This window comes from Lactuca virosa, chromosome 2, assembly GCF_052849685.1.
Source record: "Lactuca virosa cultivar CGN04683 chromosome 2, Lactuca_virosa_CGN04683_v6, whole genome shotgun sequence".
NCBI lineage: Eukaryota > Viridiplantae > Streptophyta > Magnoliopsida > Asterales > Asteraceae > Lactuca > Lactuca virosa.
In genome coordinates, this window is record NC_136427.1 from 254,452,351 (window position 1) to 254,524,439 (window position 72,089).

At 34.3% G+C, this 72,089-nt stretch overlaps 2 protein-coding genes across 7 annotated transcripts; one reads left to right on the forward strand and one right to left on the reverse strand.

Moving 5' to 3' along the window:
• Positions 1 to 27,021: 27,021 nt before the first annotated feature.
• Positions 27,022 to 29,478, forward strand: LOC145160788 (transcription factor bHLH130-like). Of its 6 annotated transcripts, none has more exons than XM_079080116.1 (7): positions 27,022 to 27,405; positions 27,504 to 28,066; positions 28,144 to 28,469; positions 28,568 to 28,744; positions 28,839 to 28,904; positions 28,979 to 29,047; positions 29,162 to 29,478. In XM_079080116.1, exons 2-7 carry the CDS (start codon positions 27,547 to 27,549, stop codon positions 29,246 to 29,248), a joined length of 1,245 nt encoding a protein of 414 aa, XP_078936242.1. In that variant the 5' UTR covers positions 27,022 to 27,405; positions 27,504 to 27,546; the 3' UTR covers positions 29,249 to 29,478. The 6 variants fall into 6 exon arrangements, with proteins under 6 accessions (XP_078936242.1, XP_078936243.1, XP_078936241.1 ...); XM_079080117.1 differs by having other exon boundaries at positions 27,516 to 28,066; XM_079080115.1 differs by having other exon boundaries at positions 27,022 to 28,066.
• Positions 29,479 to 59,617: 30,139 nt separating this feature from the next.
• Positions 59,618 to 60,321, reverse strand: LOC145160790 (histone H3.2). The gene has a single exon (XM_079080121.1). It carries the CDS (start codon positions 60,225 to 60,227, stop codon positions 59,817 to 59,819), a length of 411 nt encoding a protein of 136 aa, XP_078936247.1. The 5' UTR covers positions 60,228 to 60,321; the 3' UTR covers positions 59,618 to 59,816.
• Positions 60,322 to 72,089: the final 11,768 nt, after the last annotated feature.

Below are 72,089 nucleotides of genomic sequence, written 5' to 3' on the forward strand. Positions count from 1 at the left end.
ATATATATATATATATATATATATATATATATATATATATATATATATATATATATATATGGTTGGGTTCAACATGGAACAATTTTAAACCTTAGAACCAAAAAACCAATCTTTTCTCAATTTTTAAAGGAAATTTTTCATCAAAAAAAAAACAAAAAATATAGATATTCATAACTTTTTATCCTCCATCCATTGATATCAAATTTGATAAAAAAAATAAATTTTTTTTTATTTGTTTAGATTCACCCTGTGAAATCTGTGCAGATTCACACTGTGAATTTGTGCAGATTCATACAGTGAATTCATACAAAATTAATGGTTTATAGTGCATATCCACAATGTAAATCTAAACAGATAAAAAAAGTTAAAAAAAAATAAACGTATTAAATTTGATATCAATGGAAATAAGATAAAAAATTATGAATATATATATATATATATATATATATATATATATATATATATATATATATATATATATATATCAAGGTTGTAAAAATCGCTCGGCAATAGCTCGGCGGTCGACTGGGGTCAAGCGATTAATCGGTTTGGCGGAGATTAATCGGCGACCATAAATTACTAATAAAACTATTTTAAAACTTAATATATCCTAGGAAAAAATAGTATTTGAAAATTTAAAATTTTTAAATTTTTAAATTTTGAAATATTTGGTATAATATTTGAAATTTTGAATATTTAAAAATTTAAAATTATGAAGTTTTGTAAATTTTGGTGTAATATTTGAAATTTTGAAATTTTGAATTTTTTTAAAATCTTCCCGCCAAGGACCGTCGAGGACCGCCTAGCCCGAGTTTGACTGATATTGACCAATTTCCGCCAAGCACCCCTAATCGTAATCAGTTGCAGACCGCCTAGCGCCTAGTCGGCCGCCTAGGCCGCTATTTACAACACTAATATATATATATATATATATATATATATATATATATATATATATATATATATATATAGGGTTAGGTTCATGTGAGACGGCCTAATTTTGTGAGACCGTGAGACGCAATCCTAGCCACATATTTATATTTTCCAAAAAAAATTAAAAAAAAATAAAAAAATACATTTTTTTAACATATTTTACTAGAATGTTAGAATATTTTACATATCTGACAAATCTAGTAGTATATTCTAGTATTCTAAAAATCACATTAAAATATTTACACTGTAATATTCTATTAGAATATTTCACGTATTTTTCAAAAAAAAAAACACGGTAATTTTTTTTATTATTTTTTATTTTTTTAGTTAATTAAAGTGACGAAAATAATAATTAAAAAAAATCAGAATTTTCCTTTTATTTTGTATTTTAAAATTATTTTTAGATTTGGTCTCACGGTCTCATAAAATTAGGATAGTCTCAAATGAACCTGAACCTCTCTCTCTCTCTCTCTCTCTATATATATATATATATATATATATATATATATATATATATATATATATATATATATATATATATATATATATATATATATATATTTATATTATTTTGAAATCCTTAAAACGGTCCAAATGGATCCAATCTGCGTCCACAGAACTAGGCTTGGCCCGAAAATGCCTAACCCAATGCAATTTTGTCACGGGTCTGATCTCTTTTCTAAACAATTTTTTAATTTCTTTTTGTAAAAATTATAAAAACTATAATTTATAAGTTTTTGTTCTAATAAAAAAAGTATTTTACCTTTTTATCATTAAATACAAAAAAAAAGGTTTATGGAATTGAATTTCTTCTAGGAAAAACAATATCGTATTTATGTGGGGGTTAATTAAAAATATGGTGATCATTGATTATTTATGACTTGGATATGTAATATAGTTCGGACTCTTATTTGTAAATTGTTTATGGACAGGTTCCGTCCAAAGATATAGTACGAAGAGAAAAATGGGCCCCTAAAATTGAAAATAGACAAATCCTTATAAAATTTAGTATTAATATTAAAAAGCAAAAATATTGTCACAACATTACAAAAACAACTTATTTAAAAAATATATATATTCTTCCTAGCAGTTTTAGATAAATTGATTTTTTTTCTCTCTATATATATACCATATATTTTAGGAATTTTGAGCCCCTTAGGTGGTGTTTGTTTTTTGTCCGCAGATCTTCCTGTCGGCGCAGACCACGCGCAGACATTAGCATTCGCATACTGTTTGTTTTTTTGAAAGCTGCAGACCTAAAAATGTCTGCACGCCCTCTTCTTGGCACAGATGTGGACTAGAGTCTTCTAACATCTTCTAGTCTAAAAAAACACATATATTTTATTTTATTTTTTAGTTTTTTTGAATTTATATTTATTCCAACTTTATTAGTGATAAACAATTTGAGAAAAAAAATTACAATACTTAAAAAAAAAAGGTCGACGACACAAACATGATATTTTTGACAAATTTATAAATAAAAATAATAGTCGTTGAAGTTGTTTATATATATATATATATATATATATATATATATATATATATATATATATATATTCTTATATTTTTTGTGCCAAATTTTATAAAACATTATTTAATAAAGCATCGTCAATTTCTTAGAAAAAATATTTATGACACGTTTTTAATTGATTTAATTGAATAAATCGAAGTTTATTTCCATTCATTTATATATCAAATTCTTTGATTCCTAATTACAGTGTTTAGCCATAAATTTACGACCAAAATTGCTTGTTTTTTTCAAATATATACGTTAATTTGTACCATTTTTATTTTCATTTTTTATACAATAATACTAAAAGTTGATTTAGATTTGTTAATTATTTATAAAAAAAGTCATAAATATATTAAAATCACTTTGTAGTTTAAAAAATCAGTTTATTTAGATTTTAGTTTATTTTAGTAGTCTGGAGATGTTAAAAAAACAAACAGTCTTCTTTTTTCAAACTGCAGACGTTTGGTTCACCTCTTCTACAGCAGAGGTCTACAGATGTGGTCTACAGACTGCAGACATTTTGCCTCAGAAAAAAACAAACAGCACTTTAGACACATGGTCCCTGGATGACCGTTCGGGTTGCCCACCGTCTGGACCGGGCCTACGTATGGGTCCATTTATGATATACAATAGCTTTGTTTTGAACAAGTGCTTTAAATAGATGTGAGAAGGTTTTAGACTTTTCCACAAAGAAATACTATGGAAGTTTCATAAATACGGGTTTTTTTTTTGTTAATATCCCATTTGTTCTTGTTATGATTTACAAGATATTAGAGGTTATATTTGTAATTTAAACATAGAGGAAGGGTCAGTTCTGTAAATATTGTGTTAGTTAGTTAGTTAGACAGTTGAGGTGTTAGTAGTTCAGTTAGTTTTCCTTCCTCTCTCTTTTGTAGATGTACTGATTCAGATTCAGTTTTCAATTTAACTGATTGATTTCCAATCTTTCAATTTGTAATATGGTATCAGAGCAGAAACGATAGCTTTCGTTTCTCTTTTTGTTCATGTTCGTTCTTTCCTGTTCTTCATTCACAAATTGTTTCTTGTGAATTACTGATTTTCTTTTGGCGATTTCAGATTCACTAATTGTTCTTGTGAATTGTTGCGTTTTTCATTTCCGATCAAATCACAAATTGCTCTTGTGATTATCATTGTATTTTCTTTACAATGGCTGCTAATAATTCGAATTCGAGTTCATCTCCAATCAACGATCGTATGTCTCCATACTACATGCATCATTCAGACAATCCTGGATGTATTCTTGTTTCTCAACCTTTAATTGGTGAGAATTATCCTTCTTGGAGCAGATCTATGTTGATTGCTCTTTCTGTGAAAAACAAAGTTGGATTTGTTGATGGATCGTTACCTGAACCACCGTTGACTGAAGCTATTAATCGTGATTCATGGATGAGGAACAATAAGCTTGTTATCTCATGGATTTTGAACTCTGTTTCTAAAGAGATATCTACTAGTATCATGTTTGCTGATTCTGCAAAGGATATATGGAATTATCTCAAAGATCGATATGAACAAAGTAATGGTCCTCGTATTTTTCAGATTCGTCGTGAAATCATGAATCTCAATCAAAATCAAGATGTTGTTGGAGTTTATTTTACTAAACTGAAATCTCTAACTGAAGAACTCGAGAATTTCAGACCAAGATGTTCTTGTGGAAAATGCGATTGTGGTGGAGTCAAGGAAATTGAAAAATATTTTCAATCTGAACAAATTATGAATTTTCTTATGGGATTGAATGAATCCTTTGCTCAAACAAGAGGTCAAATCTTGTTGATGGATCCATTACCAGCAATAAATCGTGTTTTCTCACTAGTAGTTCAAGAAGAAAAACAGAAGATGCTTTCAAACAATCAAAATTCTTTGGCATTTCTTGCCAAATCTACCCTTGTTAATTCTAACAGGAATGTCAACAACTCTAATGCTGGTCAGAATCAAGCCAAAAAGTATCAAAATAACAGAGACAGACCTTATTGTTCTCACTGTAAGTTTCAAGGACACACGATTGAGAAGTGCTACAAATTACATGGTTACCCTCCAGGTTATAAACCTAAATCAAAAACTAATCATGTTGTTGCTGCTATGATGAATGATGATATGAATTCTCCAATAACTGATGAACTTAGCAACATGTTTCGAGGATTTTCTTCAGCACAATGCCAACAAGTGATGTCAGCCCTGTCAAACCACATGATTTCTGTCAATCCAAATGAGAATACTTCAACAGGTAAGTGTTATTCTCTTACTGTTAAAAACGGATTGGGTTCTCATATGTGGATATTAGATTCAGGGGCATCTCAACATGTGTGTCATGATATTAATTTGTTTATGAACAAGAGAATGGTTTTTAATCATACGATTACTCTTCCAAATAAAGTAACTCTACCTGTTCATATGATTGGAGATATCAAGATTGATTTCTTGTTCATATTAAAGGATGTTCTCTATGTTCCTGAGTTTGATTTGAATTTGATATCAATTAGTGCTCTTACAAGATCTCAGCATCTAATTGTTCAATTCACATGTCACGATGCATATATTCAGGATGTTCATCACAAGAAGATGATTGGCAAAGCTGACAATATTCAAGATTTGTATGTCATCAACAACAACGGACAACAAGTTTGTAATTCAGATTTAGATTCAAGAATCAATACTATTTCTTTAGATTTGTGGCACAAGAGATTAGGACATCCATCTAATAATTGTCTTGTTCCTATTAAGACTTTGTTGGATGTTTCTATTACTCATAGTGATTGTAAACAACATTGTCCAATTTGCCCTTTGGCTAAACAAAAGCAGCTTCCATTTCAGTCTTTTAACAATATATTTGATGAATCTTTTGCCATTATTCATTGTGATATATGGGGTCCTTATCAAGATCAAACCAATAATGGACAAAGATATTTTGCCACAATTGTTGATGATCACAGTCGATATACATGGATATACATGTTGAAACAAAAATCTGATATCAAAAGTATTATTCCAAAGTTTTATGCTTATGTCCAAACTCAGTTCAACAAGAATATCAAATGTTTTAGATCAGATAATGCTAAAGAGTTAGAAAAAAGATTTTTTTGATGAAAAGGGAATTATACATCAAAAATCATGTGTTCAAAAACCACAACAAAACTCAGTTGTGGAAAGGAAACATCAACATTTGTTGAATGTAGCTAGATCATTAATGTTTCAATCACAAATTCCGATTTGCTACTCGGGTGATTCAATTCTAACTGCAGCTTATCTGATCAATCGAATTCCATCAAAAATTCTTGAATTCAAAACACCATATGAATTGTTACATGGTGAAGTTCCAAATTATAAACATATTCGAATCTTTGGATGCTTGGCCTATGCTTCAACTTTGCCAAATCAAAGAACAAAGTTTACTCCCAGAGCTAAAGCTTGCATATTTTTGGGATATCCACCCAATATGAAAGCTTATAAACTTCTTGATCTTGAAACAAATCAAACCTTTTGTTCAAGGGATGTTATATTTCATGAATCCATTTATCCATTTCAAGACAAAAACTTCTTAACAGCACCTTCAGATCCTTTTTCTAACATTGTCTTGCCTATGCCATTTAATGAACACATTCCTCATTCTATTCCTGATCCAATACCAGCACCTGTTCAAGCTACACATTCAGATCTGAATTCTGAACAAACATGAGAATTAAGAAGATCTCAAAGAAATCGTCAACCTCCTTCATATTTACGTAATTATCATTTCAACATAGTGTCTCATTCTTCTACACCATACTCTTTGGATTCTGTTTTATCGTATGATAAAGTCTCTAAGAATCACAAAGCTTTTGCTATGGCTGTTTCTTCAACATTTGAGCCCAAGAGTTATAAAGAAGCATCAATACATAAAGAATGGTGTGAAGCTATGAATGTGGAATTAGATGCAATGGCAGCAAATAATACTTGGACAATTATGCCCCTACCTCCAAATAAGAACACTGTTGGATGTAGATGGGTTTATAAAGTCAAACATGGAAGTAATGGCACTATTGAAAGATATAAGGCAAGGCTTGTGGCAAAGGGATTTAATCAAAAAGAAGGAATTGACTATTTTGAAACTTACTCACCTGTTGCAAAATTAGTCACAGTCAAACTTATTTTAGCTATTGCTGCAATAAAGAAATGGAATATGGTACAATTGGATGTTAACAATGTGTTTCTTAATGGAGATTTGCATGAGGAAGTTTTCATGGATATTCTACCTGGGCTCAACATTCTGGGGGAACCTAATGGTTCACATTCCAAGCTTGTTTGTAAACTCAATAAGTCCATTTATGGTCTTAAACAAGCATCCAGGCAATGGTTTGAAAATTTTTCATATTTTATGCTGAAAATTGGATTTACTCAGTCAAAATCAGACTATTCATTGTTTCATAAAGGCAAAGGTGATGATTATGTTTGTTTACTTGTTTATGTAGACGATATAATCATTACAGGTGCATCTCAACAAGGCATTGCTTATCTCAAATCTCAGTTAAGTCAAGAATTCAAACTAAAAGACTTGGGCAATTTAGGATTTTTTTGGGTTTGGAAATTGCACATTCACAGGAGGGTATTATGGTCTCTCAACGAAATTATACTTTGCAACTTCCAGAAGATGCCGGATTATTAGCTGCAAAACCCAAAAATACCCCTATGGAATCACGATCTGTGTTATCTGCAAAGGATGGAGATTTTTATCAAGATCCTTCTCAATATAGAAGGTTAATTGGAAGATTAATCTACTTAAACATCACAAGACCAGATATTTCCTTTGCAGTACAACAATTATCTCAGTTTATGTCTAATCCAAGAGTTCCTCATTATAATGCTGCATGCCATTTACTCAGATATCTGAAACAGTCTCCAGGCCAAGGACTTCTATTTTCATCAAAATCTTCATTACAACTCAAAGGATTTTGTGATTCAGACTGGGCAAAGTGCAAAGATTCTAAACGATCTGTAACAGGTTTTTGTGTGTTTTTAGGAGACTCATTGGTTTCATGGAAATCTAAAAAGCAATCAACTGTTTCAAGGTCTTCAGCAGAAGCTGAATACAGGGCTATGGCTATCATTACTGCTGAATTGGTTTGGATGCAACAATTATTAAAGGATTTTGATATTCACACAAAAGATCCAACCTTACTCTTTGGAGATAATGAGGCTGCTCTTCAAATTGCTCATAATCCTACATTTCATGAACGCACAAAACACATTGAAGTGGATTGTCATTTTGTAAGAGAGAAAGTTGAAGATAAAACAATTAAACTCTTGCCAATAAGATCTGCTTTGCAATTAGCCGATATGTTTACTAAACCTCTACCAAGCACCAAGTTACAATCTTTCTTATGCAAGATGGGTCTGAAGAATATATATTCTCCATCTCCATCTTGAGGGGGAATATTAGAGGTTATATTTGTAATTTAAACATAGAGGAAGGGTCAGTTTTGTAAATATTGTGTTAGTTAGTTAGTTAGTTAGACAGTTGAGGTGTTAGTAGTTCAGTTAGTTTTCCTTCCTCTCTCTTTTGTATATGTACTGATTCAGATTCAGTTTTCAATTTAACTGATTGATTTCCAATCTTTCAATTTGTAATACAAGACAAATAGATAATAAACATTCGTACATTGAGTTATGGGCATTTGTAACTTTTTATAAAGTTTTTTGTCTATTTAAATAAATAAATAAAAACAAATTTTCAAACAGTTGAAAATAGATAAAGCAATACCTACTGTGATCACCACTAAAAAGTTGATTGTCAATTTCGATTGTATAATTAGAACAAAACAAGTCCATAAAATGCCTATAAACAACTTACGAGTTATGGATCAACGATGGACTAGGTCTAAAAAATCAACTACAAAGTAATTATGGGATCGAAGTCTATAACAAATACGTTGTTAAAAAACATAATTCCACTTGTTTTATTTTTGATATGTAACCTATTGATTACACCAAATTTATTTTATAGTTTATTTATTTTTCAATTACCCGAAAGGCTGAAAATGGCCACCAAAAGTTTGTTTACATGATCTTGACCATAAAATATACATAATTTGATTATTTATCTTTTGGTATTCAATCTGTTTTACTAGAAATGGATTTTTTTCGATGAGACATTTCCAAAAACAATATGGTGTTTGTTTGTACATGATTTAGTCAATTTTGAAATAGCAAAGTGGCTGTGATGGGCTCTTAATTGTGATGTGATGATGGTGTGAATATATATATATATATATATATATATATATATATATATATATATATATATATATATATATATATATATATATATATATATATATATATATATATATATATGCAGGGGCGGAACACGGGCATTAGAGTAGGAGGGGCCGAAGGATATATAACGAAATAAATTAATTTGTATGACAAATTAAAATAAGAATAAAATTTATTAACGATAAGATAATTAAAATGTAGGTTTTTGATGAATATGAGAAAAAACATATTTTATAAATGTTTTTTTGAAAGTCTTTATATTATGATTTTTTATTCTAACAAAACCTTTTAATTTGCTTCTGTTTTTGTTTATCTCCAAACAATTTAATAATCGAAAAGATGAGTACATCAAAATTAAAAAGCATGAATTATTTATTAAATCACATATCATAATCCTAATGAACATGGACGATTACAACCTAAACATAAACAAACGTAATAATCTCATAGTTTATTTATTTCCAAACAAATTTATAATCTAGTTTATAACAGCTAACAAGTAAATAAGTAAATATATTAATCGAATATATATATATGTTTGGGGAAGGTACTAGGCAAATAATCTTAAGTCTTTCTTATGTTCCCAAAGCTTTTTGCCTTCATGAGAGCACATAGAAAGAGAAAAATGGTAGCTTTAAAAGAGAAGCAATGAATATTAATTTCATATAAAAAAAAACACACCTTAAAAGATAGAAATAGAGATATGGCGCGAGTGAGTGAGTATGCAAGAATTAGTCAATAGGAGGACATACATCGATCCAGAAAGCCGACTGGCGAGACGCCGGTGACTCCGACTTCGACTGGTGATGGGAGGGACAATTTCCGTCAAACCATATTGCCGCCGTCGAACGAGTGACAACACGAACCCTAGGCGGTAACTAGAGACGGAGTCCATCTGTTAGGTATTCTGAGTTTACAAATGTTTGAGATTTGGTTTTTAATTTTTTCTAGATTTTATAGAAATTTTGGTAGATTCCAAAATTAGTTAGGATTTTTGTTTTTTTATAAGAATTCAATGTTACAGAAATTCCGATAATACCTCAATCGTTGTTATGATTTGCTAAAACTTTGCTTTTATAGTTCGGTTTGATTTTCATTTTATGATTTGGCTTTGAAATTCTGAAAATTTAGTTTATCTTCCTTATGATATTAAATGTTATGCCAAAAACCTGGGGGGCATGGCCTCCCCTAGCCCCTTAAAGGATCCGCCACTGTATATAGGGAAGCGTTCAATCGAGAACATTTCTTATTATGAGAACGTTGGAGAACAAATTTTGACCATACAAATTTTTTTAATTAAAATCATCATATAATATTAATATAAACCAAGAAATAAGTAAAAAAAAAATTAAAAACTCACTAACAAACATCACTGACCACCCAAACAATATCATCCACCACCACCACCCGTCACCGCCACCAACCTCCACCACCCCCACCGACCACCCACGAAAACCACTACCCAACATCATCACTACCATCCGCCATCGCCAACCACGAGCATCATCCACCACCACCACCCATCACCAACACTAACCCCACCCACCACCACCTACCACCCATCACCACCACTCGCCACCAGTACCCATCACCATCGACCACCATCACCCCCACCCACCACCCACCATCATCATCACCACCCACTACAACCACCACTCACCCACCTCTACCGCCTAGTCACTACCCACAATTATGACCACCACCACCCACCACCCATCACCACTACTCGTCACCACCACCCATCACCATCACCCACCACCACTATCCATCACCACCGACCACCACCATCCATCAACATCACCCGCCACCATCACCCGCCCCCATCACCATCACCACCACCCACCCACCCACTACCCACCATTATGACCACCACCTGTCATTACCACCAACCACCACCCACCACCCATCACCACCACTCGCCACCATCACCCATCACCACCACCCGCCTCCACCACCCACCTCCACCACCCACCACCACCCGCCACCATTACCTCCATCCACCACCCACCAAAACCACCCATCACAACCACCCGCCACCATCACCCACCAAAACCACCATACACCATCACCACCCTCACCACCAACCACCACCCACCCACCCACCCACCACCACCTATCACCCTCACCCGTTTCCACCACCCATCACCACCGCTCGCCATTGTCACATGTCATCCACTATAATCATCACCCCACATGTCACCCCCACCACCCTTCACCACCACCACCACCACCTATCACCAAACATCACTACACACCACCACCACCCATCACCACCACCCGTGATTATGTGTATATAATCATATGTGATTATTTGTATTTAATCACATATGATTTATATGGGCAATATTCTTTTTTGTCCATATAAATCATGTGATTAGATACATATAATCACATGTGATTAGATATATTTAATCAATTGTGATTAGATATATTTAATCACATATGTCATTATTGCGTTCTCAATTCAATAATTATTTTTTGTCAACTTTAATCATATGTGATTAGATACATATAATCACATGTGATTATATATATCCAATCACATATGATTTATATGAACAATATTCATTTTTGAGTTTTCGTTTCAATAATTTTCTCATATATTTAATCACATGTGATTATAAGTATTTAATCACACGTGATTATAAGTATTTAATCACATATGATTAATGTGGACATACATTTGTTTTAATGTTCTTAATTCAATAGTTTTTCTCGCGTATATAATTACATGTGATTATATATATTTCATTACATATGATTTATTGAATCAAGAACGAGAAAACAAATCTTTTTCACATAAATCGCATGTGATTAAATACATGAGACCAACTATTGAATTAAAAACGCAAAAATGAATATTGTCCACATAAATCATATGTGATTAAATACATATAATCACATTTGATTATATGTACCTAATCAGATATGATTTTTGTGGACATGATTCATTATTTCTTTCTCAATTCAATAGTTGTACTCATGTACTTAATCACATGTGATTATATATATCAAATCACAAATGATTTATATTGATAATATTCGTTTTTGTATTTTTGATTCAATATTTTTTTCCTATGTATCTAATCATATTTGATTGTATGTATTTAATCACATATGATTAATGTGGAAAAAGAAAAACTATTGAGTCAAAAACGCGAAAATGAATCTTGTGTACAGAAATCATATGTAACTAAATGTACAAGAACAACTATTGAACGAGAATGCGAAATTGAATATTGTCCATATAAATCATATCTGATTAGATACATATAATCTCATGTAATTAAATAAACAAGAAAAACAACTGAATCGAGAACGCGAAAATGAATATTTTCCACATAAATTCTATGTGATTAGATGCATATAATCACATTTGATTATATGTATTTAATCACATATGATATATGTGGACAATATTTATCTTTGTGTTCTTGACTCAATAGTTGTTCTCGTGTATATAATCATATGTGATTATATGTATCTAATCACATATGATTTATATAGACATCATTATTTTTTGTCCATATAAATCATATATAAATCATATGTGATTATATACATATAATCACATGTGATTATATGTATTTAATCACATATGATTACAGTTGACAAAGAACAATTACTGAATCGAGAATGTGACAATGAATCTTATCCACATAAATCATATATGATTGGATACATATAATCACATGTGATTATATGTATTTAATCGAATATAATTTATGTAGACAATATTTATTTTTGCGGTTTCGATTGAATAATTGCTTTTGTGTATTTAATCACATATGATTTGAGGTGGACAAGATTCATTTTTGCATTCTCGATTCAATAATTGTGCTCATGTACTTAATCACATACGATTATACATATAATCACATGTGATAATACATGAGAACAACTATTTAATCGATAAAGAAAAAATGAATTGTGTCCACATAAAGCATATGTGATTAGATTCATATAATCACATGTGATTAAATGTATTTAATCACATATGATTAATTTGGATAAAGATTTGTTTTCATGTTCTTTGTTCAATATTTGTTATCGTGTATATAATTACATGTGATTGTATGTATCTAATCACATATGATTTATATATACAAGATTCGTTTTTTCCAAATAAAATCATATGTGATTCGAAACATATAATCACATCTGATTAAATGTATTTAATCACATATGATTAAAGTGGAGAAAAAAACAATTATTGAATCAAGAACACGAAAATGAATCTTAGCCACATAAATCATATGTGATTAAATACACATAATCACATGTTATTATATGTATCTAATCGCATATGATTTATGTGGACAATATTCATTTTCGTGTTCTCGATTCAATAGTTGTTCTCGTATATTTAGTCACATGTGATTATACGTATCTAATCACATATGATTTTTGTAAATAAGATTCAAATTCGCGTTCTCAATTCAATAGTTGTTATCATGTATGCAATCATATGTCATTTTATGTATTTAATCACATACGATTAATATGGACAAAGAACAACTATTGAACCGAAAACACAAAAATGAATCTTGTGCATATAAGTCATATGTGATTAGATCATATAATCACATGTGATTTAATACACGAGAACAATTAACGAATCGAGAACGTAGAAATGAATCTTGTTTGCTTGTCTCACTAGAAAATACACTACATTCTGCCTTTTCTTGTTCACTCTACCGGATTAGGGTATCAGTAAACAATAACATAAAACAAGTAATGCCTATATAATAGGAGAGTTGTTGTAACTCACCTCCTTGAACTTAAAAATAGATAGCATGAGCAATATGGATCCTGTCCTTTTCAAGAACCTACACAAGAGTTATAACATTATTTAGCTTGTGCTTTGTTGTATTAGTCTTATAAAAATTATGTATATATTTTCTTATTTTCTCTTTGATTGTAATGCTCTTTTTGGGATCTATTTTCTTACCTTTCAACCCATTCTTAAATTTCGAAAAAATAATATTGGTAAAATTCCCCCTTTTATCTTTTTAGAAATATAAAGATCTAGTTCTAATGATTTTCGGTTGATTTTATATTAAATTTACAAGCTAGTAACTTTAAGTTGTCACTTTCTGGACCACTTAATACTCTTGGAATAAACTGTACCAATCTACTAAGAATTACATCAATCCCTTTATATTTGGGAAACTATACATCCATATCTAACTATAGGATTTGTAATTTTGGAATTTGAAGTTCTAATGAATTTATTATGATTTTTTGAAGACAATGCATGAAATTTGTGACAACATAGACCAACCTGAGAAGATTTCCAATTTTACCCCTCAAGGAGTTGGAATTTCGAAATGTGATTCAAAGTTTGAAGAAACTAGACATACTAAGATTTCTAGAAAACTAAGTCTCATGATTTTTAGGTGTTCTTATTGACTTTCAGGAATTTTAGAAGTTGGAGGACAGATTTAGGAAATTGGTCATAATAGCTTTTAAATCACTTTTGGTGTTCTATTAAGGACTTAATGGTTAAGCCTTAAGTTATCACTTTTTATATGATTGTTGGTTAATTATTAGGCTATTGAGATGTGAAATTAAATTTAACCTAAGTGCCTTAATGCTTGGCTTAATGAGGGTTCAAAGTTAAGGATTTTCACATAAAATGCCACTTTTACACTTATTAGGGTTAAGTTGCCAACTTAACCCATTAAGCTCTTTAAGTCGCCTCTTGGAAGGAAAATCGAGTCCTACACAGAGGCAAATTAAACAAAGACATCAAAATATGTCTGGGGAAACTATGCAAGAATATAAAATCCAGTTTATAATATCAACAACCAAACATTCAAGTTGTTGAATATGTTTAGGAAATAAAGTCCAGTCAAAAAAATAGAGGAAAATTAAACAGAGACATCAAAATGATGCTATTTCAGCAAAAAAACAGTCAACAAGTACCTACAAACTACAACAATAAATACACCACCTTGTTCTTGATGTATTTGTGGAAGCTTTTTCATTGAGGTATTTCATCGAACACTTGGTGTTCATAAAAAAATCTATAAGCTGTCACAATCTTGAATGTCTCAAATGGATAACAATAAATACTTCTAACAAAAGTACATACAATATTTATGCCCAATTAGCGTTCTGCTTATTTATATACTTCATGTCTTCGATAGTTTGCTAAATCGTGTAAACAATATATTGCATCAGAATATGTTGAAATCGATTATCGATTTGGAACAATGGACTTCTTATTTCAGTAAACAATAGTTTTATTGAGCGATAAGCTTAGGGTAAGTACTAGGAGAGCACAGATAGAGGTACCTAGTTTCCACAATGTGTGAAGTTGAGCTCGGATTATATGGTGGGGAAACCGCAAGTAAACCATAAGCCCAATAAAATCGATTGGAGATGACAATTTTGAGTTGAAATCCCTTAACCATCCCTCCAACAATTTGTAATCGAGCAAATTTGAATGTCTCAAATGGATGCCTGACTCAAAATCATCGTTTTGTTGTGGTAGAGACGCTTCATAGTGAGGTTAGGTTAAATAACACATAAGCCCCTCTCTTCATTAAAACTTAAACGACCATTTTTTTTTGTTCTCAAATGTTCTCAAATACCATTTTGTTCTCATTTGAATATATATATATATATATATATATATATATATATATATATATATATATATCGTTCAATCGAGAACATTTGAGAACAAAAATCATTCTTTAATTTACAAGATGGCAATTTCGTAATTAAATCAAAAACTAGATGCAACTAAATATATTGATATAAATAAAAAAAATAATTAAAAAACTCACTAGCCATCCAACCAACACCACCCACGATCACCACCTACCACCCACCACCACCACCACCAACCACTCATCACCACTCACCATCCCCCACCCACCACCACCTCCCCAACAACCCACCACTACCCACACACCACCACCACCTACCCACGACCACCACCCACTACCACCACCACCGCCCCTAGCCACGACCCAAACCCACCCACACCCACCACCTTTCACTACCAACCACCATTATCACCCACCACCACTGACTACTACCACCCACCACCACACACCACCACCACTCATCACCCACCACTATGAATACCCACACCACCACCACTACCACCTACAGACTACCCACCAACCAATACCCACCACCCATTACCACCACTACCACCGCCACACCCACCCACCATTATCACGCACTACCAACCACATTATCACCCACTGCCACCACCACCCATCACCACCACTGACTATTCCACCTACTACCACCACAACCACCTACAAACTACCCACCAACCAATACCCATCACCCACTACCACCACCACCCACTATCCCACCTACCACCACCACCACCTGCCCCACCCCTACCACCACTCACTCCCACCCCCACCTACCACCTTTCACCACGCACACCACCACCACCCGCCCCCAACACCCACTAACACCACCACCCACCATTACCTCCACCACCACCAACCGACTACCCACCACCCACCACCAACTACCACCACCACCCATCACCACCACCAACCATCCCACCCACTACCACCATCACCTACAAACTACTAACCCACTACCACCACCACCTACTATCTCAGCCACCACCACCACCATGCATTGCCCCACCCCCACCACCACAACCACCTGCCTCACCCCCACCACCCATAACCACCACTCACTCTCACCCCCACCTACCACCTTTCACCACCCACCCACACCCACCAACACCACCATCCGTCACCACCACCACCTACCGACTACCTACCAGGCTACCACCCATCATCACCACCAATTACCACCACCACCACTACCCGCAACCACCATCCACCACTACCACCTACAAACTACCCACCAACCATTATCCACCACCTATCACCACCAGCCACCATCCCACATACCACCACCACCCACCACTACCTGCCGACTGCCCACCACACACCACTATCACCCATCATACCATCCACTGCCACCACCCATCCCCACTGGCCACCATCCATCTCCATCACCACCCACCACCATTAGCACCCCGACCTACCACCCACCATCCAAGACCAACCATCTCCACCACCACCCACAACACACAACCACCCACCATCCACCACCACCTACCACAACCCAATATCTACATCTACCAGAACTACATGTGATTGAATACATATAATCACATAAATCATATATGATTATATGTATTTAATCGCGTAAATCATATATGATTAAATACATCTAATCACTTGTGATTATACATACCTAATCACATATTATTTATATAGACAAGATTCGTTTTCAATTTTTTGACTCAATAATTTTTCTTATGTATTTAATCGTATGTGATTATATGTATTTAATCACATATGATTAATGTGGACAAAGAAAAACTTTTGAATCAAGAATACAAAAACAAATATTGCACACAAAAATCATATCTGGTTATATACATATAATCATATGTGATTAAATACATGAAAACAAATATTGAATCGAGTATGAACCAAGATCAACAATAAAGTCACAAGCACTAGAAGACTTTGTGGTTGATTTCAATGATGATCTACAACCTGAAGAAGAGTTAGAAAGCGAGGAACTCCAGAAAGAAGAAAGCATGGGAAGATGGACACTCTTCACTGACAGATCCTCAGCCTTTAGAGGAACGGGCCTAGGGATCATACTAAAATCGTCACAGGGGGACATCATATCCCAGGTAGTCAGTTGTGAATTCGATGCAACCAACAACGAAGCTGAATACGAAGCATTGATCATGGGATTACAGCTCGCCAAGGATCTTCAAATCAAGGATCTCCAGGTATTCGTTGAATCATTTTTATTAACTAATTATTTTAATGGATCTTATGTTAGTGTCCAATATTAAGTCTATTAGGATAATGTTCACCATAGTTGCCTTTCATGATTATGAAATAAGGCAGATGGATGTCAAAACCGCTTTCCTTAACGGGAAGTTGGCTGAAGAAGTTTACATGAGTCATCCATAGGGTTTTGTAGATGAAAAGTTTCCTAATAGAGTGTGCAATCTTGATAAATCCATTTGTGGATTGAAACACACGTCTTGTAGCTGGAATCTTTGCTTCCATGTGAAAGTCAAAGAATTTGGTTTCTCTAGGAGTGAAGATGAGTCTTGTGTGTATGTCAAGGCTAGTGTGAGTATAGTAACCTTTATATTATTGTATGTTGATTCTATACTCCTTATGGAAAACGACATTCCAACTTAGCAAGAAGTAAAGTATTGGCTTGGAAAGTGTTTTGCTATGAAGGATCTAGGAGAGGCAACGTATATTCTTGGGATAAGAATATTAAAGGATAGAAAGAAAAGACTAATTGGTCTTAGTCAAAGTACATACTCAGATAAGGTACTAAAACGTTTTAGTATAGAGAATTCCAAGAAAGGAGAGTTACCTATTCATAGTAATTCCAAGTTTAGTAAGACTCAAATCCCTAGTACAGATGTAGAGATAGCAGAAATGAGATGAGTCCCTTATGCTTCGGGTGTAGGATAGATCATGTACGCCATGACATGTACTCACCCTGATGTGTCTTTTGCATTGAGCATGGTTAGTCGCTTTCATGGAAATCTTGGTAGAGCTCATTGGACAGCAGTAAAGAACATTCTCAAGTATCTGCGAAGGACAAATGATCTTATTCTAGTCCTTTCTGGCAGTGATACATTGAGAGTAAGTGGGTATAGTGATGCCAGCTTTCAAACATATAGAGACAATCTTCGTTCTCAATCTAGTTGGGCATTCTTATTAAATAGTGGAGCAGTTACTTGGAAAAGTTCCAAGCAGGACACGGTGGCTGATTCTACTTGTGAATCATAGTACATAGCAGCAAGTGAAACATCAAAGGAAGCAGCTTGGCTGAAGAACTTTATTGAAGATCTTGGAGTAGTTTCGGCCATTCAGGAGCCAATGGAACTTTTTTGCGAGAATTAAGGAGTGGTTGCTTTGACCAAAGAACCGAGAGATCATGGTAAATCAAGACATATCGACAGATAGTACCATTATATCAGACATAGAGTTGAACAAGGTCATCTCATAGTAAAGAGAGTTTCGTCAGAAGACAATCCTGCAGATCCTCTCACAAAGGCTCAGAGTAGGATTAAGCATAGTCAACATGCTAGGAGCGTTGGTTTGAGAGATGACATTAGTTTTAGTAGTTAGATGATTAGTTTGAAACTTGTAACAGAATAAATGTAATTGATTTTGGTGATTGAATAATAGAGATTATTTATCAGTTTTTTTACTGCCTTTGTCAATTATTTATTCTTATATTTCATCTTGCATGTTTTACTTCCTGAATAATTTGATTATCCGAAGCTCCAAGGTCGCTCATACTTTAGGAAGTAAGGAGTGAATGAAGACTTTCATGAATTGGATTGTAGATTGTCTAAGGAGTTTAGGCATAGCAATTGTGTTGCTACAACGTTCATGAGTACTTAGAAAATGGAGATTTGAGTATTGGATAAACCCACGCTCAGATAATTACTTTATGGATTATATCACGAGTAATTTTGAGACGATAATATCTTATATTCTTAAACTGGAGATATATGAGTTGTAATTTACAATTCGGTTGTACATTGGTATTGTGTAAACGCATCAGTAACTTGATGTTATAAAACGTAGTGTCATGTATGATTTGGTGAGTAAATGATACAAGCATATGACTCAAAGTTTATTCGTTCCTTTTTTCTTGACGGGAAAAGCGATATCTTTGGGTCCCTCGATGATTTGGTGTTGACTTATAGTGTTGGGCCCAGTCAGGACTAAATTGATGTGTTCAATTAGAAGTCTTATGACATCATCACAAATCAGGAAACAAAAATTTAGACAATGAGATTGATTCTAATCTATGTATCATGTACATACGATATCTTGAAGAACAGAGGAATATTTGATCACTTATCTAAAGAAAAAGTATCTGATTGGATCAGAGTTCAGCAGTTGCTTTCGAAAGCACTATTTGATGTTTAATTTAGAAGGTATACCTGTAATTTAGTTTTAGACTTATCCACGTGGGAGACTGTTGGATTAGGTGTCTAAACCAATAGCTAAATTAGTATAATCTTGAATTATTAGCAAAGTCCTTTTGGGTTGCCCTTAAACCTACTAGTTGACTGGAATGCTTTTTGGAAAGAGAGACACTGATTTATTAATTTATTATATGATTAATAAATTAATTATAAATCAAAATAAATAACTTATTAATGTATTATGAAAATAATATATTAATAAGAAATAATATTGTTTAATTAAAAAATTAATCAGAAATTAATTGGAACTAATTTTAGTATTAATTGGATTAATTAAAAGTGGAATGACTAAAGGTGAAAATGTTCAAAAGTTGAACATTGACTAATTCTAGAACCTCCTATAGGAGTGGACATTTTCTAGATGATTATTGGAGATTATATTGGGCATTAAGGAAGCTTAGGAATCCTTAGGGAGCAAGAAAATGGATAAGGGTTATCCAAGGAAACCTGCCTTATCCTAACTCCTCTAGTCACCTATATATACCCTCATAAGGGTTCATATTTTCGGCCATCACAATTCCTAAGAGAATTCTGAAAATTCCCTTCCTCCTCCTCTCTCCTTTTTAGCCTCCAATTTTCTAGGGTTTGGGTGTGAGCCATTAAAGGCATGAGACTTCTGGTGCTTGCTTTCTGAAGACCAACAAGGAAGGATTACTAGTTTATTTGCTATAATAAACTAAGGTATGAATATTCTAATAGCCCTTTATTGATTTCCAAAATAGCAATGTAGTTATAGGGTTCTTGATGTTCTGTAGTTGTTTGCAAATCATAGTGAGAACATAGATCCTTTAGGGTGCATGTAAACTTAGGGTTAATGTTTTTTCCGCCAAAAATAGTTTTTTTGTTACATATAAAACCAATTAGCATCATCCCTCGAGACCTCCAGGAGGCACTCATCCCTACCGCGGCTAGGATATGATCCTCCTAGTCTTCCCCGGTGAAGCAGATATCCCTCAACGTCTGCGCCACGGTTAGGCTAGCACCCCACAGTTGGGGAGACCGATCAGAGTAAACGGTCATCCGGGGATAGCCGTAACCAACCAGGTTGCGATTCACCCAAAGCCACTTATCTTGCCAATTCTTATTGGGTGCTTTAGGTTAACAATGAACGCATGAATTTCTCTCCCAGGGCCGTTCCGAGACAGTTTGAGGCCCGCGGCGAAAAAAAAATGGGGCCCTACATTATAGATATATGTATTTTTTGGTAAAAGAGGGTGGCATCGCCGAATTTTTTTATTAATTAGAACTAAAAATTAATACAGTTGTAGACTGAAGACTTCCCACCTATGAAAACGAAAAAAAGATTTGGGACAAGCCTTAGAAGCCAAAAAACCTAAAACTATTAATACAAAACAACAAAATAAAAAAAGGCTATAACATGCTTTGAACCCTATTACACAACGTAGCAAAGAAAAACTAAAAAAATTACATTTACGAGTTTTTTTAAAAGCAAAGTCACTATAAATAATATCAAAGTCAATTTTGTCCGACGTATCTTTTTCGATGCATAATATAGCCAAACTACTCAATCTTTCTTGTGACATAGATGATCTTAAATAGCTTTTCAATAATTATAAATTTAAAAATTCTATTTCTATTGATGTTATAGTAACATGTATCGTTAATAATGTTCAATATACAATGAAAACATTTAGATAACAATTAGGGCCGATCCAAGCGAATCAACGGCTCAGGGAAATGATAAATAAATGAGCCCTTCAGATTACTATAATTTAATATACACAGTTATAATATATATATATATATATATATATATATATATATATATATATATATATATATATAGGGTTAGGTTCATGTGAGACAGCCTAATTTTGTGAGACCGTAAGACGTAATCCTAGCCACTCATTTAGTAGATAAAAAAAACATTTTTAAAATGCAAAATAATTGAAAATTTTCGAAAAAAAAAATTTCAAATATTATTTTTAGAATTTATATTTTCCAAAAAAATAAAAATAAATACCAAAATAAATAAATAAATAATACATTTTTTACATATTCTAGTAGAATATTAGAATATTCTACATATCTGAAAAATCTAATACAATATTCTAACATTCTAAAAATCACATTAGAATATTTACAGTGTAATATTCTATTAGAATATTTCACGTATTTAAAAAAACGATATTTTTTTTTATTTTTTTTATTTTTTTAGGTAATTAAAGTTCCGAAAATAATAATTAAAAAAAGAATTTTTGGATTTTTCCTTTTATTTTGCATTTTAAAATTATTTTTAGATTTGGTCTCATGGTCTCACAAAATTAGCATGGTCTCAAATGAACCTGAACCTATACATATATATATATATATATATATATATATATATATATATATATATATACACACACACAAACGGGCGTAGCTATTGTATACCAAGGTGGGTCCTAGGACCCACCTAATTATCTTAATTATAACGCAAAAAATTTAGGGGAACTATCTTAAAATTTATGAAAATTTATGAAGGAACTACCTAATAATTTTTTGCAAAAACAAAAATAGCATAATGCCTAAACCAACATAAAATTTATCCAACAAAAATTAGCCCAATCCATTTAAATTTTAAATTAAACAAACATTATAAAAATAAAAAAGCCCACAACTAAATCATCGTCTACACTTTTGGAAATTGCGCTCCATCAAATCAGACGCCCGAGTACATGCCGCACGCTGGTTCAGCAGAACAACCAACTATGGAATTTTATCATGTGAAAATGATGTATTAGAAAGTTTCGGTTAAGATATGATTATCAATATATTTCAAGATATAAGTCATCGTCGGATCCAATTCTAAAAATGTTGATATTTTGACCCGACCAACTACTAGTATATTTTGGTTTGTTATATGTTTCAGTGTTATTTAAATAAGGAACCATGTGGTTTTGTGTTCTAGATTCGCCACTGTATATATATATATATATATATATATATATATATATATATATATATATATATATATATATATATATATATATATATATATATAAACAATTTAATTTGGGTGATTATGATTGTCATTCTTCTTTTACCGGGTGATTCACTAATTTGGGTTCAAACACATAGCAAACATAAAAGATTGACCAATTTATGATTTTTATATATAACTATTTCAGAATCGTTACATGTGAAAAAACAATTGTTTATTCTCATCCTTCTAATATGAAAAAAAAAAACCATTCTTTTTATATATAGAATATAGGCTCATAAAGGGGTTGTAAAAGTTTAATGGGATATATATATATATATATAAGGGTTGTGTGTCACTGTACTTGTAATAAGTGGCAAAAATGGACCGGGAAGAACTCGAACATGGGATGTTTTGGTATGCAAAGGCACGCGGACTAGCCAACTTGGACAACAACAACTTATGTTATATTTCGATGAATATCAAATACATTTACTTAAAAACTTTATATATATTAATTATAACAATTTTGACTTAGGGGCCCCAAGCTTTCGTGAGGCCCGGGGCGGTCGCCCAGCTTGCCCGGGCCCTAGGGCCGGCCCTGGTCTCTCCTTTGAGAAAAGGTATGGACGACAGATTGAGTGGAAAAGTTGAAATAGGATTTGAACACCCAGAATAGAGGCAGCACTCCAAGGGCTCGACAGGCCTGTTCAAAGCCTACGATCCTGTTGACAGCGTTGGGAGTCAGATCATCCATGGAGAAGCCGTATTGACGCATGATCTCGTCAAAAAAGTCAGTTGTCAGCAGCCTTAGGCTTTCCTCGAAGATCAAAATGGGGACTCTGACCTTACCCTCCGGTGGACGAGAGATGATTACCCTATTCCTGGGATACTGCACCCCGTGTTCAAGCAAGAAATCGAATCGGGCTTGCAAGGCCTCGAAATCACTTATGGTTGGCTCGATTCCAGTTAGTTTTGTCGTCATTGTTCTCTGAGAGTAAGAGCAGAAAGGAAGGGATGGTAAACGAAGAAAAGATAGAAGCAGATGAAGAATAGGAAGTGCAAAGAGTAAAACTGTCCCTGATAAGGGAAGTTTTATGCAAAGCGGGAGAATCAAACAGTTACCATGATGAAATCGTCTGCGCAGACCGCTCCATCATATCAGCGGACGTCGGGGTCATCTTCGTCGAACACATGTCTTGATCTAAGTTAGAACAACTCAGTTACGCCAGGCCAACGCTGACGTCTACTACCCTAGGGGACTTGTTAATGTATCCCACTAGGAATACATTAAAGATAACAGAACTGCTATCCTTAGGACGACCTATCTAACAGTCACGAATCCGCTCTAGCGCCAGACCCGAGCCCTTGCCCTTGCGCTAAGACCCTCAAACTTGGAGCTCACGCGCCCAGGTCCAATTCCTGACGACAATCTCCGGTCTATAATGAGACAAAACACAACTGGTTATTTCCCATAGCGACAAGTGTAGTGCCCGGGGCGCCATCCTCTGTTTATTTTGCACTAATAACAGATGACCACTAGTGCGATCTACCAATGAGGCTCCTCCACATCCTGTCGGCCAAGACAGGACAAAGGACACCGTTGGAATCATGCGCAAGGAACATGTATAAAATAATCCTTCTTCTCCAGAAGAAGGGACCACTTTCTCTTTATTAAAAACCCTAATCAACTTATTCTCAAACATACACTAACTAGACCGTTGGAGCTTTGTCCTGGGACCACCTCCCGGACGTCGACTGACGTTATCTCTTCATTGTTGTGATTACAGGACTCAACCCAATCGGAATCATCGAGTGACAATGTCAAGTCCGAAGCACATATCGCAACAATCATAATGTTTGCAATATTAATAGATTCAGTTAAATTTCCTTAAAACAGTATTCATGACCATATATAAGCATTTAAATTGACCATAAGATGTTAGGAGTCATTTTTGGTAGCATAATTTTCAAATAGCTTTATATATATGAGACAAGAGCAATGATATCAATTTAAATATTATTACATGGAGCAAACTTCATTGAAGATGATGTTCTTCTTTATGTTATCGGTCTCAATCTCTGGTACTTTTAGTCTCTAGTAAATTTTACTTTTTATATTTAATATTTTAAACAATAAAATTTTATAAAATGACGATGTGTTTTTTTCCTTGTTATATCTGAAGTTTTTTTTACCAAAGTAATGTATTTTAAAAAAATATCTACCAAAATGGTGTGGTATTAAAAATATTTACCATTTAGGTTAAATTTTATACCAAATCAAAATTAGAAGATAAAATAAAAAAGAAGGGAAATTGAATTATCATGGTAATTACCTTTTCGGTTTGTTCACATTTGGGTAACTTTTTTTTGTACACATCTAGCTAACAAATTTGTTGGAAGTGTTCACATATGACCATTATAACCGGCTGTAACTTGCTACAGTATACAGTCGGTCATAATGGTCATATGTGAACACTTCTAACAAGTTCGTTATCTAGATGTATACAAAAAATAAAAAGTTACCTAGATGTACACAAAACGAAAAAGTAATTACTAAGATAAGTCAATTCCCTATATTTAAAAAAAAAAAAAAAAAAAAAAAAAAAAAAAAAAAGACTACTTACCTACCTAAACTCGCAAATAGGTCTATCACACAAAACGTTTTACTTTTTCTAATACAATACCTCAGGAATTTATTAATTTTCCTGAGGGTTGCATTTTTTTTTTCATGAATTAAGGTTAGATTAATCGGTAAAATGATATGTTTTTATAGTGAAAGGTGTGTGATCAAAACTACCTAAACCATTTTTTATAACACAAATAAAAGGAAAAATTTTGCAAGAAAATTTTAAGGGAAATATTCCAACTCACACTAACCAATATATAAATATATGACATTAAATTTTAGCAGCAATTTTCCAAAAAAAGACTTTTAAATTTATTTTTACTTTCATTTATAAATTAAAAAATGTTTTCAAATGGGATTTGAATCAAGATGTGATGTTTGGGATTGTTTATTTAACACGACCTATGTTGATTTGTAAAAGTGTTTATTAGCTTATCCGATGTTAAAACGGAGTTTTAAAAAATCTAGATTAAATTATTTGGTATTAAAACGAAATAAGTTGAGAAGTTATTTTTAGTATTTTGACAAACTTTTATTTTATATGTATTAATAAAACAACTTATCAAAAACTATTTAAATAAACGAATTTAAATATATTTACTAATTCATGATTTTTTTAATGGTAAATTATTTTTTATTTTTTATGTCATAAAAAATAATTTATGAAAATGATAAGTTTTACTTAGCTATTTAGGTTGTCATCATGTCATGAAATAATAAAGGAGGAGGGGGGAGTGAACCCATTATATATAATTCCAAAAATTGTTTTTTTTTTTTTTTTTTTTTTTTTTTGAATAACTAAGGTTCTTTTAGCGTTCATATTATGAGGAGTGGCGGTGAATTTAGCATCACCTCTTCATTTTTATAACCACCTAAATATGTTCCAAAAAACATGTCCACCTTGAAAAAGTTCCAGAATGATGATGGTGATCTTGACATTTATTTATTTAAAAGTTTGTCAAAATGGTCTCTCCCATTTTCTATCTCTTATCTCCTGTTGCTAGCCGGATGGCGAAAGACAATGTACGTTATGTTTTGGCAACCAAAACTCCCTCTTGACTCGTAAGTTAATTTACTTTTTGTGTTGATTAAATAGTTGGTTAGACGATGAAAACATATAAGATAAAAAAATTATAAACTATTTTAAATAATTTATTGATAAACTAATTATAAATAATTTTTAATAAATTATTTTAGACTAGTTGTAAGACCCATTTATTACATTGGTTAATTTTAAAAGAAAATATAAAAGTTAAAATATTTGAGAGCTTTTAATTTATAAGAAAATAAGAAAAATAATGAATTATTATAATCGAAGTGTTTTCTATCTTTTAAAAAAAATTAAATAAATAAAAGAAACTAATGAACTTTAATTTTGAGAATTTTAAAAATAAAAAGGTAAGCTCATTAATGGACTTGATATTCATTTATTAGTAAAATTATTACATTAAAATATTATGTGTAATTTAATAAAATAGAAAAACTCATAAAATGGAAAAAAAAAATCAATTCAAAATAACCATTAAATAAAATTTGACAAATTAAAAGAGAATATAACAAGTGACAAAAAAATATCTTTATTTATTAGAAAGGATAATAATCTATTGATAAATTAATTTATAAAAAGAGAAAAATAAAAGATAAATATAAAATAAAATAAAATTTTAAAAAAAAAATTAAATAAATAAGTAGATCTTCAGCAGCTCCGAACATTATCCCCAATAATTTTCACATGAAGTGGCGTTAAGGTAAATTAATGGAACAAAGAATGGGAAAGCAGCTTTTGGCCTATTGGCTGCAAGCCTGCAACGCACTCACACCAACAAAACCGGAAAAAGGGAAAATCCACAGATGGCTGCTTCTTTCTTCTTCCTCCAACTTCCACTACCGTCTTCCATTCCTCTGCCTCCCATCACCAACATGGTTTACAGTTTTCACCAATTTCTTCAAATGTTAATTGATTGAATTTCAATTTCAATTCAGCTTTCATCGCCCTCTGAAGCTAATCTTCTCCAATACGTAGATTTTTTTATACAGATTTGTATTGTTATCGATGGCGAAGCTTTGAGTTTACTTCATGGTGAAATCTTGTAAGTTTCTTTTGAAGAGTTGGTGTCAAGTTTGGTTTTCTTGTTGAGAAGCTACTTTAATTTTGAGTGTGTGCATGTTTTATAAGAAATAGTTTTAGTTTCTATCGTAGATTGTAGTTGGAAGCAACCTGTAGGGTTCTAATGGATTCGGATCTTCATAATCAACGGCAACAACAGCAACAGAAGTTGCAGCAGCAGCAGCAGGGGCAACAAACTATGAACACTGGTTTGACGCGATACAGATCAGCACCGAGTTCGTATTTCTCGAATTTGATAAACAGTGGCATGTATGAAGACGAAGAAGTTGACCCATTCTTCAACCCTCGGTCTTCAAGCCCCGAAACGGAACGCATTTTATCGAGATTCATCTCCGGGGATGGTGATAATTCAAGCTCTCATCAGAATATAGGTCAAATTCGGGGAAACGACCCCCCATTTATGGATCCTATGAAGCAGGAACGAGCGAATTTTACATATCAGTCTCAACAGCAACAGATGATGTACCAAAACCACCAGCAAGCCGATCATAATCATAACTCGGTTGTTTCTGGTTCTAGCCCCGCATTGGTTGACCCGTTAGTGGCCATGAATCCTCCAACGAACCTTCTTCGTCAGAGTAGTTCACCAGCTGGATTCTTCGAACACGTTAATATGGGCAATGGTACTTCAATTCCTATAACATTAATTTTCCTAATCTTTTCCCACACTGCAATTATAATTGATCACAATTCTTTTCAGGTTACTCCACGATGAGATCCATGGATAAATTTCGAACTGATGATGGCAGTGTACCAGATTTATCAAAGGGGTTTGAAAATCGAATGGCTTTCTCATCAGTTTCACATTCATCTTCTAGACCACTGTCTCTTATCCCTGAAAACGAAGGCAAAACCATGGGAACGAGTGGTGCAGGTGCACACAACAATGGAGGTTTTGGTCAAACTCATCCAAGAGCTGGTGGTTATGGCTTCCCTGGTGGTTCTTGGGATGAACCAGCAATGTTAACTGATGAATTCATGAAAGAGCTTGGAGAAAGCGATCAAATAAGTTCAACAGAAAATCAGGTAAATTAAAATGGGTGACATCTGACATGACATGACATGTCATCTTGTGAAAATTGGTTTAGAATAACTTTAGCCTGACAGTAAATCACCTTTATCAGCAGAATGATGAAGGGAGAATCCATGCTTCCAGTGGTTTGAGTCATCAACTGAGTTTACCAACGAGTTCCTCTGAGTTATCTGTCATGGAAAAATTACTGCAGTTCCAAGACAATGTGCCTTTAAGGAGCAGAGCTAAAAGGGGTTGTGCCACCCATCCAAGAAGCATAGCTGAAAGGGTAAATAAACATTCTTACCTACTCATCATTTGGAACCTTACTTTTACCTTATGATGAAGATAATAAAAACAACCATTTTTGTACTTATGTGTAGGTAAGGAGAACACGAATAAGTGAAAGAATGAGAAAACTACAAGAGCTTGTTCCTAATATGGATAAGGTAACATCATTTTTCATTCTATCAGTTTATTAATTATGTCCCAAGATTAAGTCCTTTGTATTCAATATTTGCAGCAAACAAACACAGCAGACATGTTGGATTTGGCTGTGGGTTACATCAGAGAACTTCAAAAACAAGTTGAGGTATAAATAATACCCTTTAACTTTAAGTCACAAATTAATCCGTCTTCTTCATAAACCTGTAATTATTATCTCACTTATTTCGTCTTAATTTTTTAACACTTCAGAAGCTTTCAGATCATCATGCAAAGTGCACATGTCCAAATAAGCAGGAAATCTAATGCAACTCTTAAGCATATAGGTAGATCTGGCTTCTGTATATAAACAAAACGAGAAGAAGGTGAAACGTTGTATTTATTTTAGTAATGACATAGAACAGATTAAGAATAAGAAAGCTTCATTTGTTGTGTAACATTAAGCCAATTGTACAGTCATTCAGTCAATCTAAAGTACATGTAACCGAGGTTGTCATCATTATTATTAAGATCAAAATGCAACCAAACCCTACTATAGAATTATATATGCGTAATGTATTGTATCCCTTATTTCTTCTATGCTTCTTGTATGTATGTTAATGTTGTTTCTTAGGGGAAAAAAATAGTAAAGATCCTTCATTTTATTGTTTTGTACTTTTGTTGTTTATAGTGTATTTAACGGTACATGACATAACATAACAGAACAGAACATGTCATGTCCTTATATGTGGAACAAACGTATCAAGAAACTGTATGTGGAACAAAAAAAGCAATTTATTGTCATGTCCTCATAAGATGGAACAAGGCAAGAAAGACTAGACTTTATCATCTGAGGCGCACATACCAAGATATTGTCAGTTTTGGTTAAGTTGAATTGGTAATAGTTGTAATGCAACTAGGTAGTTTTCTTGGTTTGTCGTGTTATGAAAAGTTAGAATTGTTTATGGTTTAGGTTCCCTGTCCTTGAAGTAAAGTTGAAAGAAGACAAAGATGGGAGGGTACAAGTTGAGACTTATTAAGCATAAGCCGTGAGTCGTGACTTCCACTGCACTCGTTTTCAAAGGTGGTCACACATCATGATGGTTGATGGAGATGAGATGAGAACCCCTTTATGTGTAGTGGTTTCTCAGCCACATGTATCGTTGCCAATAAGTCACTAGAACTCATGGTGCTCATTCAGATGAGTGGAAGCATGTAAATGTAACATTATTTTATTACAAATGTAAACAAATTATAGGATAGAATTGGAGGACATCGACATTAGGGAATTGTCTTGTCTTTTAAGGGGGGTGTAAACTGTAAAGAGGTCAAATTGGGATTTGTAGTCTGTTAAAGCAATCTTCACATTCCCAAGCTCAACCATTTTTTTATGGTAGTTTTTTCAAATATATATATATATATATATATATATATATATATATATATATATATATATATATATATATATATATATATATATATATATATATATTTGAATTTGAATTTTTTTTTGAAAAGGCTTTTACAAGTTATTTTTTTAAAGGTTATTTCAAACATTTATTATCCACCAACTTTTTGTTTTTATTTTTTATGTTTTTGTCATATTTGATCTTTTCATAGGCATTTTGAATTAAACAATAAAAATGTCCTTTGAGTATTTTTCTTGTTCTTGCTTTCGTTATGCCTCGGAGGTCTACTTAATTTTATATAACAAGGTCATCACATATTACTTTAATTTAAATAATGACTCACCAACAATATTTATCACTTTTTCTAATCAAGTTTTAACATATTATAACTTGATAAAAAGTTTATAAAAATACCACACCTAGGTATAAAACATTAAATACTTTTAGAATATGTTGTTAAAAATAATATTAGCAAATAGTTGAGTACTTTATAAACTAATTATGGTTAGAAAAATGAAAAATAAAATCCGATTGACTTGCCTAAAAACTACAATTACTTTTAAAGAAACATAAGAGCATTGGGTGTGGACAACAAGATGCAACACCAAGTTGTGCCACCTCACATGCCACATAAGCAAATGGTGTTATAGCATCAAGTGGGAAATGGGCAACAAGATGCAACACCAACTTTTTGAGAATAAATATTCTTTTTTTATTTTTTTTCGAATTTGATTTTTTTATTTTTACTTTTTCGTTTTTTTTTTCCTTTTTCGTTTTTTTTCCTTTTTGTGTTTTTTTTAATCACTAACATGAATATATTTTTATAAAACATAAAATTAAAAAAATAATAATATTTAAAATCTAAAATTACGATTACAATTAAAAAAAACATAATTTTAAACCTAAAATCATAACTAAAATATCATTCAAATTACTCCTAAAATCCTAATTAACCCAAATACTTCTTCCTAATTTGATCATTCATGGCTTGTAGCACCGCTAGATCTTGAGGCGCCAAAGCCTCCTCGCTAGTCCGAAGAATTGACAATTGTTGTGTCATTAGCTCTCTATCTTTTTGCTCCTGCTTCTCATGTGTCTGCCTTTCTAGGAACTCCAAATGACGACGTTTCAAGTCATTTTTTTCTTTTATTAACAAATTGTGCTCATCAAATTTCGCTCTCATTTCCGCCGCCTCTTTTGCTTTCGCCTCAACCTCCACTGCATGCCTTGCAGCGCGCCTCGCTTTGTCGCGTTCGGGCGGTCGTCGTGGTGGGGATATCTCCTTGATATCATCCGGGATCTCATCGGTGTCGGCGTTTAGGCCGATGTGAGTCCGTGCGTCCGACACGTCGACCGAGCTCGAATTGCGAGACCTTTTGGATTGAACCTCCGATGATGTAGGCGTTTTATTTCACCTTGGATTCACTCGCAACAACTCCCGTGATTTTTCAAAGTCGAAAACATGTCTCATTTCGACCCGATATTGTTCCTTAGCAGATTTGAACAAATCGAAGTCATTGGTTCCGCTTTGCTGTTGCGCCTCAAGCCGGTTGTAAATACCGTTGAATTTGCTGCACCGCTTAGTTATTTGACCCCATTTGCTGCTCAACATGTCATTGTTGCGATATGGATTTTTCTTTAAAATAGCGTGAAACTTGTTGAGCACCGCCCCCAATAAGCTCCTTTCTTCATTCCATTTCCATGGAGTTCGTCTTTTGAAGTAGCATATCAAGCCGCCGTCAAAGCATATTCCTCATCCGGTGTCCACCATTGTGGAACGTCTGCATTTTCTGTTTCAATCGCTATCGATTTCCCTTTCGATTTTCCTTTCCCTTTCCCTCTCTTACTACCTCCCGCTTCCACTTGAACCGATGGTTGTGTTGTAGGCGATGGTTGGTTGGTTGTAGGCGATGGTTGGTTGGTTGTTTGTTGCATCAAAGTAAAAGTAGGGAAAAGATTTTGTTGTAAATTTTGGTTTTGACCAAATAAATTTTGGTTGTTCGTTGCATCAATAGAGAACCATTATTAATAAAGGAACCAATGAACCAATCCAAAGCGTCGAAATTTAAAGTGATCAACGGATTATACATTTGTACATTGGACGCACACACACCGGAACCAAGGAACCAAGCGTCGAAATTCAATAGAGAACTATAATTAACAAGGAACCAAGGAACCAATCGTGAGCGTCGGAAATCATAATGATCAACGGCCAATGAAATAAATGTACACTTGTACATTGGACGCACACACACCGGATTATACCAAAAAATCTGAAGGGTTTTGAGCATTCTAACACTCCTATGGTGTACATGCAACCCTAGAAACCTTGGATCTATGTTTTCTCTATTATACATACAAATATGATTTTTCCAAGGTTTTCATCCTAACTTACATACAATGGAGCAACTATACTACAAAAGTCTAGTTAGATGACATACCTTTTGATGGAGCTTGAAGTCTTGAACCTTTAAGAACTTAGTGCCCCAAGTGTTGCACCTCAAATGGTTCACACAACACCAAAAACCCTTGGAATAACTAGAGAAGAAGAATACTTAGGTTCACTCTATGAAAATCGGCCTTGCCCTCTTTTGTGTATGCACTAGTGCCAATTTCATGAACTAGAGACCTCTTTATATAGTGTGGAGGATTAGGGTTACATTCATGTAAACCCTAATACCCATGACCTTTCATTTCCATAGGATCCATGGTTTAAAACTCCATGGACTATCCATGAAAGCTTAGCCCAACCTAAATGAACTTGGCCCATCATATATATAAATAAGAGTCCATATTTAATTAGTTTCTTTTGATCACTAAATTAATTCTTGATCAATACTAATTAAATAATATGATTTCATATTAATATATTAGAACTTATAATATATTAATATAAATCATAAGTATCCTTTTTCTCATTTTGTCTATCCAATTGCTCTGATGACATGCAACCTAAATGGACCATGCTACTCTCGGGTCGAATACATACCAATAATAGTTATGGGCTTAGACATCTAATCCAACAGTCTCCCACTTGGATAAGTCTAAAACTATTGTTACGTATGACTCCAAGATCTCGACTAGCAATCGTAGCTCTTAAAGCTGCTGCCGAACTCTGACCTAGTCAAATGACATGTCCATTAGATAAGGGATCATATATTCCTCCATTCTAGATATCATATGGACTGAGACATGGATTATAATCATTCTCTCTGTCCATCTGTTGTTTCCCGATTTCCGATTTATGACGACCGACTAATTGAACAAATCAAATCAGTCCAGGCTTGGCCAAGCACTTAGGGGTGTCATCACTAAATCATCGAGGGGCCCACAGATATCGCTTTTATCCCTCCAAGGGTAAAAGGAATGGATAAACTTTGACCCAAGTGTTTGCTTGTACTTACTCATCAAATTACACACAGCGATAAGTTTTATAACAACCAAGTTATTGGTTGCGATAAGTTTTATAACAACCAAGTTATTGGTTGCCTTTTGGACATTTATTGCGGAGGAACCCCCTTGGCAGTAGTGTCCATCCCGATGTTGATCCTTAGTCTAGGTCCCTTATGATAGGTGTTTTAGGGACGTAATGTGAGGATAACGGGAACGGGTAATCGGGTTATTGTTGGTTGATGAACTAAATATAATTATTTATTGTTGGTTGAAAACCCTATATGCTCACCAGGCTCCCAAGCCTGACCCACTCAGATTTTCTTTGTATTACAGGTAGTGGCACGATAGCATAAGTTGGATGACATTGTCAAGATATTTTTGGATTATAGACCAGTAGTTATATGTAACTGTTGTAAGGTCTATTTTGTATTGTTTATGCTTTTGGTCTGTATCGGAACATGACATCCCGAGGTTTTTGTTATATAATGAAAATACATTTCTTTATGAAATGCTTTCATAAATTCTTATCATATTTTGTTTTGGGAACAAATTCCGCAACTCTTTTAATCAAAGGATTACTCTGATTTTATTTAAAAGCATAAACAAAATCGGTCTTTTCTGGCCGTGATTTTGGGGATGTCACAGATGTGATTTGTTCAATTAGTCAGTCGTCATAAATCGGAAATCGGGAAACAGCAGATGGACAGAGAGAATGATTATAATCCATGTCTCAGTCCATATGATATCTAGAATGGAGGAATATATGATCCCTTATCTAATGGACGCGTCATTGATTTGTTCAGAGTTCGACAGCGGCTTTTAAGAGCTACGATTGCTAGTCGGGTTTTGGAGTCATACGCAATAATAGTTTTAGACTTATCCAAGTGGGAGACTATTTGGGTTGCATGGCATCGGAACAATTTGGATAGACTTTTGTGAGAAAAAGGATATTTATGATTTGTTAATATATTATAAGTTCTAATATATTAATATGAAATCATATTATTTAATTAGTATTGATCAAGAATTAATTTGGAATTAATTTTGTGATCAAAAGGAGACTAATTAAATATATGGGGATTGATTGTGTAAATCATTCATTCTTATATATGTGGGCTTATGATCCATAATTCTTCATGTTGGGCTAAACCCATGGAATAACCCATGGATACTCCATAGAGGTTTTAACCCATGGAGCATGAAGAATATGGAAAGACATGAGTTACATGGTGTAACCCTAGTAGCCACAATATATAAGGACCATATGGCTCAAGAAATTGGCACTAAGGTGTGTACACATGAGGGCTAGCCGATTTGAGCATAAGAACTTCTCTCTCAAGTTATTCCAAGTTGTTGGTGGTGCTGTGTGAACCATTTGAGGTGTCACACTTGAGGCACTAGGCTCTTAATCTCCGTGAAATCAAGCTACAACATCAAGAGGTATGTCATTCTACTAGATTCTTGTAGTATAGTTGCTTCATATTATGCTAGTTAGGATGAAACCTTGGAATATCAAATATTTGCATGTATAATAGAGAAAACATAGATCCAAGGTTTATAGGGTTGCATGTACACCATAAGAGTGTTAGAATGCTCAAAATCCATCAATATGCATTGATCCTCTTGTAATGACTATGCACAAAGTCACAAAGACTTGGCAACAAACATTACAAAGTATTCCAATGGAGATCAATTCCATGGAAACGGAGTCTCGAATTCAAAATACATTTCTTTGAACATCCTTCTTGCATTAAGTTTTCTAATCTTACACAGATTGAATAAATTCCACCTATGGAGACATTTTCATATTCCCATTTTGACTATCACTTCTGAACAAGAGTTGCCTCTTTTCAGAATATGTCAATATGGTCCTTTCCAAAAAATTTACACCATACTTCCAACTGTCAATGAGCAACCAATCTTTGGTAAAACCTCAGATTGTCCTCAACAATTGCTTAATCATTTTAGTCATATCCAATTCTAGGCCTTTTCCCCTCTTAATTCCCCAGGCATTTGGAAAATTTAGAAAGGATAAATATTATAGCACATGTAATCGATCCTATATTAGAAGCATATGGGACACGATTCATGAGACATGATCCTAGACCAGTCTTTTGCTACAATATTTTTGTTTTTGCCATGTTTTCATAATTCGACTATGAAGAGGGATGCCGTAATCATAATCGAATTTTGAGAACGCAATATATATAGAATTTCTTTATGTTGAACCATTCCAACATAAAATTCATATATATATCCTTGACTAAAGATGATTAAAATCTCAATCTAAGCTTTTAGAATTGAAATGAAGTATAATTTCCTCTCCTTTAATTATTTCAAAACAATTTTTCAAAACTTGCAGAGTCACGAATTGAGACTTTGTTTTTCTATAATTAACATTTTACATAATAATCATGTTCCCACTAACATGATAATTATTAGCATAACACTTATGCTCCCACTAGCTTTGACATGTATCCAGAAATTAGCTGGACTTCTAGAAATCAATACTTTATTGACTTTCTTACCAAATTTCAGATTTCTGATACGAGATGCTTTGATAAAACTTTATCAAAATCATACATCTTTCCTTAGATAGCTCACATGTGTGTTTAAACAATTACGAAGAGGGATGCCGTAATCATAATGTTTAGACCTTTTTTCCATTTCTCAGAAGTCCATGTTAGTGTGCCGGTTAACCACACACGCTCCACTAACGACTTTGAGAATGCAAATATCACAATTGATATCTACTTAAAATCTACTTAGTGAAAGCGTTTCCTCACCATCATTTTCATGAATCGGAGAGAAACCTTATGACACTTAGATTTTATGGTGTATGTGTTCCTATCCATGTGAATTTGTCAAAACCATAATCACAAGACAAGGTTAGTGACAAATCCAAACTCATATGGACCGAACTTGTGCAATCTTAACTTCTTGCCGCTTGGCAGTACAAGGCCTACCATTGCTTCCAGTCGGTTATGCAAACGATTGAGAACTTGTAGAACTCAGATGCATAGTCACCTTTAACTGGAATGGACACAGAAATAAGAATCTGTCAACACGATAGGTTACAAAACTCAAGTCGTGCGCTAGATATAAACTACAGGTTTTATTCTTGATCAGTCCTTGAAACTCTTCCAGGACCTTTTAGACTCCCACTGTCCTCTTGACATATAAGACTCTCTTGCCACGAACCATTTCTTGACAAACAAATATTCAAGAGATAGTGCGGATTCTTATCAAGAGAAACATTTCACATAATTGACCTTAGTTGGTCTTTGTTTTATCCAAAACATCACAACTTACCAATTTCAAATATACAAGAGTAGAAAACATTTTACTCTTACATTTGACAAGCGTTATAAACCTTCTATAAGACGTGTCACTCAAGTTACAATCTTGGAGCATGACTCTGAGAATTGTTTGGGAACGAAGTATGACTCATCTTCTTGATTTAACCACTTCAACAATTCATGACTCCTCTTCTTAGTCATAAGAATGTACTAAGATTTTCTTAGAGGATGAATTGTGATATGGTTGCATAATCATTAAGATGATCATAAAACATGATACTAAAGTACTCTCCCATCTTTTCAGATTCGAGTAACTTTTATCTTTCTGCCTAATTTGATTCTTCTCATCCGTCCTGCCATGCACTGAAACTTTTCCAATGTTTCAGAATTACACTTAAACTTGTAAGTGTAACCATATTTACTACCTTTTAGTAAATCATGACGAATAGCCTTATCGATCCTTGTGGTGGACCTGACCAGCGCACAACCAAGTGTACCTGATCCCTTTGTCCTTCACTTGACCCACATATACATGTGAACAAGGAATTAGTCTTAATTTTCCAAAGATGAAAATTCTCATTCATCATACAATACAACCTGCATGATTCCAAGTTTCGGTTCCAATTGAAACTTGGGTGATGAGAATCTTTCCTTATTTGGTAAATTTAGACACTACCACAAATGACACTTAGATTTTATGGTGTATGTGTTCCTATCCATGTGAATTTGTCAAAACCATAATCACAAGACAAGGTTAGTGACAAATCCAAACTCATATGGACCGAACTTGTGCAATCTTAACTTCTTGTCACTTGGCAGTACAAGGCCTACCATTGCTTCCAGTCGGTTATGCAAACGATTGAGAACTTGTAGAACTCAGATGCATAGTCACCTTTAACTGGAATGGACACAGAAATAAGAATCTGTCAACACGATAGGTTACAAACCTCAAGTCGTGCGCTAGATATAAACTACAGGTTTTATTCTTGATCAGTCCTTGAAACTCTTCCAGGACCTTTTAGACTCCCACTGTCCTCTTGACATATAAGACTCTCTTGCCACGAACCATTTCTTGACAAACAAATATTCAAGAGATAGTGCGGATTCTTATCAAGAGAAACACTTCACATAATTGGCCTTAGTTGGTCTTTGTTTTATCTAAAACATCACAACTTACCAATTTCAAATGTACAAGAGTAGAAAACATTTTACTCTTACATTTGACAAGCGTTATGAGTTTTGGTAGATCATAGGAATTATTTGCAAAATTGTTTGTTAGTTTTTCTTGATCTAAATGTATTTTAACGGAGTCCATAATTTGTCCTCAAGTTATGGATTACCAAAAGTCATTTCTTTTAAAGATCCATTCAAATTCATAGGTTACAAAATTGAAGAGTCTTTTTGTTTTATGAACTCCATAACTTGTCCTCAAGTTATGGATGTTCAAGAGTCTCTTCATTAAAGTTTTTAAAACCTTAATTAAACTCATAAGTTATGAAAATCCAAAAGTTTTTGAATAGTTCAAAACTTGCCCTCAAGTTTTGGAATTTGTAAAGTTTCTCCTCATGAATACTTTAATTCCAAGTAAAACCCTTAGAATTTTAAAAGTTAAAATTCAAACCTTATACTTTATAGTATTATAAGTTAATAATATATATATATATATATATATATATATATATATATATATATATATATATATATATATAAGAACAAAGTCAGTCTTACCGTTAGTAGACCTCATTCACGAAGTCGGTCTATAAGGGGGGTATAAGGTTACTGCCTATAAAATGGCAGTTTAATGGGTGTCCACTCTCACCCACCGCTTCCTTAACTGGTGGAGGGTCGTTAGTCGAACGGGTAGGACAAGGACTATAATTCTCCATTCATTATAAGTATAATGATAAATATAAAGTAACTAAACCTTTTATAAATTCCCAATCTTAGTTACTTTAGGAAAATGTGAATTTGGTGCTAACCCATGAATTTACACTTTGCACTTTGCTTAAATCGTTAGTGGAGCGTGTGTGGTTAACCAACACATCGATTAAGTGATAAATATTAAGGGTACCAAGTATATTTGCATGGTTATTCACGCCTTGTTTTGTGATCCTCGGCATCCCAGTCACAAAACTTGAGAGGGCACAATCGAGATTGAAACATGTCATTGAAAAGTTCAATGAATCTCAAAAGATCTAGGAGTTTCAAAGCCAATTAAAAACCTAATAATTTATTTCGTTTTTCATGGTGGAAATTGGTGAATCGTCATTCACCTACCTTCAAATATTTTATAGCTTGGATTACGGCATCCCTCTTCCAAGTTATAAAAGTATTGTGTTGGGTCCTAGCCTTAATATTTCATATTGGGTGTTATATTAAGGACTTAAATCAACTAACTTGAATATATCCCATTGTAGATGTCTGGTTCAGACAACTATGATCTTCCCAAATCTCATGGAACAAGTTTTCCTAATGAAGATGATGTCTCGTGGTTGGCTCATGGAAATCATACTTCATTTCCTCCACCTCCTTCAATTATTCTCCCTAACCCACAAGTTCTTGAATAGTTCAAGGTCACTCAAGCCCTATTGGCAAGCAAGGTCTATGTGTGCTCACATCTTGGAGATGAAGTCACATATTGACAAGCCGGGAGAGTTGGGTGTCAAAGTCTTGAGAAAGTTGGTTGTTCAATCACTTTCCAAGTCACATAGTAAGTTTCCTTTGGGACTACTATGAAACAGACTATGACATGACCCTTAATGATCTTATCTATTTGCTAGGTACTGCTGAATCAGCAATAATTTGGAGCACTGGTAAAGCAAATTTGATTAGAAGATCAACTTCCCAAACTACCATGGACTTTGACAATGGTAACATTGGAAATCAGAAAAGCTTTCTCTTCCCAATGGAAAGGGATCGGCCATAGTCAACTCAGTTGACCAAATGGTAAAGAGAAAGGCTAAGTCTGAGATAGTCCCATGTACTATTACCAAAGTTGCCAAAGGAAGGGGCATTGGTTGCGAAGCTGCCAAATTTACCTGAAAGATCATAAGGATGGTAAAGTCAAAAAGTTTGACTCTACTTCAGGTAAATCCACTATCTAACTCTGTTAAGTTCCTATTTGGAGATTCTTATTATATGATGTGACTGGGTCACATGTTGAAGTTTTAAGAATCAAAGAAAAGAGAGGAAGCTTAAAGAAGAGTAAGCTGATTCTAATCGCGAAGATGGATTTCGATCGCATGGTTCGGTGATCAGAATTTTGAGCTGCTGCTTAAGACTTGTGATAGATTGCTTAGGAATAAATAACAACATGTTTTTCATATGCATTTGCATTGTAAGGATAAGTTGTTCCGCAAGTTTTAAATAAAAGAAAAGTTTCGTTTTTTTATTTACTTTAAATATCGTTACAGTGGCATTTGTGAAAAATTGTTGTTTATATGATTCCATTGATAGCAACATTGGAAAATGGATTTGATTCTTTCGTTCGTGGTAGTGTCATAATTTACCAAATAAGGAAAGATTCTCATCACCCAAGTTTCAGTTAGATAGAAACTTGGAATCATGCAAGTTGTATTGTATGAAGAATGAGAATTTTCATCTTTGGAAAATTAAGACTAATTCCTTGTTCACATGTATATGTGAGTCAAGTGAAGGACTAAGGGATCGAGTACACATTCTTGTGCACTGGTCAAGTCCACCACAAAAGATCGATAAGACAATTCGTCATAATTTACTAAAGCTTAGTAAATATGGTTATACTTACAAGTTTAAGTATAATTCTGAAACATTGGAAAAGTTTCAATGTAAGGCAGAACGAATAAGAAGAATCAAATTAGGCAGAAAGATAAAAGTTTCTCAAATCTGAAAAGATGGGAGAGTACTTTATTATCATGTTTTGTGATCATCTTAATTATTAAGAAACCATATCACAATTTGTAAGTCCCCAAAATGCTTGTGTATCAATCAGATTCGTTTGATGGTGCGGAATCCCAATCAAACGGATGATGTCAGATCAAATAGAAGAGAAGGAGAAGAAGAATAATATGAATCTTGAATGTATTGATGATATGAATTAAGTTCCTTACACAAGATTCACACACTTACACACACTAAAACTCCTTTCTCTCTCTCTTGGCCGTACACTCCCTTTTCTGTTCATCAATCCATCCTCAACCACCTAACACCTATATATATATACTTGGGGAATATGGGCCATAAATGGGTTTACGGCCGTAAACACCCATTGGGCCGTAAACACCCACCTGGCCGTAAACCTGACCGTAAACTCATAAAATATTACATAAAAATACAATTGCTCAGAAAAGCAAAGTATAAACCATAATTTTGACCCAACAATCTCCCCCTTGGTTTATAGCTTTCTTTTCTTAATTGACCCAACAAGCTCCCCCTAAAAAGTAGCTGGCTTTTCTTATCAATCTTCATCGAAAGCTTGGCTTCAGCATTAATCTTCAAATTCTTCACAACTTCAAGATGAACTTGATGAATCTTCAATGAATGACTTCATCTTGAGCAGTTGGGCTTTTCTTCAGAATTTGACATTGAACGCACATTCGGTGAGGAGGCTTCTTGTACTGATTCTTGAAAGATAGCGCTTTCAGTTTGAGAAACATCAGAGAGAACATCAGAGAGAACAAATCTTCTGGATCACTTCAGCAGGTTCAAGTCAGCAGCAGACTGATTGAGGAGGCTTCAATGCAATCCGTCACATAATCTTCAATTTCAGCTTCACATTGCTTCTGGGGTTGAAAGATTGAATGTCAAAAGAATAATCTTCATTTCTTGCTCCTTCGAATGAGAATTCTTCGATGATCACGGATGAAGCCTTGGCTCAGAAATCTTCGACACAAACTCCATGAGTTTCATCTTCACCTGAATTCACTTTTCAAGACAAAACAAAACTAAAAGAAAATTTTAGCACACAATATTTTTGGGTTTTTCATATTTTCTGAAAAAAAATATAACAGAAACAAAAATATTTTTGGATTTTTAATTTCTGATTTTTGTTTGGTTTTTAAAACTTTTAATTCTCCCCTAATATTTAAATTAGAAGAAAACTATGAACAAATTTAACAAAAATAAAATGATATCTAACTTTAAGAGTGATTTGGGATCAAAGTTTTTAGACAGCCTTTATCCGTTTATCAGTACCTCTCCCTTCATGAATAGATCTGGTCAATCGCCAGCATTGTGGTCCACTTAAACACGAGAGATTGTGACAAAATTAGGACATACTACAAGTGACAAGACAATGTGATCCTATGTTCCTAGATAATATTCCTAAAGGACCATTCAGCTGACGACGACCAAAGATATTGGTGTCCACCTAAATTGAGCAGCGAGATTTACAGACAATCTGTAATTGTTCAATTTTAATTGTACTAGAACATGTTTCCCGCTTCCTGATATGCTCCAGTAATCAAGGACTTCCAGAATACTCCTTACATCGGGTGAGCAGACAATTATTAAGAGAGAATATAGATTTAGAATGCATATGATGTACACCCAGGTCGGATCTCTTCCAATCACGCAGAGGGTGAAACATATGACTAACTGAAGTTTTAGAGGGATTGAGAAGAAGAATGATGCATATACTATGTACCAGGTCGGATGTATTTCAATCACGCAAAGGAGACAGCATATGGCTAACAGACAGGAAGAATTGCATAGATAGAAGATGTAAAGAAATAGAATTGCATATGTTGCAGTCCAGGTCGGATGTATTTCAATCACGCAGAGGAGGCAACATATGACTAACAGAAAGAAAGCAAAAAAAATAATTTCCTACAGACCTACTTTATCGGAATTCCCCAGTCGCCCCATCAATACCGGAATTAAGGACAGAGTCTGTACATCGAGGAAGAGTTAAACCACAGTTCTAGATACGGATTACTTTAATGTGACCGGTGGATTATCATGTATATCTCCCTGCTCAACCTATCTAAGCGTCGTATTGTCAGGCCAAATGGATCTATCTAGGTCAAGATTTTTCAAGTCTCTAGATTCCTTAAGTTCATTAATGCCTAGTCAAGTCCATTTTAATCTCTCGTGCCTACCAGCGCATCGAACACAGAGCCTAGACAATTCAGATTCAGTCCCTTACACAGATTCAGATTGCTTGTTATCACATGATTATATCACTTCCCAAAACATCTCCCTCAAGCACATTTCATTAACACCATATTTTTGGATTTTCTGATTTTCTAATGTTTTTGGATTTTTTTTTTAATTTTCTAATTTTTGTTTTGTTTTTATTTCTCCCCCTAAATTTCTGCATAGGAGAGAAACAAAAGTAAATGCGCAAATTTAAACTATCCTAAAACAAAAATTAGTCTTTAAAGCGAATCAGCTTAAGAAAAACTCAGGAGTATAGAGAGCAAAATGCAAACTGTAATTCACCGATTGAATTTGCATCCAAAAGGTCTGAGAACAGCACGCATAATCTCAGAACAGATCCGAAAATTCTTCATGTCATTAAGCACTAACCCCGTTTGTGATCTCTTCCTTTCCTCTTTTCCCGCAAAAGGACACATACTCTCAAACAAAGGTCTGAATGTTGTATAGTTGAGAGATGTCCCATATCATGTGCCTGGAACAGCCACTACTAACAAACCGAAGTCTGATGATATGCCTCCATAGCTGCTCCGACACAGAGCGGGATCAGTTGGTCTTTGGAACCCAGTCCATTTTGAAACTGGCTCAACCTTTGTCATCAACGCAAGATACTTTCTCCCATGACATGTCCTGTTTATCATGAACAGAAGATGTAGAAATATTTGAGTCATTAGTTGATTTGGGAGATTGAGCCTTTGGAACCCATTTGTGGTTGGGTTTAACCCATTTCTTTTTCGATCCGATGGGTGGCTCAGTACTTGCTTTTGATCTTGATGGGTGGCTCAGTACTTGCCAATTTCATGAACTAGAGACATATTTATATAGTGTGGAGGATTAGGGTTACATTCATGTAAACCCTAATACCCATGACCTTTCATTTCCATAGGATCCATGGGTTAAAACTCCATGGACTATCCATGAAAGCTTAGCCCAACCTAAATGAACTTGGCCCATCATATATATAAATAAGAGTCCATATTTAATTAGTTCCTTTTGATCACTAAATTAATTCTTGATCAATACTAATTAAATAATATGATTTCATATTAATATATTAGAACTTATAATATATTAATATAAATCATAAGTATCCTTTTTCTCATTTTGTCTATCCAATTGTTCTGATGTCATGCAACCCAAATGGATCATGCTACTCTCGGGTCGAATACATATCAATAATAGTTATGGGCTTAGACATCTAATCCAACAAAATCCACCTCCTTACAGAGAAACCCACCACTTTCTTTCGTTTAAATATTTTTTTTCGGCCATATTTGTTATCGAAAAAAAAACCGAATATACTGTTGTTCTCGATTTTTCGTCCTCTTTCCATAGAGATCGATGTTCATATATAAAAAACGAATTTTTTTTTTAGAAAAAAACTCACTTTATTTTGTTAGTTTTTTCAATATTTAAGTTTATTTTTATCAAAAAAAAAACTAATTATACCAAAAATATTAATTTTTTGTACTCTATTAATAAACATCAACACTGACTAAAAAAAACATCGATCAGTGTAGATTTACACTGTGAATATAAACTGTAAATATTTCAATTTTTAACATTCACAATGTGAAAAAGTTCGATCAGTTCAGATTCACATTGTGAATCTGACTTACTATTATGCACACTGTGAATCTGAGAAAGTTCACAATGTGAATCTGAATAGGTCACGATGTGAATCTAAACTGAAATATCGATTTTTTTTAACATCAATATGAATCTATGTTTAAAAAGTATCAAAAAGTATGAATTTTGATATATTTATTAATTTTTTTCTATAAAAAAATAGACCTACATTTCAACAAACAATGAAAATGAAGTGGGTTTTTTGAAAAAAAAAATCATTTTTTATATATTAGTATGGATCTCTATGGAAAAATGACGAAAAATCACGAACAATTGTATATTCGATTTTTTTTTTTTTGATATAAAACATTGTCTAAAAAAAATTAAACTAAAAAAAATTGGTTTTGTTATAATCCGGTGCATGTGCGTTCATTGTAAAAGTCTACAACCATTCATTTTGACGTTGATCACTTTAAATTTCGACGCTTTAGATTGGTTCATTGGTTTCTTTATTAATAATGGTTTTCTATTGAACTTTTCTATGTATATATATATATATATATATATATATATATATATATATATATATATATATATATATATATATATAAACAAGTATTTTGTCATCCTGCCCATTGCAGCGAAAAACTCATATACAAAATAAATCGAAAAAATATAAAATAAAGTTTTGAACCAAACAATTATGTATAGAGTAGACATACAAAATAAAGTTTGAAAGTATATCTTGAACGTATTAATTAACGGTTAAATAAAAAATAATATTAATAAAAATGAAAACTATAAAAATAGTTACATGAGGGATAAAAACATTAATTTAAAATACATTAAGGGGCCAAAATTATAACTTAAAATTACCAATAATTTAAGTTTGAAATTACAAAGGATAAAAACTATTTAATCGAAATTATTTTAGGGAAGAAAACATAAATATAAGAATTTTTTATTATCATAAGCAAATTCGTTATTTTTAGAAAAATATTTATTTGACCATGTATAATATATTCTATACAATTTGTATCTTGATATTAAAGCTGACAAAAATCGATCTAACCAACCAATTCAACCCGAACTTAACTCAAAGTTAGTAGGTTGGGTTGAGATTTTCAACCCATTTAAGATAAATAGGTTAACCCGCCTAATCAATTTAATTAAATATGTTATATTGGGTAAATGTTGTCAACTCATTTTCAATCCACCAACACATTTAACTTTAATAGTTATTCAATTTAATAGTTATTTAAATATTACAATGTATTATCTAAGTATTAATTTGTAAATTACAATGTTTTATTATTATTTATGTTTTAAAAAATGCAATCTTAATTCCTATCTTTTTTTACGCCGACAACACTAGTCACTCTTCAAAATCATTTCGAAATTACATATCTTTAGTGTTATTTGAACAATTTTTTTGTATTTGTGAATTAGGATTGTGCTTTTATTATATTTTCCAAGTTTATTTAATTTTTGAACTAATTTAAGTGGTGTAATCTTTAGCTAATTTATAAACTTTTTTATTTTAAATGAGTTAACCTAGGTTTAACTCATTTATTTAATAGGTTAGGTTGAAAATTACATAAATGGTTCAACCCGATGACAACTCATTTATCTGAAAGGTTAGATTTTGTTGAAAATATATACCCACTTAAATAAAATGGTTGGGTTGTGTCGAAATCTTCAACCCAATTAATAAATAGGTTGGATCTGAACCCAACCCAAATCAGCTCTTCTTGATATAGACTTAGTCTCTTTTGGTCTCATCCTCACAAACCTATTTTACAAACTAATATATATATATATATATATATATATATATATATATATATATATATATATATATATATATATAAAAGGTACAATTTATTTTTATATAAACTGTATTATTATGCTATGCATATGTAATGAATATTATATTTGATCAAATCAATTGTGGTATGAATAGTGTTCCACCAATGTGGTGGGATTCTATTGCAGAACACCTTTGGTGGTTACTATTGCAAAACAACAAAAATGGTATGTGAACGGCGATATGATCGAAGATGTCTTCACACCAAAAACATCATTTTACATTTCACCTAAAGATGTCTTCATATTCATATTTGGTTTGTATGATTCGTCAACATTCAATTTTGTGTAACATTTGGTATTATGTTGGAGAAGTTTTATGAAATAAATGGTTTAAAATTATGTTATGGTGTTTGGTTGGATAATTTTACTTCAACCCAAACATCATTTAGGTGTGAGGAAAATACTATAAAAACAAATTAAGTTCAAAAATTTCAATGTATATTTTGGTTCTTCAAATTTAGAATTTTAGTGTAACTAGAGGGAATTAGATGCGCCGTTAGCGCTGTGTACATTGTTTTGTTTGGTAATCTGAAATTGTTAGTAAGACTATTCTGAGTAGGTGTTCTAGCCATGAGTAGAAATCTAGGCATCATATAACTCTCTCTAAGAACATTATACAAAACCCGAAAACAATCAAACAGTTAGTAAATCTGAAACTAATATATTAGTCTTAAAATTTAAAACCTACACTGGAGTTTTAGTCTTTGAGCCTCATCAATAACAACATAATATCAGTCATACCATCCATATGTCCAAAAAGAGATCAACCTTTTTTTATGAAAAACCTAATACTATCCAGTTGTAAGATTGATAACATTTTTTTCCAAACGTAACGGAATTTAAATAATTAGGCATCCATGTTATCATATTTTAAGTGTATGGGATTGTTAGAGTCCGACTATTGTTTGGGCTAGGCCTACCACTTAAGCAAACCAAATTTTGTGGAACAACAATGTTACGATATTATGATAATAGAAGGAATTCGGTTGCGCCGTTCGTGATGGTTTGAACAATGTTAGAAGATAAAAACCTGGAAAAAAAAATTTAACATAAAATACGAAGAACAGAATGCTCCATTCCATGCCATTTGGCAATGGAATTAATAATTTCATTTCTTCCTTCATTCCATTCTTGTTGGACGGTTAACACTGTAAAAAAAATTCATATCGACTGTGAAGTTGGAAACTGAAATCCAATTGAGAAAGATAGTCAAAGTAGAAATTTTATTTGGCATAGCTAGACTAATAAGATATAGAATCATAAATTTCAAGCTTACCAGACACATTATACATTGTGTTTGTTCATTGAGTCATTTTATCAAGCAGTTAATAATGACATTATTTAAAAATCAATTTAATGGTGGATTGGATTATGAAATTACGAAAGATACATTCACTAGATTTTGTGCTTCTCTTCCTTGTATTGCTTTATAGATGGCCTACAACAATAAAGGAATCAGAATTTGCCATGGAAATAATGAAATCCATCAAACAAAAAAACAGAATAATTTTAAATCTGATATTAGTTTTGAATATATGGGCTTATTAAGAGAAATTAAAAAAAAAATTAAAAAGAGGAGGCATCATAAGGCCTGATGCACCAAAAGGGTCTTGGGAAACATGCCTCCAAAGGGGAAATCCATTGGCCCAAATCCATAACCACCACCCATGTATGGTGGCATGCTGCCACAATATAGCCGATCCCTCGGAGATAAAACATAATAATAATTCAGCATTTCTCTTCTCTTTCTTTTACTTAAGAGTAAATTACATTTTTGGTCCCTGACTATAGCTGGTTTTTGCAATTTTGGTCCTGAAACGTTTTCTCTTGCAATTTTAGTTTCTTATCCGAGGTTCTTGTTACAAGTAAAATAATATTTTTGGTCCTTGAGTATACCCGAATTTTGCAATTTTTGTCCCAAAATATTGTCATTTTACTTGGAGTAGGGAACAAAAACATTACAATAACCCAAAATAAGGACCAAAATTGCAATAAAAAAAGTTTTGGGACCAGAATTGAAAAAATCAAGTATACTCAGGGACCAAAATTGGAATTTATTTATATACACAACACTTAATGGAAAAAATAAATAAATAAATAAAAAGGAGAGGGAAAGAAAACACATACAGCAAACCATACAAACTCCTTAGTTGCAAGAGATTTTGTAATCTCATGCTTTTTTAGTGATTCTTCAACAGTGCCTTGAACCTTCACATGTAAACATAATTTTTTTTATTCAGATCAGCTTATAGAAGTGTGAATTTCAATCAAATATTAAAAAAAAAAGTTGAGAATAGTACCTGATTATGGTATACAGTTGCAGATTCAAGAAAATTGGCATACACTTTCACTGCTTCATTAGTTATCACCATCACCCATTGTTCCTTTGCAGCAGGGATCCACGTCAGTATAATTAAATAATGTATTAAATATTAAATATTTGAAATAATAATCTAAATGTTTTGAATTGAAGTGAATTAGAAGTTGTAAGCATTTGAAAAGGAGGCTTTTTCCCATGAAGTTCTAAGTTTTTTAAAATTTTACTCGTTGGATTCTTGGAGATAAATATTATGTCAAAATCCACCAACTTTAGGTAAAAGGGTAGAATTGTCATTTGACAAAAATGGAGAATTTTTCTTACGGTTTTAATTGTTTCTACATGAGGTTCAGCCCACTTTTCAGCTTGTCCCTTCTTCTCCAAAACCTACCATCGTGAAAAAAAAATGTTTTTTTTTCATGAAGATGAAAAAAATAGGTTAAAAAAATGAATAACAATAACATGATTTGAAGTTAAATATACATAGAATAATGAGACACAAAAAAGGGGATATAATATATATATATATATATATATATATATATATTATATAATAATTACCTTCAGTGAAAGAGTGTCAAGAGCAGGTTTTCCATGCTTATTCCAATTAGCCGCAGCATACAACTGATAATTAATGATTTTAAAAAAAAAATAAAGTGAAAAATATTATTATTTTTTTACATATTTGTGGAAAATTTTAAAAGGAAAGTACCTGACTTGAAGCCAAATGAGCTGCAAGCCAATGTGGTAGCCATGAAGAATGAGCCTGAAAATGAAGCAAAGGTTACTGAGGGCAAAAAGGTAAATATGAATAGAATATGTTCCTTGGAAAGGAAATGTTGTAATGATAACAACATAATTACATTCTTTACTAATAATAGAAATATATATATATAACATTTCTTTATATATAGTTGCAATGTAGTTTGATACCATAATCAAATACATATTGTTAAATTTACAAAAATATGGCAATCTTTGGGTTTTACCTTTGTCAATTCCCTGATTTTCACTGTTGCTTCATTTTTAGTCTTCATTATAAATTTTTTTACGTGAGGCCATTGGAGACCCTAGCTCAATCAATTGTAGCTGAGATAGTGAGGGAAGGTGGCTGGTTAAGACTCTGTGGAAAGCGCAGAGGAAACGACTGCAAATCATGTTATCCTGGAAAATTTTTACAATATCATTAAAACTTAAAATTAAAAAAAAAAAAAAAAGAAGCGAAATGCGTTGAATCATGTTGTAAGGTATTTACCCTTTCGAAAACTGAAGCTTCAAATACCATCACCTTTATAACAATTTATCAAATCAACCAAATCAATAATCGAGAAATTGTTCAGAACAACAGAAAAAGTAACTGTACAATAAGCAGTATGATGTGTACCTTTGGAACCGACCCAGGTTGAATTTTGTTAATGGCGTTGCAAGGAATCAATCCATTTCTCAAGCAAGAAATAACCAAATAGCTTCCACTTCCATGAGTTGTAGTCGACAGTACACCACCACAGACCGGCAACCTTCCAGCGATGTAAAGCCAATGGAAACAGGATAAGAAGAAAAAGGGAGCGATGGAGCAGAAATCAAAACATAGAAAGGAAGTGGGTTTCTTTTATCTTTTTGAGCGTATGATGGTTGTTTATCGATTTCATAGTAGAAAAGAACATACCTTAAGGAAGCAAACAAACAACTACGGATGTGTTGACGTCGGCAGATAAGAGCGATTCGAGATATGGTGTTTCCGGTGATGTAGGGTATTCTGAACCGATGTAATTGAAGGAGACGGAGGTAAATTTGTAGAGGGGTGAAGAACGAACTCCCTGGTGGTGGTGCGCAAACATCTTACCACCGTCGATCAATCTTCTGATTCATGGATTGCAACCCAGGTGAGGAAAGTAGGTGAAGTGAAGTGGTGTGGGTTTGAGGAAGTGAAGGGAATTCAAGAAGGAAATCGTAATAGTCAGTCACCGAGGGAGAGAGACGGTGTGGGAAAGAATTGAGAAAAGAGAAAAGGAAGCGGATAAAGGTACAGAAGATACCTGTAATGGCGGTGAAGGATTATGATTGGAGAAGAAGCCGGCAGGGAGAAGATAAGAACAGTAAAGAAGAATGAAAGAAGGAAATCGTAAGGCGTTAGAATGAAAAGAAGAAAGTTCTGTGGCAAAACAGGAAAGAGAAAAAAGTTTACTGATGCCGAAGGTTTTATGCTTTTATGTTATATATAATTGATAAATTAAATTCTAAATATAATATTTGTTACTTGTAATATTAAAGCATGTCTATTATAGTTTTTTATAAAGTTTTTTTATTATTGGGAAAATGACTTATCAAGGTAATTAACTTTTCGGTATGTTCACATCTGGGTAACTATCTTTTTTTTGTACATATCTAAGTAACAAACTTGTTGGAAGTGTTCACATATGACCATTATGACCTGTTGTAGCAGGTTACATCCTAGATGTGAACACTTTTGACAAGTTCGTTACCTACATGTGTACAAAAAAATAGTTACCCAAATATGAACAAAACGAAAAGTAAGAGTAAATTACACGAATGGTCCTTGTGGTTTGGGGGAATTTGTGTTTTTGGTCCCTAACTTATTTTTTTAACTCAGATGGTCCCTACTGTTTATTTTTGTTGCGCGTTTGGTCCTTTTCTTACCTAAAAAGACTATTGTGCCCTTATTAATTTATTTTTTAATTAATTTTCTTATTTATGTATTTATTTTTTATGTATTAAAAAAAATTAATAGACCCCACATATCTGTATCTCCTCACCGTAAACCTGAAACCACATTTGAGAAACTTAATTTGGGTCTCACCGGTCACCATCCTATCTCTCATCCTCCTCAACTTCTATTTCTTTTCCATCTTTAGTGACATCGACGTATTCACCATGCTTCTTTTTTTGGTCCTTCAACTCTGGCGAACCAACACCATAACCCACTGTCTCTTCATCTTTAGTGGGTTCACTGGGTTGTGGTGTTAACTCAATGGAGTTGAAGGACCGAAAAAAGAAGGGATGGTGAAGACGTCAATATCATTAAATAAACAGTAGGGATCATCTGAGTTAAAAAAATTAATTAATTAAAAAATAAACAGTAGGGATCATCCGAGGAGATACAGATATGTGGGGTCTATTAATTTTTTTAAATATATAAAAAAATAAATACATAAATATGAAAATTAATTAAAAAATAAATTAATAAGGACACAATAGTCTTTTTAGGTAATACAGTGACCAAACGCGCAACAAAAATAAATGGTAGGTACCATCCGAGTTAAAAAAATAAGTTAGGGACCAAAAACACAAATTCCTCCAAACCACAGGGACCATTCGTGTAGTTTACTCTTACTTTTCGTTTTGTTCAGGGTAACTACTTTTTTTGTACACATCTAGGTAACGAACTTGTTGAAAGTGTTCACATCTAGGATGTAACCTGCTACAGCAGGTCATAATGGTCATATGTGAACACTTCCAACAAGTTTGTTACCTAGATGTGTACAAAAAAAAGGTAGTTACCCAGATGTGAAGATACCGAAAAGTTAATTACCTTGATAAGTCATTTTCCCTTTATTATTTTCCGTAAATTTTTGTAGGTATTGTAGGAGAAAAGTTTGTTTTTAAGGTCACTCCAAGTCTCCGACCTAAAGTATACATAATATGAACTTTTACAAATCAAAATATTTAAAATTTTCAAACCAAGTGTTTTTCAAAAGAAATCATCGTTCATTAATATATTTATATCCATCTTTCTAGTCATAAAAAATAAGGGTTATTGACATATAAGTTTTTAAGTTTTTAAGTTTTATCGGTTAGGTCATTGTAACGATTTTTAGTGCGTTAATGCCTGATATTTTGAATTTTTTGTGTATTTTTGCCCTTCAACCAATTTTGACCTTCTACAATAGGTCACATTTGTCTACAGCAGGTCATCTGTAATGTCCCAAAATTTATAACCAAAAATTTTCGTTTTCATACTGATTGAACCATCAACCCAACATGTTTATCAAAACCATTAAAGTATTCAGAGTAAATTAAATAACATCCCAAAAGTATATCAGAGTCAAAAAGCATGAAAAATCATGGTGTGGTGTGCAATGCAATCACCCCGATCTCTTCCCCTTCGAACCGGAAGTACCTGAAACATAAACTGAAAATCGTAAGCACAAAGCTTAGTGAGTTCCCCAAAATACCACATACCATACATATATGTCAGCTCAAGGTTGTGTCGGGTCTATTTCACCCCCGGATATATTTCAACTCATATGTCAGCACAAGGCTGTACCGGGTCTATTTCACCCCGAGTCTATTTCAACTCATATGTCAGCACAAGGTTGTACCGGGTCTATTTTACCCCCACATACATATAGAAAACAGGCACACAGGCATATAACACATACAACAGGAGTCATAAAGACTACAAACACATACAACCCCTAGTGTCTTATAGTATAGTGAGCAAACTAACCTCGCAAAGCAGCTCAAAAGTTGACACTTCCTCGAAATTCCAAAACAAGTGCTAAACACCACCTAGATAATCACACGAGGCAAAACCTTAATCTACCTTTTAGGACATTAATAGTTGAGCAAAAATCCACAAGTCAAAGGTCAACCCTCAAGGTCAACGGTCAAAGTCAACAATTAATGTTGACTTCAGTTGTCTGCCACGTCGTGGCCTTTCTTGGCCACGTCGCGTGTCACACCCCGGCTGTCGGCGGAAACACCGAACAGTGTAACGTCATTTCTTGTATCAGAGTTATCAACTTCCTGAAAACACATGCATTTTAAAAATACGTCAACATAAAGTTGGTGAGTCCACAGGTTTTGACTCCATATATAAAAATAATACATTTTCCAAATTCAAAAGTATAGTTTTGAAAGTATCATTTTGACTCTCCAATGTTTAATATATATATCCTAGGTATAAAAGTTTACTTACCAAATAAGTATATACCTATAAGTCTCATATACTATGAATATAAGTGTTTGTAATTCCATACAAACGAAAGTTGCTACGTATAAATCTTATTTCAATTCTATACGAGTAAAAAAACCGCTACGTATAAATCTATTTCAATTCTATAAGAGTAAAACCGCTACGTATAAATCCATTTCAATTCTATACGAGTATGTGTGTTAGGTATAATTATCTACTTAATATACAAGTAGTATACCTACCAGTTTCTTGTACTTAGAGTATAAGTGTTTGGGAAACTTATACTTAACATTAATACTTGTATAACGACAAAGTATAATGCTTCTAACAATTTGCTACCATGAGTCCGTAACCACGGCTATATGACTAGTTTCAAACCTTTGCTTGATGCTACAAGTTTCGCATCTTAAGATAAGTTCCACACGCTTCATCAACATCGGAACAATAAACAAATAAAAGGACAGTTCGTCACTCGCACACCGTTTTGTTGTAGCTAGCAACCACGAGTGGGGTTGTCAACCTGTATCTTATTCATACACGACTTCCTCGCTCACACGGCATTAGCGGTTACAGGTCAGAGGATTTTCCCTAAGATTTCCAATCTTAGTTGATGAATACAATAACTCATGTAGACTTGTCGAGTTCCGTTAGTTCTAGTAGTAAAATCATATTTGTGTCTAAAACCCTAAGTTATTAGACTATGCTTTAAACATTACTCCTAATATTTATAATACTTAGGCAGTATAATAGCTATAACTTTGAGTTAAAACCAAGTTTTATCTTAACATAAAACCAACAATAACAACATATAACGTTCCTAGTTTTATCTTGACATAAAACCAACAATAACAACGTATAACGTTCCTAGCTTTATCTTAACATAAAACTAACAATAACAACGTACATATCAATTAACATATAGAACTTCCGAGTATAACTCTGGAACTATATCGCACACAAAATATATATAGAATCCTAAGTATAACTCAAGATCTACATTAGTATACTACTATAACAATAACATACTAACAAGTTTACGATAGTTGTATAGATACAAAATAATTATATCCCGATTAACGAGCATACTATCATATAAATATAGTATTAACTTGTATTCAATATTTAGCATGCATTTTCCCCCAAAAATATTAGAAAGTAGGGTCGTGAAACTCACCTTAATATCGTATTTTGACGGAATCTAACTAAAAACGTTCAGCGGTTCGCGATCACCGGGCTCGGGTTGCAAGATGGCTTCAGCAAAGGACAAAGGAGAGAAAAGAAATGGTGTAAGGAGAGAGGAGGCCGGACTTGCTATTTATAGGCTGTCCAAGACAAGTTCACGTCGTGAATTTGAGCTGAGTCATGTAGACTTGCCATTTGCGTCCTAGCTTCGGAAGGTGTCACGATTCTAGTTTCACGTCGTGAATTTGATGTTCACGTCGTGAGGATTGAACACCTCATTCCCATAGACTTCGCACGTGTTTTCTAGCTCCGAAATGTGTCCTGGACTACTTTCACGTCGTGAATCTAAGGTTCACGTCGTGAATCCAGACAGCTAGGGTTTCCTGCCACGTGTCATGCTCTAAGACAGCTGCATCTTCGGAAGGTCATAACTTTTGCATACGAACTCCGTTTTTTGACGTTCTTTATATCCACACGTAGGTAATTCTGAGTACTACAACTCTCTATTAGATTCCAATAGCTAATTCTAAGCCTATTTTAAATTCCTCTTGTTATAGAGATTTATAGTGTTCGGTTTATCATAACTTCTTCACGCAAAGTCAGATTTAGATGTTCTCTATATTTTTTGGAATCGTATGGACGTATACTTTGATTTATACTATAAAGTATGTATGAAAGTTCATATTTATATTAGAATTATCATGAAATACATAGTGAGTTTACTACATTACTTGTTTTGACAAAATCACATTACATGATTGGTATAATCACATGTGATTGTTTTTGACGGATGTTACATCGCGGCCTGCATACAACCAAACAGTCAGGGAAAATCCCATTTGACACGCTGTGGTGACTTGTGCCCACGCCGGTGTAGCTGGGATTCCAAACAGCTTAATGCATTAAGCTGTTTTCTTCGATTCCAAGAGCTCTAAAGCTCAGATCTGGTCCAAAATGTGATTTAAAAGGATAAAGTTTCCAACTTTATCCATTAGGACCACCCACAAGGTCCAAAGCCCAATTCTCTAAGTCCCAAATGGCTTAATAATGCAAGGACTTAACCAATAAGCACTTATTCCATAAAGTCCCAAATCCATCCTTTCCAGAAGTGATTCTAGCACCAAAACTAACCTAAAAGTTGGTGTTTTATAGACATGCATGTCCAATGCATGTCTTGCACCCATATTAGGTCAAAATTAGGGTTTATGACCTAAATCTCATGCATGGCTTGAAAACCTAACCAAACTCCAAATCCAAGGCACAAAGTATACCAAATGTCCCATATATTCATAAAGTTGCAGACTTTATGAGATCTCATCATCCCAATGATGTGTGTGGAATGCACTAGTTTTATTCATACTTTTTAATATAAATTAGACACACAAAAGGCAGTGTACCTATCGATTGGTGGTGTAGTTTAGCAAGCAGGGTATCGAACACAGGGAACGGCAATTAAGCTAATTACTAATATTATCTAAACACAAGCAATAAAATAAAGGGTTTTCTCTAGTTTTGCAAGACTAGAAACTTAAGTACTTAACTAATACTCAAATAAGCAACTAACAGCTAAGCAAACGAAAATAAACTAAATTCAATAATGGAAAAGACTTATGTTTAGGTTTTGAATCATTTATTCATATGGTTGATTTTATGACAAGTGCAATGGATTAATTAGCATTGGCTACCGATTAGTGTGATTAGGTTCACGTTCGTTATTACTAATCCGTAGAAAACAAATCAATTTAAGCAGTGATCAAGTGATTAAACTAATAGATTTTCTAGTTTATTGATTCGGGTTAAGTAAGACTTGTAGTAGCTAATCAAATTGCTAATTCAATTAACCACTTGTTGATGGTTCGTCACACAAGCTCACATATTAATTTACCTATTTTCTAATTAACCCTAGTTTCACGTTCGCTATTCCTAGGCATATAACAATGTTTTCACACAAATCATATGAGGCTAGCAATTAAGAGATGTTCATGCAACTTAATATGCTGGTTAATTAACAGAAAATAGTTGTAATTAACACATAAGGTTCTTTGACAAACTTAACAAAAAAAAATTACCAAATTAAATTAATCCAATCATTAAATCAAACCATATTCATAAAGTCATTTATCCTAAACAGAAGTTATGAGTTTTTAGCTCATAATTAAAGCAGAAAACAACTCAAAAACGAAATCAATTGATGCAAACATAGTTTAAACAAAAGATTAAGTAAAGAGTACACTTGAATTGCCTTGATCTCCCCAAAATCGAATGCTTAGACTTGATCTTCAAGTTCCAAAGCTCCAGCAACAACTTGAATCACAAATTAACCTTCAAGGGTTCCAGAGAGAAGTCCCAAATTCGTGAATTAAAGCCCTTTATATAGTTTCTGAAAACAGGGGCTACTCGTCGAGTCCATAGACCGACTCGGCGAGTCCCCCACTTAAAATCTGTATGCGGCAAGGAATCTTATTTGTTCGCGAATCTTTGAACCTACTCGGCGAGTAGGCACCCAACTCGCCGAGTTCTTCAGGGTTTTTTTTTCTTTCTTTCTTCTTTCTTCAATTCCCGAGCTTCCTATCGCTTTTTCTGCTTCCTTTTGCTTCCGAGCTCATCTTTTAGGCTACAAATACATTTTAAACATATTTAAGTACCTTTTGTTCATAATTTGCAATAAAATAGCCAAAGCGTATTAAGATTTAACACAAAATATATGATTAATTATGCACATATCACCCAACAAGCCAGAACAAGAAGTTTATGGGCCAAAACTCAAGATCTAACAACCTAGCATGATAAAAATCGAGTCTTGGACACTTACAAAGGTCCAGAAGAGTGCTAAGGTGAAAAATAGAGACTTGCTTGCTTGATCTATGCTTCCTTCTTCATGCTTCTTCCTTCTTTAGCTTCAAAGAACACCAAACTAACTCAATAATGGAGGAAAGTGATTAGGGTTTTCTTTAGGGTTTCAGAGGGTTGATAGAGGTTGGGATGAGCAAACCCTAGCCTCCCCATTCCTTTAAATAGGGAGTAAACCCGGAAAAATAGGGTTTCTCATTAAACAGCTACCACGTCGTGGCCACAAGATGTCACGTTGTGGCGGTCATTTAAAACCCACGGTACATCGACCATTACCACGTTGTGGGGTGCCTCCACCACGACGTGGCACCACTCAAAATCCAAAATATGTCAAATTTAAATACATCCAAGGATCCGGATGTTACATCACCACCACTACAATCTGCCATGAAGCAACCACCACCCCTTTGGCCAGTTACCAACATGCGCAACCGCCCTTCGTCGTCGGAGTATAGCAAATCGCCATCATTTTCGGATTTGCACACACCATTCGAATTGTATTCCCTCTGTCATCAAACCCTTCCAAACACCACTGTCTTCCGACCACCGGAGGTGCCTACGCTACCATCCTCCTTCCGTTGGAAAAACAAAACCCCTTATGTAACATCCTTTAATTTTCATAACCAATTAAAAAAATGTACGCTTTTAAAATCACTTATTTATTTTTGCGGAAAATCCCAATACAAAAGATCATTTTGATTTCAAATGTTTGTTTCCAAAATGTTAAAACCCTAAGGATGTTATAATCAATACAAATACATAAGTTATAGCGTAAAGACCTGATGGTCTTGAATACTATTGCAGGTTGTCTCTTAATAACTCAGCATCCTAAGCTAGTAGTCCTAATCAAGTTCTACTAGCTTAAGTCTTGATACCTGTGATGCATATATATTGAGCGGGTAACTGAAGGCTCCAACAACAAACATTTGTACACTATTTGTTACGAACGGTAATTGAGTTGTTTGAATTCGTTTTTTGATCGCAGAGGATTGAAATTTTGTATAAATTGAAGTGTTTGTGTATGAAATATCATATACATAGTTGTATATAGTGTTTATTGAAAATTAATAGAAAAATAAAAATCAAATTTCTAGCCGTTTGCCAAAAGCAAAAAAGAAATGAACTAGAAGTTGTAGTGAAAACATCTTGTAGTATGCTTACAGCGGTTCAAGTTCAACCGAGGAGGTCGGTGTCATGTGCACCGCACAACATCGTGACACATCACATACCGCGGTGTAAGGTATTGTGTGTGTACCGATAGGTCTAAATGCATCACTTCTCCACGGGTTCATCCAAAAATAAGATGTAAAATAAAGGGATTATAAAAGCTCCTACAAGTTATATGCTCAATTTGTTGAGCTTTGGTAATTCCTTTGAAGTCTTTTTGTACATATTCAACCCTCCAACCCAAACGAGCGTAATACCAATTTTTTTGATATATAGATCACAACTCTTCTAAGCTATGAAACTAGCGATTAACACACTATTAAGATTATAGCACGTAGCTAATCATAGGAAAATAAGGCTTTCGAGTGAATAATTAATGTCATGAGAATACTACACAAACTATCTAAACAGATCACTCGATTTATTCTTACTTACAGGATTGCTACGAAATTGTGTGCTTTGATCAATTAGTTTTTGGGTATAAGATTTAAACGTTTGACCCTTCAGTTGGATCTAATTCATTAATCAGACATAAAAACATCAAAATTTTAAACATTACAAGCAAAAATAAGAAGATATTTGATATGCGTATTCATATCAGATTAAACAAACATTAAGATGCAAGATATCAAATTCCATTAGAAATTTAGATTAAAGCGATGACATCTTTTGTTCAACATAAACGAAAACTATCATTTAAGATACCGAATCCTAAAAACAATCCAAATTTACGAAACTAAGGATAAAACACCTACTGGTTATCACAATAAGGTAACCATTCAATGTGTTGATAAAACTGAAACCCTTACACCCTAAGCTCTTTCACCACGAATCCTACGAGCGAGCTGAATATCCTTAGGCATGATAGTGACTCTCTTGGCATGAATCGCACAAAGGTTAGTGTCTTCGAAGAGTCCAACCAAGTAAGCTTCTGCCGCCTCCTGGAGAGCCGCGACGGCGGAGCTCTGGAAACGGAGATCTGTTTTGAAATCCTGAGCGATTTCCCTCACTAGTCTCTGAAATGGAAGCTTCCTGATCAACAATTCAGTACTCTTCTGGTACTTCCTGATTTCCCTGAGAGCGACGGTTCCGGGCCTGAACCTATGGGGCTTCTTCACTCCTCCAGTTGCCGGAGCCGACTTCCTTGCGGCTTTGGTTGCCAGCTGCTTCCTAGGAGCCTTTCCTCCGGTTGATTTCCTTGCAGTTTGCTTAGTACGAGCCATCTGTAGCAAAGTAGAGGGAGGAGGTTTTTTGAGGTATGAATGTTTTTGAGAGATTTCGTTGGTGGTGAATTATGATATGGGACGGCAGTTCGCTAGGTTTTTATTGAAGAAATTTTCAGGTGGCGGGATTCGTTCAATTTTGGGGAGGTTGAGGTGTTTTTGTCGAGATGAGTTGAGCTGTTGGATCAAAGTGGAATCGGACGGCCAAGAAACAAATGACACGGATCGCTATCCGTGTGCGGTTCTTTCATCAATGTTTCGCTTGAGGTTCTTAATTGAATATTTAAATTTAGTATTCACCATGTTAATTGAATATACGAAGGTAAAAGGAACGTAAATACGTATTATGAAAGCTTAAACATTTAAAAATACATTGTTTTTTAGAAGTTAATTCGTTAATCTTGAAACCTATAAGGTTATGATATTTTTGATTTAATAAAAAAAAATAGCGAAAATCTTTATTTCAAAATTAAACATGTAAAACACTCAAAAACAATAGAAACCTCAAGATATATCTTCGTCTCCCTATATTATTAAAATAATAGTTTTGTTTGTCACGAGCATAAATTTATTGATCTATTTATATGGAAGGATATGTTGGTGAGACATCTTGTGAACCTGACTTCCTTGATCATTCATGTTTTAAGGAGCTTTTCGACTTCTTCTTTGATGATCTGACTTTTTTGGAGTGTTCGTTGCGAGTTTCAATTGCCAACAAACACAAGGTTTCTGGTTCGAGCGTTTTCCGTGGTTGCACCTTGGAGATATTCGGGGTGTGATAAATGTCATTTTATGCATCGTTTATACTAGTCTTTATTAGCATTTTGCATCATATTTTATGTTTTTTCATGTGCATTAGTTTAAATAATGTTCAACTCATGTATTTCGTAAGATTTCTAGTACTACTCATGTTTTGTTGTCTATTTCAGGTAATTTGAAGTGGAGTGGTTGTAACATCCGGATTCTCAGGTATTCTATGTTATTCATTTATTTTGAGTTTGAGAGAAGGACTCGACGAGTCGACGCCTAGACTCGTCGAGTAGGATCGCGATTTGCTGACTGGATTAATGAATGGACTCGACGAGTCGGCAGGGTGACTCGACGAGTCCGTGCTGGCGGCAGAAACTCTAAATCTTTGGGTATGTGCCCTATTTAAGGGTCCTTATAGCCCTCATTTGCGGCTACCAGTCCAGAGAGAGAAACCCTAGAGAGCTTGGGCGAGTTGTGTGTGAGAGCAAGCCATTTTAATCCTTTTTGGTGTTGTTTTGCAAAGAAGAAGGTGTTTCCAGCTAGAGGAGGTCAAGAGGATTGCTAATCCGTGGTTTTCAAGCTTGGATCTGCAGTATTGAGGTAGCAAATCGAACTCTCCTTCTGTTTTGGTTAAGATCTATGAATCTAGGGTTTTCTATACCCTTTTTATGGCTTGAATTGATGAGTTTATGGTCCCTTTATGTGTTAGACTTCAGATCTGGACCCATAGAGGTCCAGAGAGCATTATCCATCTTGCTTTATGAAGTGAGTGTTGTCATGGACGCTACTCGCCGAGTTCATAAGTGGACTCGACGAGTCGAGTCGGGGTTGCTCCGCGATTCGTGAGAGGAGTAACCCGTCGAGTGAAGGGATGACTCGACGTGCCAAGTGAGGCTAGAAGGATTCAGAGGACCCGCATGGACTCGCCGAGTCGCCCATGTGCACTCGACGAGTCGGTCAAAGTTTGACCGTTGACTTCAGTTGACCTTAGGGTTTTGGTCAAGCTGGTTCAGGAGAGTTCAGGGAGGGGTAGAATGGCCTTCTTGTTGGATTAATGTCTAAGTCCATAACTATAATTGGTAAGACTTGTCCCGACCCGGCATTGTCCATTTGGGTTGCATGGCATCATGCATTTGGATAGACTATAATGAGAGAAATAACACTTAAGGTTGTTAATATATTATAAGTTTTAATATATTAATAAGATTATTTAATTAGTATTGATCAAGAATTAATCTAGAATTAATTAAGTGATCAAAAGAAGACTAATTAAATATATGGGTTGATTGTGTAAATCACCCATACTTGTATAGTGGGCTAATGCTCCATGGATTGTCAAGTTGGGCTAAAACCCATAAGATACTCCATGGATGCTCAATGGAGTATTTGAACCCATGGATCCAAGGAAATGGAAAGCCATGACAATTAGGGTTTACCCTAATTGTCACTAACTATATAAGCATCTTATTGTTGACAAAATCGACCACTAGAGAATGAACATAAGGGCTAGCCGATTTGATGAAGTGTTCCAATTCTCTCAAGTTATTCCAAGTGTATTTGGTGTTGTGTGAACCATTTGAGGTGTCACACTTGGGGCACTAGGCACTCAAGCTTCATGAAGTCATTCTACATCAAAGAGGTATGTAATTCTAACTTGATATATTCATATGAATCAATGTTATTATGCTAGTTAGGATGAATACCTTGGAAAGTTCATATTTGCATGTATAATAGAGAAAACATAGATCCAAGGTATTTAGGGTTGCATGTACACTTAGGAGTGTTAGAATGCTCAAAACCCAACAGTGGTATCAGAGCCTAGGCTTGTTTTCTTGTTATACTTGTAAAAATGGCTGAAAAATCGAATTTTGTTGTTGTCTGAACAGCAGACTCGCCGAGTTCATAAAGGGATTCGACGAGTCCAAGGCTAAATGCATCCAACTCGCCGATTTGGTTCATGCACTCGACGAGTTGGACCCCCTGACAGCATATATTCGACTGTTTTGGCTGGAATTGGACTAGAAACATTACCCTAAGCTGTTTTTGACCTTATAAACTTGTTTTTGATGTGGTAATGTTCATGCTAATCCAATTTCAAATATAATTGTCAATAGATTCATGTTTTGTATTAGTTTAAGTGTTATGCTAATTACATGAAAAAGTTTGATTCCAATTATCTTGTTCATATGAGTTGCTTAGATTAATAGAAAAAGGTTGATTGATTATGTGTCTTTGATCCATTTTAATCTAAGAGTGGATTCTAAAATGTGTTTGTGTAACTTATCCTCAAGTTACATGAAAAGTCACATTAAAGTTTCTTAGAACTCATAAAAGTTGGCAAAGGTTACAAAATGAAGAGTCTTGTCCTAAATTAAATGGTTTTATGACTCCATAACTTGTCCTCAAGTTATGGAGGTTCAAGAGTCACTTCATTAAATAATTAAAAAATGTGTAACCTTGATTAGTTCCATAAGTTACAAAAGAAGAAAAATTACATTCTTTAATAGTTTAAAGTCTTCCATAACTTGTCCTCAAGTTATGGAACTTGAAGAGTTTTAATTAAAACTACTTTAAACTCATAAGTTATGGAATTAATTAGTTTTGAATAGTTTCAAAACTTGCCCTCAAGTTTTGGAATTTGTAAAGTTTCCCTCAAGAATACTTTAATTACAAGTTAAGCCCTTAGAGTTTTAAAAGTTAAAATTCAACCCTTATACTTTATAATATTATAAGTTAATAATATATATATATATATATATATATATATATATATATATATATATATATATATATATATATATATATATAAGAGCAAGTCAGTCTTACCATTAGTAGGCCTCATTCACGAAGTCGGTCTATAAGGGGGTATAAGGTTGTTGCCTATAAAATGGCAGCTTAATGGGTTTCCACTCTTACCCACCGCTTCCTTGACTGGTGGAGGGTCGTTAGCCGAACAGGTAGGACAAGGACTATAATTATCCCTTCATTAAAAGTATTAATGATAAATACTAAGTAACTAAACACTTATAAATTCCCAATCTTAGTTACTTAGGAAAAATGTGAATAAGGTGCTAATCCATGAAATTACACTTTGCACTTTGTATAAACCGTTAGAGGAGCTCGTGTGGTTAACCGGCACACTAACCTGGATTTAACAAGGTAGGCAAAGGGTAACTTAATATTTATCATAGTATCGGTGGAGCTCGTGTGGTTAACCGGCACATCGATTGAGGGGTAAATATTAAGGGTACCAAGTATATTTGCATGGTTACTTCACACCTTGTTTTGTGATCCTCGGCATCCCAGTCACAAAACCTGAAGGGCACACCCGGGATTGAAACATGTCATTGAACAGTTCAATGAATCTCAAAAGATTTAGGAGTTTCAAATCCAATTAAAACTTAATTATATTTCGTTTTTCATGGTGGAAATTGGTAAATAGTCATTTACCTACCTTCAAATATTTTATAGCTTGGATTACGGCATCCCTCTTCCAAGTTATGAAATAGTTTGTTGGGTCCTAGTCTTAATATTTCATATTGGGTGTTATATTAAGGACTTTGAATCAACTATCTTGAATATCTCCCAAAAGATGTCTAGCTCAGACATCTATGATCTTCCCAAATCTCTTGGAAATTTACTTCCTCCACCTCCTCCAATTATTCTCCCTAACCCACAAGTTCAAGGTCACTCAAGCCCTAATGGCAAGGCAAGGTCTAGGTGTGATCACATCTTAGAGATGAAGTCACGTATTGACAAGCCGGGAGAGTTGGGTGTCAAAGTCTTGAGAAAGTTAGATGTTCAATCACTTTCTAAGTCACATAGTGAGTTCCTTTGGGACTACTATGAAATAGACTATGACATGACCCTTAATTATCTTTTCTATTTGCTTGGTCAGCAATGATTTGAGGACTAGTAAAGCAAATTGATTAGGAGATCAACTTCCCAATGGACATTGCCAATGGTAACATTGGATATCTAGAAAAACCTTCTCATCCCAAAGAAAGGGTTTGACCATAGTCAACTAGGTTGACCAAATGGTAAAGAGAAAGGCTAAGTCTGAGATAGTCCCATTACCAAAGAGTCCATATGTTTATCTTGCCAAAGGAAGGGACATTGATTGCGAAACTGCCTATTTACCTAAAAGATCATAAGGTTGATCAAGTCAAGAAGTTTGACTCTACTTTAGGTAAAGTCCACTATCTAACTCTGTTAAGTTTCTATTCTGAGATTCTCATTACATGATGTGACTATGTCAATTGTTGATGCTTTAAGAATCAAAGAAAAGTGAAGAAACTTAAAAGAAATACATGCTGATTCTGATCACGAATATGGATTTCGATCGCATGGTTTGGTGATCAGAATTTTTGAAGCTGTTACTTAGGAGTTATGATATATTGCTTAGGAATAGATAACAACAAGTTTTTCATATGCATTTGCACTGTAAGGATAAGTTTTTTCCGCAAAGTTTTGAAATAAAATAAAAGGTTTTAATTTTATATTTATTTTAAATATCCTTACAAGTGGCATTTGTGAAAAATGGTTGTTTATATGATTCCATTGATAGCAATATTTGGAAAAAAAATGGACTTGATTCTTTCGTTTGTGGTAGTGTCATAATTTACCAAATAAGGAAAGATTCTCATTCCCAAGGCTTCAGTTGGATAGAAACTTGGAACCATGCAAGTTGTATGAAGAATGAGAACTTCCATCTTTAGAAAATTAAGTCTAATTCCTTGTTCACATGGATGTGTGAATCAAGTGAAGGACTAAAGAGATCGAGTACACATTCTTGTGCACTGGTCATGTCCACCACAAAGCTCGTTAAGACTATTTGTCATGATTTACTAAAGTTTAGTAAATATGATTATACTTACAAGTTTAAGTATAATTCTGAAACATTGGAAAAGTCTCAATGTATGGCAGAACGAATGGGAAGAATCAAATTAGGCAGACAGATAGAAGATTCTCAAATCTGAAAAGTTGGGAGAGTACTTTAGTATCATGTTTTGTGATCATCTTAATGATTAAAGAACCACATCACAATTGGTCTTCTAAGGACATCTTAGTGCATTCTTATGACTAAGAAGAGGAGTCATGAATTGTTGAAATGGTTAAATCAAGAAGATGAGTCATACTTCGTTTCAAAACAAGTCTTAGAGTCATACTCCAAGACTATAAGTTGAGTGACATATCTTAAAGAAAGGTTTAAAACACTTGTCAAATGTAAGAGTAAAAGTGTCCTACTCTTGTACATTTGAAATTGGTAAGTTGTGATGTTTTGGATAAAACAAAGACCAACTTAGGCCAATTGTGTGAAGTGTTTGTCTTGATAAAGAATCCGCACTATCCCTTGAATGTTTGACAAGAGAGTCTTATATGTCAAGAGGACAGTGGGAGTCTTAAAGGTCTTGAAAGTCTCAATAACTAATCAAGAATAAAACCTGAGGTTCTTCACTAGCACACGACTTGAGGTTTATAACCTATTGTGTTGACATATTATGTGCCCACTCCAGTTAAAGTTGTCTTTGCATAGGAGTTCTGAAAGTTCTAAATTGGTTGCATAACAACTTGGAAGCAATGGCAAGCCCTGTACTGTCAGGTGGCAAGAAGTTAAGATTGCACAAGTTCAATCCATGTGAGTTTGGATCTGTCACTTACCTAGTCTTGTGATTGTGGTCTTGACAAATTCTCGTGGATAAAAACACATACGCCATAAAATCTAAGGGTCATAAGGTTTCTCTCCGATTCATGAAAATGATGGTGAGGAAACACTTCCACCAAGTAGATTTGAAGCAGATGGCAAAAGGTCTAAACAATTGAGACTATGATTACGACATCCATTTTCATTGTTCTGAAATTGTTTAGACACACATGCTTGATATCTAAGGAAAGGTGTATGATTTTGATAAAGTCTTATCAAGGAAATCTCGTCTCAGAAATCTGAACTTTGGTAAGAAAGTCAGTAAAGTATTTATTTCTAGAAGTCCAGCTGATTTCTGAGCACATGTCAAAGCTAGTGGGAGCATAAGTGTTATGCTAATAATCATCATGTTAGTGGGAACATGATAATTATTGTTAGTGTTGCAAGTTAGCAATGTTAATTATAAAAAAAAAGTTTCAATTCGTGAAGTAGCAGGGGTTGAAAAAGTTGTTTTGCTATAATTAAAGGAGAGGATATACTTCATTTCAGTTCTAAAGACTTAGATTGAGACCTTAATCATCTTTAGTCAAGAATATATATATGAATTTCATGTTGGATTGGTTCAACTTAAGGAAATTCTATATATTGCGTTCTCAAAATTCGATTATGATTACGACATCCCTCTTCATAGTCAAATTTTGAAAACATGGCAAATAAAAATACTGTAGCAAAATACTGGTCTAGAATCATGTCTTTATGTGAGACATCATGAATCATGTCCCATTTGCTTTGGGTACAGGATCGATTGCATGTGCTATAATATTTGTCCTTTCTAAAATTTTACAAATGCCTGGGGAATTAAGAAGGGAAAAGGTCTAGAATTTGATATGACTAAAAGGATTAATCAATTGTCGAGGACAATCTAAGGTTTACCAAAGATTGGTTGCTCAGGGACGGTTGGAAGTATAGTGCTAATTTTGGAAAGACCATATTGACATATTCTGAAAAGAGGCATCTCTTTTTCAGAAGTGGTAGTCAAAATGAGAATATGGAGTTGTCTCTATATGTGGAAGTTCTCTGTGTAAGATTAGAAAACTTAATGCAAGAAGCATGTTCAAAGCAATGTACTTTGAATATGAGACTTAGTTTCCATGGAGTTGAACTCCATTGGAATACCTTATAATGATTGTTGACAAGTCTTTGTAACTTTGTACACTTTCATTACAAGAGGTCAGTGCATATAAGTTTAAAATCTAAACAGATTTCGATAAATGATAGGAATTTGGAATTCTTACATTTTTTGATAAGGATTTGGGAGTGTGAAAAGAGAATCATTGAAAATTTGTTCAATCGATCTAGTTCACAAAGTAAGGATCATAGACAAACATAGAGTGCATACTTGGTGTATGGCAAAGCAATTGTTTAAGAAAAACATAGTGTACATGCTTGGAGCATGGGACAATTAGTGTTTTTAATTCAAGTATAAAGTTGATAAAACCGAAAAAATGAATAATGAGTAATCAGTATGGTGATAAATAAAAGTGTTTATTTATATTCATAGGGTTTGATACCATATTTGATTCATTTATTCTTGTGTTTCACTTTGCATGTTTTGACTTCCAGAATAAACTAGGTCATTCTTCCTGAATGGCTAAGTTATTCAAACTATCCACAGTCGGTCATATGTTGGAAGTAGATATGAATCAAGACTATCATGGGTTGGCTTGTAGAGGTCCAAGTTGGTGGACAAAGTGGTGCTACAACACTCATGAGTGTTCATAAGTTCTGAGTATTGGATTCAACCCACGCTCATTTGAATCACTTCATGGATTTTATCACGAGTGATCATGAGACGATAATATCTTATATTTTTCAAACCTAGAGATATGAGTTGTTACTATGAGTTGGTTATACATTGATTGCACGAAAACGCATTGGTAACTCGATGTTATAAAACGTGCCTTTGTGTATGATTCAACAAGTAGTAGAACAAGCCATATGAGTCGAAGTTTATCCATTCCTTTTACCTTCGGGATAAAAGTGATATCTGTGGGCCCCTCGATGATTTAGTAATGACACATGTGAGTGCTTGGCCAAACCAGGACTGATTTGATTTGTTCAATCAGTCAGTCATCATAAATCGGAAATCGGGAAACAACAAATGGACAGAGAGAATGATTGATAATCCATGTCTCAGTCCATATGATATCTAGAATGGAGGAATATATGATCACTTATCTAATGGACAAGTCATTGACAAGGGTCAGAGATCATCGGCAAGGTCGGAGTTCGACGAAAACTTTTGAGAGCTACGATTGCCAGTCGGTTCTTGAAGTCATACGCAATAATAGTTTTAGACTTATCCAAGTGGGAGACTGTTGGATTAATGTCTAAGTCCATAACTATAATTGGTAAGACTTGTCCCGACCCGGCATGGTCCATTTGGGTTGCATGGCATCATGCATTTGGATAGACTATAATGAGAGAAATAACACTTAAGGTTGTTAATATATTATAAGTTTTAATATATTAATAAGATTATTTAATTAGTATTGATCAAGAATTAATCTAGAATTAATTAAGTGATCAAAAGAAGACTAATTAAATATATGGGTTGATTGTGTAAATCACCCATACTTGTATAGTGGGCTAATACTCCATGGATTGTCAAGTTGGGCTAAAACCCATAAGATACTCCATGGATGCTCAATGGAGTATTTGAACCCATGGATCCAAGGAAATGGAAAGCCATGACAATTAGGGTTTACCCTAATTGTCACTAACTATATAAGCATCTTATTGTTGACAAAATCGGCCACTAGAGAATGAACATAAGGGCTAGCCGATTTGATGAAGTGTTCCAATTCTCTCAAGTTATTCCAAGTGTATTTGGTGTTGTGTGAACCATTTGAGGTGTCACACTTGGGGTACTAGGCACTCAAGCCTCATGAAGTCATTCTACATCAAAGAGGTATGTAATTCTAACTTTATATATTCATATGAATCAATGTTATTATGCTAGTTAAGATGAATACCTTGGAAAGTTCATATTTGCATGTATAATAGAGAAAACATAGATCCAAGGTATTTAGGGTTGCATGTACACTTAGGAGTGTTAGAATGCTCAAAACCCAACACTTCTACCTAATCTTTAGAGATGAGACTATGAGAGGGTATTGATCAGGAATGTTATTCGGATGATAGGAGGAGGCTAGGTCGGGACGTCAAGCACGAGAGTTTATCCGACTTCGTACGAGGTGAGTCTTCTCACTATACTGTACCCAGGATGGTACCTATGTGTGACCGGAAGTTCTTATATGCTATGAGATGTGTGGGCTGTATGTTGTTATATGATATGTATGTGTTATGTATGTTATGAATGAGAAGGACCGGAAGGTCATTATGATGTGGACCGGAAGGTCATGATGATATGGATCAGAAGGTCATTACGGGTAGGACCGGAAGGTCTACCAGGGTTGTGGGACGGAAGTCCTCTGAAACACAGTGACCGGAAGGTCTTATAGCCTTGAGTGGCGTATGTGCGTATGTGGTATTTTGGGGAACTCACTAAGCATTTATGCTTACAGTTGTTGTGTTATGTGTTTCAGGTACTAGCGAGGATCGCGGGAAGGCGCCGGCATGATCCGTACACACTCATGGAGTTTATGTCTTGAGATTCTGGGATATGTTTTGTTATGATAAAATTGGATACATTATGTTTTGATATTACCTTGTGAATAAAAGTATGTTTTAAAAATGAAAAATTGTTTTGGAAATTTACGTTGTTACAAGTTGGTATCAGAGCCTTGGTTTGAGGGATTCGGATGCACCTTCGGGTGTATTTGAACTCAAACTGAGGATTTAATAAAGTTTTTCGTAAACTAAACAATTTTTCTAAAAAGTAAAAGGATTTGAGAAAAGCAGAAGGAAGCAGTGTGTACGATCAGCCAGCGCCCGAACGATGATTTCCCAAATTACCCTTACATTACGTGTTATGAGATATGTTATGATATGTTATGCATGCTAGAGTAGGCTATGTATTCATATTAGGACTAGAGTGGCCTGATTTGTGATGCCTTAGCCTAGGAAGATTTCTGCTGCTATGTGATGCTTGAGAGTAAGTAGGTAGCAGTGAGGAGCTTATGAGAGGTCTACCGAAGGGTAGCCTATGCTAGCGAGATGTAGAGTACTTGTGATATGGGATCCTAGGAGGAGGACTTGGGGTGAATACTGATGCGGTGTGGACGGTAGTATAGGGCCCGTACTACTGAAGACACCGGATCAGTGCGCAGTCCAAGTAAGAATCCTTAGGGTACTAGGGAACAAGTAGGGTTGAGTGATCGAGTGCGAGTATACTCGAGCGAGTCTCTGATATTTTATGTTGTATTTCAGATACATCATGGTTGGGACACGCCACAGACCTGAGACGAGCGGCGTGAGTGACGAGGTGCTTCGTCAGATGATCCACGATGAGGTGGCTGCGGCGATCCGAGCCGAGATTCCGGAGATGTTTGGGTCTATCAAGACCACATTGATTGAGACCTTTGATGAGCGGTACGCAGCGGTTACTGAGGCTGCGGCTGCTGCAGCTACTGCAGCTGTTGCTGCTGCTAGACCTCAGGGGGTGACTCGATGTTGTTCCGGGAGTTCAGCAACACGAAGCCACCGGAGTTTGATGGGACGCAGGATCCGATTGCTGCGATGAGATGGATTTCTGATATCGAGGGATGCTTCTACACCTGTTCGTGTCCGGAGCATTTGAGGGTTCGGTTTGCACTGAACCAGCTTCGCTTGGGAGCGAAGGACTGGTGGAAGTTTATGACGACGAACTTCACTCTTGCAGAGATTTCGGAGGTGACCTGGGAGAGGTTCACCATCATGTTCAGAGATGAGTACGTTCCCCCGGTGGAGAGGGAACGGTTGGCACAGGAGTTTTTGTCCCTCAAGCAGGGACGGAGTCAGTGACTGTGATCACACGGATGTTCCATGAGAGGGCGTTATTTTGCCCTGAGTACGTGTCGTCTGAGCAGGCACGCATGAGTCGGTACTTGAGCATTTTGAGGAGGGATATCAGGGAGTTCGTGGCGAACTCGTCATACCGGACATTTGGTGAGCTCCAGCCAAATGCCCGGAAGAGGGAGATCGAGCTGGAGAATCAGGCCCGGGAGGAGGCCGAGTCTCAGGGGAAGGATCGGCGGCCGACACAGTCTCAGCCGGCAGCCAAGCGGGCAAAGCCCGCCGATTCGAGATCTGGAGGCCAGAAGGGCCGCACTTGTGGGAAGTGCGGCAAGAGACATGATGGGGTTTGTCGATCAGGTGCTTGCTACAAATGTGGCAAGGAGGGGCACATAGCCAAGGATTGCCCCAATGGGTTCATGGTTTGCTTTCATTGCAACCAAACCGGACATCGGAAGGCCGAGTGTCAGCCTAGATCTCCCTTGCCAGCCCCGCTGGGGACTCTCTTGCCG

Bases quoted from the DNA above. Each gene is read 5' to 3' on its own strand.
- LOC145160788 (XM_079080115.1), top strand. From the start codon at position 27,547: ATGGATTCGGATCTTCATAATCAACGGCAACAACAGCAACAGAAGTTG. The intron at 28,067-28,143 runs GTACTTCAATTC...AATTCTTTTCAG, and splicing joins ACACGTTAATATGGGCAATG to GTTACTCCACGATGAGATCC. The intron at 28,470-28,567 runs GTAAATTAAAAT...CACCTTTATCAG, and splicing joins TAAGTTCAACAGAAAATCAG to CAGAATGATGAAGGGAGAAT.
- LOC145160790 (XM_079080121.1), bottom strand. From the start codon at position 60,227: ATGGCTCGTACTAAGCAAACTGCAAGGAAATCAACCGGAGGAAAGGCT.